This window comes from Sciurus carolinensis, chromosome 5 (genome assembly GCF_902686445.1).
Source record: "Sciurus carolinensis chromosome 5, mSciCar1.2, whole genome shotgun sequence".
Taxonomy (NCBI): Eukaryota; Metazoa; Chordata; class Mammalia; order Rodentia; family Sciuridae; genus Sciurus; species Sciurus carolinensis.
The window spans coordinates 26956594-27028682 of record NC_062217.1 but is presented as its reverse complement, the minus strand read 5'-3'; the positions used below and the strand labels follow the sequence as shown (position 1 = coordinate 27028682).

Here is a 72089-nt window from a genome sequence, read left to right as displayed (position 1 = left end):
TGATGGGATTTGTTATTACATATTCATACATGTACACCTGAACAACCATTTTTAATGTGCCTCCCTTTTTATGTCTGTTTTGCTTATCACATGCCAGGCTTTTTCCCTTCTTTATATAAATTTTTATTCCAGTTATAAAAATAAGTTCCACTGGGCATGGTGGTACATGCCTGTAATCTCAGCCACTCAGGAAGATGAGGCAGGAGGAGGATTGAAAGTTTGAGGTCAGCCTCAGCAACTTAGTGAGGTCATAAGCAACTTAGTGAGACCCTGTCTCAAAATAAGAAATAAAAAAAACTGGGGATGTGGCTCAGTGGTTAAGCACCCCTGGGTTTAATCCTCAGTACCATAATTATTATTATTATTATTATTATTTCTTCATGTTACTGGAAATACAGAAAAGTATAAAATTCATCATATTTTATAATAACATCTTGTTTATTTGTGCAATCCTAATGTTGCAATTACTCTTTTAATTGACACATGATAATTGTGTATTTATGGAGTACATTGTAAGATTTCAGTACATGTATACAGTATATAATGATCAGATCAGGATAATTGGCTTATCTGTCACCTCCAATATTTTATTTTTAATTTTTTGGTACCGGGGTTGAACTCAGGGACACTTAACCACTGAGCCACATCCCCACCCTTTTTTGTATTTTATTTAGAGACAGGGTCTCACTGAGTTGCTTAGGGCCTTTCTAAATTGCTGAGACTGGCTTTGAACTCTCGATCCTCCCTTCTCAGCCTCCTGAGCTGCTGGGATTACAGGTGTGTGCCACCACACCCAGCCCCACATTTTTTTTTTTTAATTAGTTTTTAAGTTGTTGTTGAACCTTTATTTTATTCATTTATTTATATGCGGTGCTGAGAATCAAACTCAGTGCCTCACACATGCTAGTCAAGCACTCTACCACTAAGCCACCACCCCCACCCTCCCACAATTATTATTTATGTGTTAGGAATATTCAAATCCTACTAGCAAGTCAGGGATGAACCTCAGAACAAGAGTGCCGGCCTAGCATACGTGAGGCCTTGGGTTCAATCTCCAGCAACACACATACACACACATACACCCTACTAGCTATTTTGAAGTGTTCAATTTTGTTTTTAACCATAGATCTCCTCCTGTGATACAGAACATTAGAAGTTGTTATTCTTACCCAACGGCACCCCTTTATCCATTAGTCACCCTCTCTTCATCTTCCTCTTCCTTACACCCTTTTCAGGCTCTGGTACCAACTGTTCTGTTCTCTCCTTCTTTGAAGTCAGTGTTTTAGTTTCCACATAGAAATGCGAACATACAGTAGACAGTATTTGTCTTTCCATGCCTTACTTCACTTAGCATAATGTCCTTGAGTTCCATCCATGTTGTTGCAAATGACTAATTTCATTCTTTTTTTATGAATGAATAGCATTCCCTTGCGTGTGTATACATACATACATCTTCTTGATTATTATGCAAATGTGGTATATATTTATACACACATACCACATTTTCTTTATCCATTCATCCATCAGTCAACACCTAAGTTAATTGCGTATCTTGACTATGGTACATGTGTAGTGCTGCAATAAACATCCAAGTGCAGATTTCTCTCCAACATACACAGGAATGTCAGTTCCTGTGGATCATCACCAGTAGTGGGATCATTGGATCATACGTTGTTTTTATTTCTAGTTTTTTGAAGAACCTCCACTCTTTTCTTCATATTCCTACCAACAGTGTAGGAGAGTTCCCCTTTGTGCACATCCTCAAGAGGATTTGTTAGTTTTCGACAATAGCCATTTTAACTGGGATGTGATGATACCTGATTGTGGTTTTGATTTGCATTTCCTTGATGCTTAAAAATGCTGAGCATTTTTAGTTGCTTCTGTATATCCATTTGAAAAATGTCTGTCCAAGTCATTCACCCATTTTTAATTGAATTATTTGGGTTTTTGCTGTTGAGGTTTTTTCTTACATTCTTAATAGGAAATTAATCCCTTGTTGGGTGCATAGTTTGCAAATATTTTCTCCTATTCTGTAGGTTGTCTCTTTATGACAAATCCCATATTAGAAACTGTATTATTGGAAAATTGATCTCAAGTCAGTATCTTATTAAAGGCTTGAAGCTGACAAATTTCATATTTATGGAGATGACTGGCTTCTTGCTCACAGGATTTCTCTCTCTCTCTCTCTCTCTCTCTCTCTCTCTCTCTCTCTCTCTCTCTCTTTTGGCAGTACTGGGGATGGAACCCAGAGATGTTCTAACACTGAATTTATTCTCAGTCCTATTTATTTTTTATTTTGAGATAGGGTGTTGCTAAATTGTCAAGGCTGGTCTCAAATTTGAAATCCTCCTGCCTCAGCCTCCCAGGTAGCTGTGATTATAGACCTGTGCCATCATGCCCAGCCTTACAAACTTTCCAAGTTCCCTTCAGCCACATAAACTCCCCTAAGTGAAAATTTCTGTCAGTTGATCATTTGATTAATGAAGTGTATATTAAGTATCCATTATGTGAGACGTGTATGACCTGTTGCTCTAGGGTAAGAACAATGTCATATGAAACTTTAGACACATGTTTTTATAACGAAAGAGTACTTAGGAGTGCTAATATGTCCTATTCAGTACTTACTGAAAGCTATGTGAGGTGACTGGGTTATATTTATCACTTTCAAATTTAAAAGAACAAAAACTATGGCAAATTTATCCATTCTCTTGGCTTGCATATGAATTGCTTGTTGTCTTTTACCAGCTAAGTGAGCATGAATTTGACTTAATAAAAACATTTTCCATGTTATAATCTATAGTTTTAAGTTATATACACTAGCATTTAAAATAATAAATACATGTACACCATACAGATATTTTTACTCTGAGTTTATTTTTTCTAGGCTTTTTTTTTTTTTTTTTTTTTGTCCTGAGATGCTGTGGGCTATATGCCTGCTAAGCAAGTGCTCTCTCTCCTCTGAGCTGTATCCCCAGCCCAATTTTTGGTAGATTTTAGTGTATCAGTTAAGAGATTCATAGAGATTGATTCATCAAAAGACACTAAACCATCAACAGAATCTTTATGTGGTATGTGCATACTACACACCACATAAAGTATGTTATGTGGAAAACAACCAAGTGAGATCTATACTGGTATTAAATCAAAAGGCCAACTAACATGCAGTTAGCATCACAAAAGAGATTTTCATGTATGGCTAGAATAGTACAAGTTTCTGCATCAGATAAAGTGCTCTCCAAAATTATCAAATAGGCAAAGCATGGCTTCAGAGGATATCAGTATGTTGGCAGAAATCATAATATACGTTATTCCAAACATGAAATCTAGCCACCGAAGGTGTTTTATGAAGTTTGAGCCATAATGCTGCATTACTCAAGACTTTGAGCAGAATAGGACTTGAATACGTTGGTCTTTTATTTCCAACTTCCACCGTAGGTCATGGAAATTAGTAGTTTCTCAATGAATGTTTATTAAGTGGATGCATTCTGTTAAAAGTAAAAACTAAGAAGTAATTTGGACGGGGATTTTGTTAACAGTGCTCTGATCACAAGAGGATTCACTTAGCAGCTGTTGGCTGAGCATTGTCATGTGGAGACACTGTTGGCACTAGGCATGCAGAACCTGCAAAGGCAAGCTTTCAACTCGTGGGATGGGAGAGGATCGATGCAAGAGAGAAGAGGAAAATCTGTAAACAAAAACATGTGCAAACTGTAAGGAGACAATTGGTGCTGCAAGAGAAATACAAAGAGAAGTAACTATAAAATGGTTATGCAAAAATAGAAATATCTGCAAACAAAACATAATTATGCTATTATAAAAATGCAGAATACCCTAGGAGCTCAGAAGAGAGGCTTCAGTTGAAGGTAGAAGAATTTGGCAAGATTTCACAGGAGAAGTAGCTTTTGAGATGACTTTTGAAGAATATCTCACTGATTGTATTGGGTATCCCAAATCCACGTGTCCATGGGTATGGTCATTATTTTCCTGTCCATCCTGAATCTGCACATATGAGAGTCTTGAACTTGATTACTGATGTTAACCGTCCACCCCTGTATCATTCATTGTGGGAATCATTTAACTCCCTCTTGATCCCTTCCAATAGGACTTTGGTCACTGTAATTTGTTAGCAAATTTTTTTATAACATATATTTTATGCATAATCACAAGCTTACACAAAATAGTTTATTAGTCTACTAGTTAAACACACACACTGGTACTGGGGCTCAAACTGAAGGCTTTGTGCATACTGAGCTCTATCATTGAGCTACATCCCCAGCCCTAATCACATTTTTTTAATTAATTTATTTATTTTGTCATATTGGGGATCGAACCCAGGGAAACTCTATGACTGAGCTACATCCCCTGTCCTTTATAGTTTTTATTTTGTGACAGGGTCTCACTATGTCACTAAGGCTGGCCTCAAACTTGCAGTCCTCCTGCCTCAGCCTCCCGAGTTGCTAGGATTACAGGTGTGTGTCACTACATCTAGCCCTATCACCTATTTTAATTTTTGTTAAATTATATGCAAAAATGTCATATTTTGAAGCAATTCATTTATTCTATATTGAAAAAATACAATTTTGGTTTTAAAATACAGATCATTGAGAACTTACCATAGAGGAGCTATCCTGTTATACAATCATGACAGTATTTTTATTTTAAATAATACTGTTCTAAAAATATATTTCTTTTGCTTTGTCCTTATCTCTATGGAATGCTAAGTTTTTATTACTGTGGAATTTCCAGACAGTAATACGTTTCAGCTGCCATTTGGAGGAGCTGACATCACAGGGTAATGAAGAGTTGATTCTGACTGGCAGAGATGCTTTCTTTGAAACTTAGTGCCCCTCCCCACCGAAGAATTCATCATCAAATTCCCACAATTAATGAATTGTATCTCTTTAGCAGTAAATCTAATGGAAATTACATTTATAACTAATTATTCTGTAGCGATGCTCAGGTTGTTCTTACACCCCTGAAACAACAGATCTTCTGAAAACTGAAAGTGAAATTGTCAGCCCTTGCCATCCATAGTGAATAGACTACTCAGTTGTGTTGATAGAGAGTCTAGGTAATTCAGAGTTTAAGCCAAGAGTGTGGGAGGCTTCAGGACTTGTTGAATGGAAACATTTAAATTTTGCTAAAATCCATGAAGCATAATCATAGTCTCTTTTAATCCAGATTTTCAAGTTATATCTACAAATACTTGTTCTCTAGTGTGGTATTAGGAGTTAGGGAAAGCAGAAGTGTGTGAAAATATATTTCACTTTTTCTCAAGACTTATACCAGAGTTACTAAGAAGTCATTGATGAGAGGTTTGCCCTTCTTCTGTCTTATTCTGATGTAACAGTAGAAAGATGTCTTAAGAAGTAAAACTTTAAAAAGTTAAAGGGATTTTCAGTTAATTAGTAGGGTTGCATTAAAATCGATGCTTACCATGATGGTGAGGTCTTGAATTCTAATTTTGCCTTGGCCAGCATAATGCTTATTAAATATTTGGTTTAATTTTTAAATTTTCTTAATAAACAAATAGCCAGTTTCTATCAATAAGGTGGAAGGTTTGCATTTAGAATTGGTTTCAAAATGTAATTGGTTCCTATGCCATTATAAAGTGTTAGTGAACAGTCTCTGAAGGCCAAGAGGAACAAATTATCTCAGGAATATTCAGTGGTGGCTACTTCCTGAAATCGGTGAGGAAAGGAAGGTACTTTCTAATTTCAGTGTTCATCTGCACCTACCCTAACATCACGCACAGTTCCACCCTACCCATGCACAGTTCCCGTCATCCTGTAAGTCTTAACTCAAAATCCGTTCTTTGAGGTCATACTTACTATCCCTCTGGGTCGTGCAAAACTATGCCTGAAGCTATCATATTTCCTCCCAAGTAATACCCATTATTCTGATATATATGTCAATGCAGAAATAGTCTTAGGTATACTCTCACAATATAAAGAACTGGGTTTATCATACACTGCATTTACCAAAAGCAAATATAAGCACCATTTTCCATTAAGTTATTTTTTAAGAATACATATAACTCACTAAAATTGTTAGGAAGTAAATACAAACAACTGTTATTATACTATAAAAACAATACATAGTAATACTTACAAAATATAAATACTCTTTGAGTTATTGTTTTTCCTTACTACTCGTGAACTATTTTCAATCTCTACCTAGACAACGCTAGTTTTCTCCAGACTTGAGTGTGTGTAAATGTTTTCCCCTAATCTTTTTGTGGTTTCAAAACTGCCAGGTACTGGGCTGGGGTTGTGGCTTAGTGGTAGAGCGCTTGCCTAGCATGTGTGAGGCCCTGGGTTCTATCCTCAGCCCCACATAAAATAAAAAATAAAGGTATTGTGTCTTCCTACAACTAAAACAAATTATTTTAAAAAATCTACCCAGTACTGTGCCAGCTATTAATAGTGGAGTTTTATTCTTATTCTTCAGCTTAATTGTCTATAAAAGAACTTTGTCTATTTTTCTTTTTTTAGTTGACTTTGGAACAGTGATTTCTGACACTTCTGTTACTACTAAAGTTGTCAGACTTCTTATATTTTGATTTTTGTCTGCCAAAATCAAAACAATATAGAATAAAATGACTACTGTGTACATCAAAAATTTTCTTATAACTGCATTTTTAATCAAAACAAGATTGTCTTCTTGTTTAAGTAGAAACGTCACTTCTAATAGTGACTACTATTACTCTTTTAAATATTAGTTTATGAAAATATAATTTGTAGTGAATACACACAATTTATTCACAAGTCTGACTTTAAAACAAAACCTTTTTTTTTTTTTTTTTTTCTGATACTGGGGATTGAACCCAGAGGCACTTTACCACTGAGCCACATCCCCAACCCTTTTTATTTTTCTTTTGAGACTGGGTCTTACTAAGTTACTAAGAACTTCAAGTCACTAAGGTCAGCCTTGAACTTGGAATTCTCTTGCCTCAGCCTCCCGAGTCGTTGGGATTACGGGCTTGCACCACTACACCTGGCTAAACAAGACTATTTTTAAAGGGTCTGTGATAACCTTTATCTCTGGCAGTTCTGGGAATTAAATCCAGGGCCCTGCACATGTAAGGCAAGTGCTTTACCACTGAGTAACATCCCCAGTCCTATGTTGATCTATTTCCTGAAAATTAATTTACACAAAAAATATTGCAAGAATATGAAAATGAAAATAGTATATTTAGAGAATTCCTTTAAGAAGAGGGAACTGCATGAAATTAGTACTTCCCCAGAAACTGTGAACTATATAACTGTCATCACTATGCAGTGTGACCCTTATCTGTTTGATAGTGTTTGGGTACAGGGGCTAGTACAGTGGCCCCAAAAGATGAACATTTAATAAAAGTTTTTAATTACCAGGAGATGAACTTGCTTTGATATGAAGACATACAAAGCGATGCTTTAATTCTCATTGTCTCTAAAACATAGGAAGCAGAATATTTAATACAGTCAATAAGAAAGCTACACACCAGCCGGGCCTAGTGGTGCACACCTGTAATCCAAGCAGCTTGGGAGGCTGAGGCAGGAGGATCTCGAGTTCAGAACCTGCCTCAGCAAAAGTGAGGTGCCAAGCAACTCAGTGTGACCCTGTCTCTAAATAAAATACAAAATAGGGCTGGGGATGTGGCTCAGTGGTGAGTCCCCACGAGTTCAATCCCTGGTACCGGCCCCCATAAAAAAAGAAAAGAAAAGAAAGCTGCACACAAGATCAGAAGTGTACCATAAAAAAAGAGTCGAGATTTACAGAGGCCCGATTACATGAAGGATGTGTAAGTAGGCTCCACATGTCAGTGTCAGGGTTTGAATGTAAATTGATTAAGCTAAGCACTTACTGAAATTGCTTTCAGAAAGCTGTGATCATAAAATAAGATTCAGAAGTTCAAAATGAAAAAGTTACCCTAGACTAGGTACATCGAGACCCCAATTATGCATTAAAGCCGTTTGGCAATACTTGTGAGTTTTCACTAACATCTGGAAATTCACAAGTGAATTTTTTAGAGAATGAGAATGTGAATCATTCTCTTTATTATTATGTGCTTGTTTAAGCAGAAGGGTTGCTTCTTAGGCAGTGCCTCAGACTCCTTTTTTCCTCCTACTCTCTCTGCTTATGAGTCATCAAAACCAGGGTGCCCTCCTTCACATACAAAGAAAACGCTGTTGACCCACCAGCCGGGAAGGCGCTGGGTTTGTATCATCTGCTCTCTTTAATCCCATCTTCTTTACAGTCAGACCCGGGCACTGGCAGGCTTCTTGGCAGGTTAGGGAATCTTAAATGGCTGGAGAGGGGAGCAGGGATAGCTAAACCTACAGAGATGAAACACGTGGCCTCTGGCCTCATTAATACAGGGACTGATTCAAATTGTAAAGTGTATCCGTCATTCTCGCTGGTCTGTTTTATCTTCCCCTCCTCTCCACGGCCTTCCCCGCTCAGTGGCCTGTGTTTGCTGCTCTTTATTCATCACTCTAAAAAAGCACCTAGGAAAGGCTCGGCGGTGACGGAGAGCAGGGGCTTTGGGAATCAGGCTCAGTCGCTCAAGACTAGGGGCTCTGCCACTTAATAAATGTCTTGTCCCAGGCAAGCAAGTCATTTAGGGACATTGTTTACTCAGTGTCCTGATCTGTAAAATGGGAATCATACCCACCTGAAGAGGATAAACAGCATATTTAAGGTGCTTAGTATACTGCCTACTGTATAGAAATGCATATGAATAGCTAAAAATGAAAAAGGATGGGGGGAGGGGAAAAATAAAATAAACATCATTACCCTATGTAAATGTAAAAAAAAAAAAAAAAAAATAAAATAAATATACTAAAACTGTAAAAAAAAAAAAAAAAAGAAAAAGGAAACATACTTGTTTAGGGTAAAATACATGTGTTTAACTCACAAGATAATGTCTTACCCCAAAAATTCATCTTTTAAATATTTTTTAAATTTCTTCTAGATATACATGACAGTCTATTTTGACAGATCATACACACATGGAGTATAACTTCTCATTCTTGTGATTGTATGTGATATGGAGTTACACTGGTCATTTATTCAAATATGAACACAGGAAAGTCATGTTCAATTCATTCTACTGTTTTTTCATTCTTTTAACAGGTTATGAAAACATGATGTCTAAATACACGATTAGGACTACTCCACAGTTAGTGGGAAGAGGCCATGTTTTAAATGAACCTATCCAGCGCCCTGTGATCATACACCCATAGGGTCATGCCTGGATTTTGCTGGATTCAAACCTACAGACCTTTAACAACCTCTTCTTGCTGCTTCAGATTTGGCCACGTCCTAGGATGAACCGTTTTTCCTTCTGCATACTGTGTACTAGGTTACTAATACTGTGACATAACAAATTACCCGCAGGCTTGGGGCCTTAAAACAATTAATTCTTCACAGCCCTAGAAGCCAGAAGTCCAAAAGCAAAGTGTCAGCAGAGCAGGTTTCCTCTAGAGATGGTGAGGGAGGAACCGTCTCGGGCATGTGGCCATGCTTCTGGTTGTTGCTGGCAGTCCTTGGCATTTCTTGGCTGGTAGCTGCATTATTCCAGTCCCTACCTCCCCTCCCCACTGGGTCTGTCTCATACCTCCCTTTGCCTTTCTCTTATAAGGACAACTGTTACTGAATTTAGGACCTGTTCTAAATATCTCATCTCAAGATCCTTAACTACATCTTCAAAAACCTTTTTTTTTTTTTTTTTTTCTAATACAGGTCCCATCCACAGGTTCTTGGGTTAGGACATGGCCTTATCTTTTAGGGGGACTACCATTCGACCTGCCATATGCTATGTAAGAGAAGTCCAGAATCTGGGGAGAGCAGGAGTATGAGCCAGAAAAGGAAACCATACTCCCTCAAGAATCCACCCAGAGGGGACAGTAGAACTTCACTGCCTACGTGGCGTTACAGGACCACTGATGATTACTTTTCTGGGTACAGTGAAGCCCCTGCTCACTGGGTCAGTCTGGATCTTTGCCTGTAGTAGCACAGCCATTGGGATTTGTTCAGTTATCTTTTTCGATTTTATCCAATCTCTCAAGGCTAGTTAGTTCTTGGAACCTGCTAACTAGAGTATCTTTGGGCAAAGAACAAGCAAGGGACCTAGAAGTACCTTCGTGTGGTTTGGGCCTGGGTGTCATGAAGGAATGTTCTAACGAGAACCAAGTGGAAGATTCAGTAGGCATCAGTCCCTGAAGCCCCTTCAGTCCCCTCGCCATCCCCACCACCCCTCTTCAGCAGACATTAACCCTGCGTCAGGTGTGTGTAATTAGAAATGTGGTTAACAAATAAAATGAGTGGAGGGGATTATATTCTTGGCATTTTTGGTTTTGCCCTGAATGGAGCACTAGGAAATGAATAGATAAGCTGAATAAGGGAACAGGAATCACCTAATTATGGAACCCGGCACAATGACAGGCACCTACAATCCCAGCTACCCAGGACATTGAAGCAGTAGGATTGCAGGTTTGAGGGCAGCCTGGGCAAGATGGCAAATCCCTGTTTTCTTTTGCAGGGGGAGGATCACCTAATTTTGTTCACCACAAAGCATTACTAGTAACAGAAAAGGATTGTATTTGTGTTAGTCAGTTTTCCATTACTGTAACAAATAGTTGAGATAAATAAACTTAAAAAGAGAAAAGGGTTATTATTTTAGTTGAAGTTTCAGAGGTTTTAGACCGGGATCAATTGGCGCCATTTCTTTGGGCCTGTGAAGGCACAGTACATCCTGGCTGGAACACATGGGGGAGCAAAGCTGCTCACCTCATGCAGCCAGAAAACAAACAAGGAAGAAGAAGGGCTGTAGTCCCACAATCCCTTTCAAGGGCACGCCCCCAGGGACCTAAAGCTTGGCACCATGCCCCACCTCTTAATGGTTCCACCACTTCCCAATAGTGCCATGCTGGAGAACAAGCCATGGATCTTTGGAGAACATTCCAGATCCAAAATACAGCAGTACTAATAACAGAGCATTTTGCTTGAGACATGGGATATGATCTAGGAACTCTACCACAAATGGTTTGGAATGGTAAGTGGTTCAAGAAAACCCAGCATGGCAGAAAGTTGTGACTTTCTATGCTAAAATGTCTTACTAAATTGCATAGCAAGCTGCCCCTGACGGTCATAGGTATTGCACTATTTATTTATTTATTTATTTATTGGTACTGGGATTGAATCCAAGGGCACTTAACCACTGAGCCACATCCCTTTTTTTTTCATTTTGAGACAGGTTCTCACTAGGTTGCTTACAGCCTCGCTCCGTTGCTGAGGCTGGCATTGAACTCCCGAGCCGCTAGGATTACGGGCATGTGCCATTACGTCCGGCTGGGTATTGCACAAACTTTTGAAATCAAAACTTCCTTGTTCACTGACTCTCTTGGCCAAGATATCCTCAAAATTAATTGCTACATTATTCCTTTTTATATCTGTGGTTCCTGTCATAGTGCCTATTTGGGAAATATTTAATAAGCCAATTATTTAGTATATTTCATTACAGCTCACTTTGTAAGGTGCTATAATTGATTTCCATAAAGATCAAAATATTGAAGAAGCAAATGTCATGATCTAAAGGCTGAATTAAGCGGGTGCGGTCTCTCCATTCTTCAGTCTCTCCTGGTTGTCTTGGTAGGGAGAGATGAGAACAAATGCAGTTTCAAGGAGAACAAGATGTGGGTATAAACCAGACAAGGTATTACTGCTTCAGAGCTGGGGTTGCCAAACGCCGGCTGTGAGTCAACCCAGCCCTCCACCTGTTGTGTGGCCTGCTGATTAAAAATGGTTGTTCCTTTTTTTTATATTAGTGCATTTCAATCATACAGAATAATGGGTTTCATATTTTTGAATCATTGGAAAAAATCAGAAGAATAATATTTCATAGCACATGGAAAGTATATGAAATTTTCATTTCAGGGCCCACAAATAAAAGTTGTAATGGATTATAGCACCTTTATATACGTATTTTCTGTGGCTGCTTTTGTCCTACAATGGCAGAGTAAGAAGTCATACGTGGCTCAGGAAACCTTGTTCTCTGGGCCTTTCCAGAAAAAGCCTGCTGACCCCTATGGTAGAGCAGCGGCTGATAAAAATGCTGGGTTTTGAACCTCAGTATACTGAGTACCTGAGTTCATCCCCTCCAGCTCTACTTTGACCACAGTAAAGAAGGGACACATTGTAGCACACAGCTGCCAGGTGTCCCTCCTGTGGACTGAGGGCAGAGTGCAGGCCCTTTTAAGCTGGGCAGAAGCTCCACAGTGCTTAGAAAATGGTCCATGACCAAACAGGCCTGGCAGGCAGCCAAGAAATAATCTAAACAGGACACTGCCACCAGGGCCATCTCTGGGTCACTAGTACCCAGATTTCTTCTAAATTGTTCTTGCATCTGTGCAATATAGACTCAAAGGTCAGGGCCCTGGAAAGAAGCCCCTGGTTGGCCAGCTAGGCTGCATGCCCACACCTGGTTAGGTCGCAGCAGAGTGAGGTGGATACTCTTACTTGCTGATTTTCCTCTTGTCCCTCCTACTGTGATGCACAAGGAGGTATCCTCTAAGTGAGAAAGGATGCTAGGCCTGTTCATCTTTGCTACTCCAAGTGAGGACCTCACTGGGAGGGAGCACATTAGAAATGCAGATTCTTGGGCACCTCCCCAGACCCAGTGAATCAATCTGCATTTTAACAAATCTCCAGGTGGTTTGCGTGTACTTTCAAAATTGATATGCGACCCTAATAAAGTCCTAATTCAGCAGGATTTCAGGCACTATTATGAAGGGAAGGGAAGTCTTCGGGCAGTGGCAGGTTATCCTAGCATGATGGATCTGCTCGGGAACCATTCGCCTAGCCTGTACTTGCTTCTCACAGCTTCTTCCTTTCTTGAGCGCTCTGACCTTAAGCCTCCAAAATTACAACATTTCCTATGGCAGTGCACCAGAAACCCTGAGAGTCAAAGTGGATGGGGCGGTGGATAGTGGCCATACACGTGTGGCTTGTTTGTGTGGGTCTCAAGACCAGCACTTATTTTAAAGGACCCAAAGTGAATTATTGACCTAATATAAATTCAGAATATGAACCTAGTCACACTTGGATTCAAAGCCCAGCTCTGTCACTTATTTGGTGATTTTTATATAACTCACCTTTTCTCTGGAGACAGATTTTCTCATCTCTAAAATGGGGTTAATAACACGAGTGTGAGCGAGAACCATCGTTGGCTTTAATTTGCTACTTTGGGAAGCCATGGTGCGTTCTGCTGTAGTTAACCAAGGCCTTCCCGTTTGTTAACTCGTTTTGCAATAGGATTGTTAACAGCCATTCATGCTGAATGATCTATGTTGAGTTTTAGAATTACAAATTGTTAGGCATTCAACTCCTGTTTCTGCCTCCAGTTTCTGTTACTGTGAGGCATTGTAGGGTACAGTTTATATCATCAGATTAGTTTGGCAAATTGCAATCAGGAATATCAGAAGGATAAAAGCACAGTTTTGAAAAGCTGTTGAGTGCACTAAGTACATTCTTTAACTCTGACTTCTGGCATATTGCCACCAGTGACCACAATAGAAAAGTCCCAGGAACACCTTTCACGAGAAAGAAATGATTACTCTTACTCACAAACCTACTAACATTTATTTCCAACACTCTTTATTTTTGGTACTGGGAATTGAATCCAGGAGCACTCAGCCACATCCCTAACATTTTACTTTCTTATTTTTTTTTATTTAGAGACAGGGTCTTACTAAGTGGTTTAGGGCCTCGCTAAGTTGCTGAGGCTGACTTTGAACTCGACATCCTCCTGCCTCAGCCTCGAGAGCCTCTGGGATTACAGACGTGCGCCATCATGTCTAGCTTTCAACACTTTTTTAATAAGCATTAAAGATAAACAGATCTCTCCAAGTGCAGGGCTGTGGATGGTGTCACAAGCACATGCTGTCCAGTCATTTGTCTACCTCTTTGAGAATATATACTACCTTCCTAAAATTGAATTGGATTTTTTTCCACACCTACAATGTTTGACCACAATGCCCCTGAAGTTACTAAAACAAATTAATCACTGGAATGCAAAATAGGCTTCCAGTTACTCTCTTAATTTTTGTTGCCTTGTAAATTAAAGAGCACAGTTATAAAGCAGGAAACCAGCTAATAAACAGGTTGCTAATAAATGAACTAGATCATAAAATCCTTAGAACAGCCATGAGACAGCTTCATCCTCAATTGATTATCTATGTTTCATCAGTGTAACACCTTGTCAATGACACCTTGTACATGAAGGTCCTAGGTCACTTTTGTTAGAATCCAAATGTAGAATTGCAGGAAAAATGATTCTATTAGTCTTTGAAGTTCATAGCTATAATGTACCAAATGAAAGAAAGTATTTGTTTAATAATAGCTTTTGTTCGTTTGCTTGTTTTTGAGATGGGGTTTCACTATGTTGCCCAGGGTGGTCTCAAACTCCTGGACCCAAGTGATCCTCCCACCGTAACCTGAGTGCTGGGTCTACAGGCACACGCCACTACATCCAGCTCAGGCAGCATTATTAAATATTGGCCAGGAAATTAGGGGGCTACCCTATCAAAAATTAAATTTGAATTGGTGGGGATTTTCCCCAACAGAACTTCTAGATGCCTCTATAAATGCAGAAATTGAGCTGAAAGCAGATCTGTCTTGTTGTAGTAAAATTTGCCCAAGTAATTGCCCTCAGAAGGCTGGGGTAGTAGACTCCCTGCTGCTGTGGGTGCAGGGAACCCTAAGTACTGCGCAGGCCAGCTCCCCCCACCCCGCCCCCGGACTGCAGAACAGACTCCCAGGCTGGGCTCCAAATGGCATTAGCATGGATGCTCCTCCACCCGCGTTCTCTTCCTGAAGCTCACCCTTGCTGTTTACTGACCTTGTGCCTTCTACAGCCATTACATCTGGGAATACACCAGTTGAGATAGGAGAAAACAGAAACCCTCCCTGGTTCTCCAGTTACAACGCTCTGCCATCACACGGTGGAACCTCCTCTGGCCAACCCAGGCCATTCTGTGTGTTGGGGGGTGGTATCCTGGGGAATCCAGGGTCCCTGTCATGCTTGGCAAGGGCCCTGCCACTGAAACTCTGGCCCCTCTTTCATCAAAGGTATTGATGCAGCTGGGCGCTGTGGTACAGGCCTGTCATGGTAGCTCCTTGGGAGGCTGAGGCAAGAGGATCCCAGGTTCAAGACCAGCCTCAGCAACTTGGTAAGACTGTCAAAAGAAAAACAAAAAAGTGCTAACCATGTCCTGACCTCAGTGTCTCCCAGATTCACAGCCCTCTCACTGGCTTGGGTAACTTTTCTTTTTCACTATCACAAATGGACAACTTACACTTCTGTTACGAAAAACGTCCTTGAGAAATACTTATTGTCCATTATACAACTTCTGTAAGAGAAAATACTTTCTGATATAGAAGTTTGTATAATTTAACATAGCCTCATGTACAAGAGTATTTTATAGTGGTTATATGTAATTTTTCATATAAATTAACCTATATATGAATATTATAGTTTTCTGTAGTGATCATAAATATAGATAATATAAATTTCTATATAAGACAGCATTTTCTTTTATTAACCAGGGGATTATTCAGTCATTCATTCGCCTTCTAGCCACACCCCCACATTCACTGAGAAGTTGGGGGACCAGTTGCTGAGGTTTCTTTTTCTTTTTTTGATACTGGGGATTGAACTCAGGGGCACTTAACCACTGAGCTACATCCCCAGCCCTTTTTATGTTTTACTTTGATACAGGGCCTCACTAAGTTGCTGAGGCTGGCCTTGAACTTGGGTTCCTCCTGTCTCAGCCTCCCAAGTCGCCGGAATTCCAGGCCTGCGCCACTGCGCCCTGCTGCTGGTGTTTCACTCCCTCGCGCCTGCTATCGCAGTCTCCTTATGGATGGGATTTTCCTCCCGCATATTCAGTAACTTTCGCTCTCTTAAGGATCCATCCCCTTTCTCTTCCATCTTCAGAGGCTGTGAACTGCATCCCACAGAAGCATCCACAAAACAATTCTTCCTCGGCCACACATTCCATTCTAGCTACTCCTCGATCATAAACTGTGTTTCTTAAATGTCTTAAAAGAGTGACCTATGCTGTGGCCGCTCAAATATTTCTCTGTCCTCCATCCTCAACCCAGTGTCATCTGTATCTTTTCCTCCCATTGCACTGCCCTTGCCCTCGGGGTGGGGGGGTCTTTCCTTCTCTCAGAGCTGGGTTGATTGCACGTCAGTCCGTAATTCATTCATCCTTCTCTCTGGGAACATTAGCTACCCTCAGGTTCACCGTGTCCACCGTCCTGCCTCTCCGGTGACGACGACTCAGCCTCTTTTGCAAACTTCTCATCCTGTGTTCCCCCCGCGGCCCCGGTGGATATTCGTGTTCCCCAGGAACATCGAGTCCTTTTCCTCCCCTCATTTGACATGCACAAGCCAGGCAGTCTCAGCCTACTTGCGTGCTTTGTTTTCATTCTTTATTCATCTGTTCTTTTTTTTTTTTTTTTTTTTTTGGTACTTGGGAAGAAACCCAGGGGCACTGTACCACGAACTACATTCCTAGTCGTTTTTATTTTTATTTTTATTTTGAGACAGGACCTCACTAAGCTGCTGAAACAACCTTGATCCTGCAGTCCCCCTGCTTTAGCCTCCCGGCTTGCTGGGATTACACGTGTGGACCACCGCGCTCAGCTTTCTTCCTTGGTTTTAATACACTGATTAGAACTGCTGCCCTCTGACGCTAGACCTTCTTAACTCTGTCCACCATTCCCTCCTTTGTGAGATCCCCTCATCTCTTGGCTGCCTGATCCCAGACCGTCTGGGTTCTCTCCTGTATTCCTTGACAGATACTACTCTGTCTTCAGAAATCGGCCCCTCTCCTGCTTGAGCAGTTCAGTTACTTGAATTCAGTGTGAATTATACACCCAGCTCTTACCTGGCTCCTCCCTGTGCCTCTGGATGCCTCCCACCTTCCACCAGCTCCGCCGCCTTCTTAACAGAACTTGCACTTCTTTGAACACCCTGTTCTCTGATCTCTTGCTCCTAGAGAAAAAATATGACCCGAAGCCAATTCTGACTTATGAACTCCATCCTCTGTTGGTCCTTGTATTTGTTCCAAATGTTCATTGCTTTTCACATTTCAGTATTGTCACCACTACCTTCTGCCAATTGACTCCGTCACCTCCTTCACAGGAAAAAAAAATGATCACATGCACACATACATAAACGTATATAAAACACATATACGTATATGTAGCATAGTTATATATAAATGGCCATTAGTCCCAAAGTTCCTGAGCTTTCTCCTCAACACTTAGAAATTTACCTTCGTAGGTGCCTATCCTTATTCTTTCTGATTCTCTGACTCCATGGGAAGAAATGAGCTTCCACCTCTTTCAATCTGATCTGATCTTCTCCCAGCTCTTCATGAATGCGGGCTTCCTCTTTTCATTTGTGGTTCTGTGGATTGAACTCGGGGCTCTACCACTTAGCTACATCCCACAGTACCCTCCCTGACACACTTTTTTTTAGTATTGGAATTGAACCCATGGTGCTTTACCACTGAGCCACATCCCCAGTCCTTTTTATTTTCTTACCTATTAATTAATTAATTTATTTAAGACAGTCTGGCTAAGTTGCCCAGACTGGCCTCAAACTTCAGATCCTCCTATTTGGGCCTCCTGCTTAGCTGAGGAATGTGTTGTAACCTCTCCATTGATACTGGCTTTTATCTCAAGTGTTTTCATCCAATGTTATGCCCTTCACTCCCTGGGAGGAAAACAGCACTCTGACCCCATATTTCCCTTTAGCCCTTGACCTGACCCGCCTCCTTCTAGTCAGATGCAAGCTTTTTGAAAGACTTGGCCTATCATTGCCTGCTTGATTACTCCACCCACTGCAGACAGCTGTGCCCTGAAGAAAGAGGGTTTGCTAATCCTTCACATTTACCAAAGCTAGAAGGTCCTGTTTTATCTTTTTCCTACTCTGTGCCTTTGTGGTATTGGACACTGCTTGACCACTCTGCCAAGGAACATTTTTTTCCTTTAATTTATATGACCTCACTTCTTCCTGGTTCTTCTCTTTCTAGCTTTTTATTTTGCAGCCTCTTTGGGGCTCCTCTTTTCTCATTTACTCATTCCAAAAATACTATTGAGCTAGTCCAAAGCCGCAGTGATACATATAGGATATTAGCCCTGTCCTCAGAGTTCGCAGGATACAAAGAAAGACAATATACAAGCGGGACACAATAGTGCACCCCTGTAATCTCAGCGACTCGGGAGGCCAAGGCAGGAGGATCACAAGTTCAAGGCCAGCCTCAGCAACTTAGGCCCTAAACCATTTAGTGACACCCTATCTCAACATAAAAAATAAAAAAGGCTGGAGATGTGACTCAGTGAAAGTGCCTCTGGGTTCGATACCCAGTAACACAAAACATAAAAAGAAAAAAAAAAAAATAGAAATAATTATAAATAATTTTAGATTCTGATAAATGCTGTGAGAGCAGGTGCTGGGGATCTGGCTGAGTTTAGTAACGAGGAACACCTGACATCTGAAGCGCACCAAGGCGTCATCCGTCACACTGCACCGCTTCTCTTACTTTTTTTGAAAATGAGATTTTGGTGAATGAATGCATATTCATCTTAGTCATACTCTTAATTATTTAATAATTGTCACTCACATACCCTTTCACAATCTGCTGTTTCCAAGTGGAGGTATTTTTAGCCTTGCATTCGCAGCCTCCTATTCCGAGTCACGCAGACTCAGGCTCAACACACGTTTGTAAAATCTTCAGTTGCTCAGGCCCCGAGTTGGGCAGCAATGACTAGAATCTCCCAGAACTCCAGCTGCCCGTCGATTTGAAGCTGAATTCCATCCGCTTTCTTAAAAACTGAATGTCCCCCACATAGCCATCTAAATTTAGATCTGGCGTGTTCGCGCAGCCTGCTACCAGCACATCTGTGAGCGTTCCGTTTTGGCGTGTCATGTTGTCAAAGAGGTGTGGACAGAGGCCAGGGTTGGAGTCCCACCGCCATTATTTCACAGTTTTGACAAGTTATTAAAATTCCATTCTCAAGGAAATAAAACTAGTAAACTGACGTTGAAACTCTGGGCAACCTGAGCGGGATTGGGAGTTAAACTGGTACAATAGTCCATTGTTCTGTACATGACCATGGTGACCCGGGAGGAAGCTGTCCCCCCACGGTGTGCTTCCCTAGCCATCCTAGAAGCACAGGAAGCAGCTAACCTTGGCCTTGCTGGTAAGGAATGGCCTAAGGCAGGGGTTCTCAGCAGGGATCAATTTTGCCCGGTCCCCTAGCTCCCCCCCACCAACATTGACAATGTTTGAAGACATTTTCTCTTCTCACAACTGGATGGGCGCTACTGGTATCTAAAGGGTGGAGGCCAGAGATGTTGCTAAACAATGCATGAGACAGCCCCCAGCCCCCAAGAACTACCCCATCTGAAATGCCAGTAGTGCTGAGGTTGAGAAATCCTGATCTAATGGATAATGAAAAGGTAATAATTCACTACTTTGCACCTAAAGATAGATGCAAGGAACAGATTCGTGTATCTCTGGAGAAGTTCTTCAAAAGGTCTTTTTGATTTTATGCCAGGCAAGGTGATGCACTCCTATAATCCCAGCTGCTTGGGAGGCTGAGACAGGAAAGAAATCTCAAGTTTAAGACCAGCCTGGGAAATTTAGGAAAAACCTGTCTCAAAATAAAAAGGGCTGGGAATGTAGCTTAGTGGTAGAGTTCTTTTCTAGAATGTACAAGACCCTGGGTTCAATTCCCAGCACTGAAAAAAAAAAAAAAAAAAAGAATTTTATTTTATTTTGAACTTTAAAAATAGATTCAAAACTTTTCTGGGAAAATATATACGTAGGCTGTTCATTCATTCAATGCATTATGAGCACCTACTATGAGCAGGATTAGCCTTCAGCAATCTTGGTCCTTGACCTCAAGGAGATAATAATAATCTAGTCTGGGCTGATGGTTCTCAAATATCCTGAAAACCCATTGCTGGGCCCCACCCCGAGGTTCTGGTTCAGGAGGTCTGGGGTGGGGCCCAAGGATTTGCATTTTTTTTTTTTTTTTTTTTTTTTGGGTGCTGGGGATCGAACTCAGGGCCTTGTGCTTATAAGGCAAGCACTCTACAACTGAGCTATCTCCCCAGCCCCAAGGATTTGCATTTTAACGAGGTCCCAGAATGGGACTCTTGAAGCTGGCCCTGGATCACTCTTGAAAACCATGGTTCCTTGAGGAAGAGTAAAGAAAACTCTGATGGTTTTGAGGATCAACATTTGCAGTATTTGTGAGGCACTTGAAAGATCTGATTTTTATCTGTCAGCATGTCTTTGCAAAAAAGGAAATCTTCAAAGCCCATGGCCGCTGCTGATAGACCCTGTGTGTTATTGCTAAAAGCCCAACCATGTTAATTTGTTTTCCCTAAAACAAGCAAGGTTCAATGTTTTTTCATCTTAATAACTTTTTAGTCTTTTAACATGAATTATGTGTTAATTTCGATTATATTTTTTAAGTTTTCAGGGTTTTTTGTTTGTTTGAGTTTTTTTTGTTGTTGTTGTTATTATTCAATGGAACCCAGGGCTTCACCCATGATAGCTAGCTAGGCAAGCACCCTACCACTAAGCTACAACCCCAATTCCATAGTTAGGTTTTTTGTTTGTTTGTTTTTTGTTTGTTTGTTTTGTATTTTTTTAGTTGCAGATGTACACGATATCTTTATTTTGTTTTTTTATTTTTATGTGGTGCTGAGGATCGAACCCAGTGCTTCACATGTGCTAGGTAAGCACTCTACCACTGAGCCACAACCCCAGCCCCCCTTAGTTAGTTTTTAAAACTAAGTTGTTTTCTGCCGAGATCATGGTGAACAAATAATTTTAAAATTCCATAGTTTTAACTAACAATGAGATAAAAGATATAGACACTAGTTCTTAAAATTCAGTAGTTTACCCTTACCAAGTGAACATAAACTGGATCTTATCAAGTTATAAAGTTATAGAGAAGAGTTTCTAGAATACTGTTTCATTTTATCATGTTTACCTTTCCATTGAAAGTCATAATCAGGTAATCAGGGTTGCAAATCTCAAGTCAACAAGGGTTAAGTTTCCAGACTACCACAAGAACTGACAAGAAAAGCTTTCCACCCCATCTCTGCCTGGGAAGGCTCCAAGGGAAACCCAGGAGACACCACTCGGATCCCTGTGTCCTCCATTATTCTTCTTCTTTTTTTAATAACTTTTGCCTCAGCTGGGTCTTTGGAAGTTGTATGATACTAATTTAGGTATGCATGTCATTACAGTTTTAGCATGGATCCTTCTCAGGCATACACAAAATATGCCAGGCATCTAAAAAGGAAGGAGACGAGCACAGGAGCCTCAAGGGCACTGGTGTGACTCAGAATCCACCTCCACAGCCACCAGACTGATAGCCTCAGATTCAAGCCCGTCTCTGTTCCTGTCCCTGTCTCCCTAACATCTCTCGCCCTTTCCATGACTGTGTTTTATATAACTCCTTACATTAGAACTGTCCTCAGGAGGCGAAAAAGTAAAAAGAGGCAAAGTTTGACTCCTTAAAAAAACAAACAAACAAAAAAAAGTGTATCAGATAACAATTAGCTGTGCCATGGTGAATAAAATTGAGAGCAGAGAGAAAGTTCCCCTGGAAGTGTTCATGCTAAAGACGACGGTTGGGGAAGTAGAATGGGCAGTTATGGGGTTGGGTTACAAATGACCTCCAAAGCCCTTTTAACTTCGAGTTGAATCCTTACGTTTAGGATCTTTGGTCAACTCTGATTGATGGAGCAATGGGCAGCACTGCGCTAGGTCCAGGGCCCACAAAGATGTGTGAAGCATGGTCTCTGGCCTCCAGAGCCTTGCTGCCTAGTGGAGGGGACCCATATATGCATATAAATAATCATAATAATGTTAACACAAAGTAACAGACTAGTGATGGTTTTTCCAGGTGTTGAGAATCACTCTGATTACATTTAAAATTAAATTCTTACCGATTACATCATTTATACTGATGTGCAGCACCCATGGGATTATTTATATTTCTTTTTACTGATGCATTAGAAGTACCCGAGGAATTTTTTAATAGAATTGGCAGACAACTTATTTCCATGAGAACACTACTTATAGAAAAAATAAAGATGGAAAAATATATGTGGCATTCAGTGCGGGTTTCATTAATCTATAAAAACACATAATTATTAACTCTTTTAAAATATTTACATGAGACTATAAAATCTATGTTCGAAATACATTAACACAACAAATAATTTGTTTTAAATTTGTATGTAAGTAAATTAATTAATTGCAGTGTCTTAAAAGATTCAGACTGGTTTTAACGGATGCTCTCCTTGAAGTAGTGCTGGTGTCTCCTGCTTATTGACAGTTATGACAGCAGCTTCCAAAAGCTGCTTTTGCTAAGATCTTTACAGCTTTCTGACGCTCCTCCCATTGAGAAAGTAGAACTTTTTTTCCTTTGAATAATTCTCATTTCCTTCTAAATATAAACAACTTGGAGAATCTCTTAAAATCCATACAGATTAATATTTCAAACATAGTAATCCTTATATACATTATTTTTGACTATGGATATTATGGTAATGAATTGAAGCTTTTGAATAAAAACTACTTTTGAGATCCCACAGCTTTGAAAAATCTTAGGTATAAGCAAAACAACATTTTCCTGTGAGATATTGATACCCAAGCTAGTTTTCTTCAGTTTCTCACCCAAGGGTTGAAAAGTTCTTGCTGAAAGTTAGGTTTCAGATATTAGAGAAATGTGGTTTGTCTTTTCCCAAATTCAAGATGAGTGTTTTGAAAAGTGATTCTAGGCATCATTTTTTCCATATCTTAGTGCATTCTTCAGTGCATTGATTTGAACTAATTAAAGGAACTGATTAAAATTAGCCAAAGCCAAGAAGGGATGTAGGTGGAAGAATACCATCAGGCAGGCCTCAAGAAAGAAATGGGCTTTGGAACTGGAAGCCCTCCAGACCCCGAGGTCTTCCTCTTTGTGTGCTCTCTTGCGTCTGCTTCTCCAGGAAGTCTAGAAGCACTGTGCCTCATTTTTGTTTCTTTCTATGGACCAGGTTTTTGTGCTTCTCTATCCACATGCAAAACATGGCGACCCCACAGGTCCTGGGATATACATTTTATCCCCAAAACCATGTGAGATATTAACTGCCTATTCTTGATCTCCAGTTCAGCCACCCCTCACCCCCCAAAAATGAATCTCCTCCTGGTCCAATTAGTTATGGCTAGCAGGGAAGATCATGACACCTCCTGGTAAAAGTGAGTGTCATTCCCAGGACAATGAGGGAAGAGGTGGTAAATTCTAAGAAAATTAGGGAGTAGCTGTGCGCAGCAGCACACACCTGTAATCCCAGCGACTCAGGAGGCTGAGGCAGAGGGATTGTGAGTTCAAGACAAATTAGTGAGGCCCTAAGCAACCTAGTGAGAATCTGTCTCAGAAAGAGGGGCGGGGTGCTGGGGATGTGGCTTAGTGGTTGAGCACCCCTAGGTTCAATCCCTGGCCCAAAAAAAAAAAGAAAAAAGAAAAAGGAAGAAAGACAGAAAAATACAAACAGGAAGGAGGAGGATGGTTCCTAAGATAGATACCCAACATGGTTCATTATAGTCATGACTATTGAGCTTATATATTCTGTGTGTGTGTGTGTGTGTGTGTGTGTGTGTGTGTGTGTATTTGTGGGCAGAGAAAGGGGGAAAGGATTACTCATATCACAAATCTGTAAAATAAGTATTATCAGAAGTCAAACTGCTAAATTACCTGCCCAAGGTCATGGCTAGTAAATGTCCATACTTAGGTTCAAATTCAGGTCTGTCTGGCTCCCAGGCCCACTGTCTTTTTACGTGACCTGTCTTCTTCTGGGCTCTCCTGAAAACAGAGGCTGTAACAAGGACTCAGATGCAGGCTGTTCATTTGGGAATATTACCCCGGGGAACGACTGAGACAGGCAGAAGAATGGCCCCAGGAAGGAACAATACCAGTCCAAGGATCCTTTTCAAGTTGGCAACCATTGTGAATATCTGCTCCGTGATCCCAGGGGAGCTTCTGAGGGATCTCGTAAAATGCATGTGAGACTCTGCCGCCCTGGGATCAAAATGGGGGGGGGGGCGGGTTTTTCTTATGCATTCCTGCGGTTCACAGTCAATGGTGAGCCTTCACAACCACCCCAACACGCCCCTGTCCCTGCTTCCAGATTATTCAGAGCTGGGTGCCAGGTGGTTCCCGCATGGCCCTGGGGCTGGAAACAAGAGTTGCAGAGTGCAGGCCAAAGCAGGGTGCTGCCAGGTTGCCTCTGCACAAGACCAGGAGAAGTCTCGGTGCAAGCGAGCCCCACGGCAGTGTCTAAAATAGGAGACGAAATTGAGAACACGCGAAGTGTCGCCCAGAAGCTTCTGCGACCACATTGGCTAGTTATAATAAGCGTGGAATGAGAATCTCGAATGTCACCATTCATTCATTCATCCATCCATTCAGTCACCAACTAGTGCCAGGTGGTACAAAGTGCCCGAGGAATTGAAATGAGTCCAGTTCAGTTTCAGATACTACAGGAAAGGAGATGGATGTATGGTATCGGGCAACAGGTGCTTCAACGAAGTATGCCAGAGTGAGGAAGAGCGCAGAAGAGACACACCTAACGTGTTACGGGCGCGTGCAGGCGCGCGCACACATGCACAGGTGTGTTGAAAGGTCATGTTTTCCTAGAGCTTAATCGTGAAGGACAAACAAAAGTTAGCTAGTTGAGGGAAAATGTGAATATTGACTGTATATTCAAATTAAATTTTAATATTTTTGATATGAAGTTCCCTGAGTATAATCATGGTATTGTGGCTAGGTAAGAGGATGTCCTATTTTTAGGAGGTATATGCTGAAGAACCTAAGAGGCAAGTGTCATAATGTCTCCATGGTACTCTCAAATGATTTTGGGGGGGGGGACAGCAAGTGAGCACAGATGTGGCAACATGTCAACAATTAGTGAGTATAAATTGAACATGTGTTTATTATACAATTGTCCCTCGGTAACCAGAGGGAGGGATTGGTTCCAGGACCCCTGTGGATACCAAAATCCAAGGAAGCTCATGTCCCATCCATAAAATGGTATAGTATTTGCATAGAACCCACACACATCCTACTCTGCCCTTTTTTTGTTTGATTGACTGATCGGTTTGTGGTGCTGAGGATTGAACCTAGGGCCTCACGTATGCAAGGCACGCACTCTACCACTGAGCTGCCTCCCCAGCCCATCCATCCCTTATACTTTAACTTGCTGCTAGATAATTTCAGATGTCTAATGTAGTGTAAGTGCTACGTAGATTGTTGCTATACTGTATTGCTTAGGCAAGAAGAAATGTACACGTTCAGTACAGATGTAATTTTTTCCCCATTTTCAATCCAAGGTTGGTTGAATCCACAAATGTGGAACCTGGGAATAATGGAAGACTGACTCTACTAATCTTAAATCTTCTTAAACTTTTTCATAATAATAATAACTTTAAACACTGTGTGGTATGGCGCATGCCTATAATCCCAGCAGCTTGGGAGGCTGAGGCAGGAGGATTGCAAGTTTCAGGCCAACCTCAGCAATTTAGTAAGGCCCTCAGCAACTTATTGAGATCCTGTCTCAAAATTTAAAAAATAAAAAGTTGGGGATGTAGCTCAGTCCTCAGTGGTAAAGCACCCCTGAATTCAATCCCCAGTATCAAAAACAAATAAAAAGATATATTACAGATGCCAAGCACGAGGGAGCACGTCTATAAGCCCAGCAACTCAGGAGGCTGAGGCAAGAGGATCCAAGTTTGAGGCCATTCTCAACATCCTCAGCAACTTAGACCCTCTAGCCTCTAGCTCAGTGGTAAAAGGTCCCCAGTACCAAAAAAAAAAAAAAAAAAAAAGAGTGTGCACCGTGGCTAGGGGTGGGGAGGAAGTTGAGAAGCAGCATGGGATGAGCACAGGAATACATCCAGACAAAAGGACGCTTCAGACCTCTCAAACTGCAAGGTTGGGTGTGACTGCAACAGAAAGCTCATGGGAGAGAATGTCAAAAGTGACAAGGGAAGGCTGTAAGCTGTGCTGGAGCCCTGGGGCTGCAGCCTGCAGGCACGGGTGACACTGAAGAGTTTCATGCATCCTTCATTTTCTAGATGTTCCCATTAGCAGCAGTTTAACAAGTACCACTTGGACAGGGGCAAAGCTATGGCAGCAAGAGTAACTAGCCCACAGGTTATGACAGTAGTGAAGCACACAAGCTCTGTAGGCCTAAAGGAAAACCGTGCCAAAGATCAAGTAGGGAAGACGATTTTGAAGCTACATAGGTTGGAAGAATCAGTAAGAACGTGTCAATCAATCCTACTCAGTTGGAATCCCCAGCAATGCCAATAAGTAAACAAACAAGGGCTGGGGATGTAGCTCGGTTGGTGCAGTGCTTGCCTCAAATGCACAAGGTCTTGGGTTCAATCCCCAGCACCACAAAAAAAAAAAAAAAAAGAAAGAAAGTTTAAGTAAAACAACTTATACTCTGTAAGTCCATGAGACTACATGGTTCAGTTTGCTGTGAAGAGTTGTTTTTTTTTTTTTTTTTTTTTTCCTGGTACTAGGGATTGAACCCAGGGATGTCCTACCATTGAGCTACAGTCCCAGTTCCTTTCATTTTGAGACAAGTTCTCACTAAGTTGCTTAGGGCTTCACGAAGTTGCTGAGGCTGGCCTCAAACTTTCAATCCTCCTGGCTCAGCCTCCCAAGTCTCTGGTATTACAGGTGTATTCCACCATACCTGGTGCAATTAGTCTTTTAACTGCCACCGCTCTCCCACCCACGCCACCCACAAAGGAAGACTTATAGAAAGACAAGATTAGTTATAGAACTTCTTCAGCCATGGGCTATTAAAATGAAGGGAATCGTTTATACATCAAGAGTGTATTTATCTTTTATCACCATAGCTAGTACTACTTGCAATATAGAGGCATTCAATAAAATTTTCCAAATTGTGTTTGGAAATCATGATAGTAGATGGTAAAATGTTTCCTTCAGTTGCTGATACTCAGGGGAAATGTGCTGTGTATTTTGTTAATGTTTTCTCCCCGAGGGCTGAACATTTGGTGAACATCTGTCTGCTCACACCTGTTGGACTGGTTTACAGAGCAATCTGAACTGAACACACGCCAGCAGAGTGCCACTTAAAGTACCTTCACTTTTTAAAATCTATCAGGTGTATCTAGAATCAGTTACATCTCCTACCGACTAGTTAATTACCCCACTTTGGAAAGTACAAGTATTTCTACTTCTTAGTAAATTTAATACAGGAAATGTGAATTTTAAGAACTTGCAAAGTAGGAAACATTAATAATTCATATAGCATGAATTTTCAAACTCAAAAATCCCCCACCCCCCGAGTGATTCTCAGGCTTAGGAGCAGGGCTGACGGAACAAACATGGCACCGGAGCCAAGCTTCCTACGAACTGCAACTCAGGAAAAGAAGAGGCAGCCTGCGTGTGTCATCGGAGGGTCCCTAGGCATAGGAGCGGCCCCTCTGGTGGGCGCTGAGCTGAGCAAAAGCAAGTGAGTGATAGGCGTGACAGGGAAAGGATCCCGGCATCCGGGAAACAGGGAAGACAGCGGGACCCAGCTTCAGTTCCTTGGCTCCCCAGGTGAGACCCTGGGCTCTAAACCCCCTCAGCCACAGCACTGAGCACTTTTCCACACTAGCTTCTACTCCTCTGCTTCCCCCTTGGACTTTAGCTAAACCCTGCGCAAGGTGCCCACCTGTGTGTCCCCAGCATCCAACCTGGTAAGCACAAGGTCATGGCTCTGTGGTTTCTCTATTCACAAATGAGCACATGAGCAGACACGACTTCCTAAAAGAATATGGTCGTTTCCAGTGCTCATAGTAGCACAAGTATCTACCCTTTTCTTTGTAATGAGTCCAGTTTAGTGTTTTTAAAGAAAACATGGGATTTTTAAAAAATTGTTTTTATTTTTCATAGACATAATTGTACATATTTATGGGTGCAGTGTGATTTTCCATACATGTGTACAATAGGTAATGATCAAGTCAGGTAATTGGCATATTTATCATCTTGAACATTTAGCCTTTCTTTGTGTTGGGAACATTCAAAATCCTCCCTACTAGGTATTTTGAAATAAGCAATTAATTGTTGTCAATCCTCATTTCTCTACTGTGCTATACAGAGCATTAGAAGTTATTCTTCCTATCCAACAGCATTCCTGTACCTGTTGGCTGTACTCCATCAGAATTTTAATTAATGGTACACACACACACACATACACACACACTTCAGGGTCTGTCTAATGAATATGACTATTAACTTGTAAAATAATCTAAGCTCACATGCTGTAAGAATTAACATTATTTTACTAAAGTATTGTTTTAGATGTGCCAAATAAAAGGCTTGCAACCTTGATGTGGTCATTCTTGGTTAGTCAGCTTTCCATCACTGTGACAAAATACCTGACATAATCAACTGACAAGAAGAAAGGTTTACTTTGGCTCCTGGTTCTGGGGGTTTCAGTTTGTGATTTCTTAGCCCCATTACTTTGGGTCGGGCAGCGTAGCACATCACGGTGGGAGCACATGTTGAAGAGGCCCACTCACCTCATGGCAGCCAGAGAGAGAGAAGAGATGCCAGGGTCTCAATATCCCCTTGGTGGGCATGTCCCCAGTGATCTAACTTACTCCCTCTAGGCTCTGCCTCCTAACGGTTTCACCACCTCCCAATAGTGCCACAGACTGGCAACCAAGCCTTCCACACCTGGGCCTTTTGGGGACAGTTAAGTTCCAAGCTAAATCAATACTCTTTTCCGATTCTTTTTATTTCATTGAAACTAAACTTTCATGACACCAAGAGAAAGTAGCCAAGAGGAGCTCACACTGTCTCTCTTTTTCTAAAATTTTTAAAGGTTTTTTTTTTTTTTGTACTAGGAATTGAATGCAAGGGAGCTCTCCCACTGAGATATGTCCCCCCACCTCCCTCAGTCCTATTTATTTATTTATTATTTTGGGGACGGGGTTTGAACCCAGGGGCACTTAACCACTGAGCCACATCCCCAGCCTTTTTTTTTTTTTTTTTTTTTTTGAGACAAGGTCTTGCTACGTTACTTAGGACCTCTCTAAGTTGCTGAAGCTGGCTTTGAATTTGTGATCCTCCTGCCTCAGCCTCCAGAGTCACTGAGGTTACAGGCATGCACCACCAAACCTGGCTTCTTTTTATTTTTTGAGACAGGGCCTGCTTGTCTGCCAAGGCTGGCCTTGAACTTGCAATCTTACTGCCCCAATCTTACTGTGCACACCACACCTGGCCACATACTGTCCATGTATTCACTGTTGTGGACAATTTTTTTTTCTTTCTTCTTTTTCCTTTTTTTTGCAGTCCAGGAATGAAACCCAGGACCTTGCACGTGGTAGGCTAATGCTGTACCACACTGAGCTGCACCCCAGCCCAGGCACAGTGCTAAGAAGGATCACTTCCAACCCTGCACAGCGCTCTTTGCTGCCAGTGGCCAGCACTTCCAAAACAGCATGGTTCATTTGGTCTTAGGAGCAGGCACAGGAGTCAATCTACAACCTACAGCAAAGCTCTTTGGACAGCTACTTCCTTGGAAAGATGTCGTCTTTTTGATGTGTCCCTCGGGGCAGAAACTGTAGGTCCTGATGACATCTTGTCCTAACTCATTAGAAATATTGAGAAGCAAGTCAGCCTAGTTCTGGGCAAAGAAGGATTTCTCTCATAAGAATTTTGCAAACAATATACACTCTCTTACTTTGTTACAAGGCTTTTAATTTATCTTTTGGAAATTTATCTTCTCAAATTAAAAAAAAAAAAAAAGTATTAGGGACATCAGAGAGTCCCCTGCAATGGGAACTGACTGATGTCACCATTTAAAACCCTGACACAGTAGAGCTGGAGGGTGTGACCCTGCGGCAGCGCACTTCTCCAGCTCACAGAAGACCCTAGGTTCCATCACTAGTACCTCCAAAACAATAAAAAACCTAAAATATATCTGTGTTCCTATTACAAATTCTCCTAGGAAAATCTTGTTGGATAAAATGGAACACATAATTGCACGGAGTTTCCTATTGTGAAGATTGTTTTCTTCTACATGGGTGGCTAATCCATACCTGAGTTTAAAATAAATAAATAAAAAGCTAGGGTGCTGTTTGTAAAGACCCGTGGTGACCAGGCATGGTGGCGCACGCCTGTAATCCCAGCAGCTTGAGAGGCTGAGGCAGGAGGATCCCAAGTTCAAAGCCAGTCGCAGCAACTTAGCGAGGCCCTAAGCCACTCAGTGAGACCCTGTCTCTAAATAAAATAACTCCTGTGGTTCAGGAGTTAAGTGCCCCTGGATTCAATTCCTGGTACCAAAAAAAAAAAAAAAAAAAAAAAAAGACCCCTGATGTTAGGCAGCCACTGCAACAGAGTGCCATGTGACAAGCCGCCGCAAACTCAGAGGTCACATGCGGATCTATCTGTTCCCCTACCACAGGTCTTAAGGCTGCCTGAGGGTGAGCAGTGCTGCTTCAGGTGTATGACAGATTTAATCAACTGAAAACAACCTCACCCCATATCACCGTCATTAGATTTTGCCGCCAAACGCAGCAAACTTTTACTTAAAATGTTTAGTAACTTTTTTTTGATGACATGTGAGGGCAAAGGAAGAAAACTTATAACTGGAGCAGCGACTTGCCTATAATAAGTTCTCAAATAATATTTGGAAAAAGAATAAAACAATGAACTATGGAGTCGTCAAAGGTGATGAAATTTTCGGGAAACAGTAGCATTTGAGAGCAAACCTCCCACCCAGCTAACAGCAGACCGCTTTTCACCCATCCTCTTTGGCACTGATGGTGTGAGGAACATTCTCAGGGGATCTTCAGGGTTAATATGGCAGACTGCGCACGCGCACTCTGAGCTCCCTGCCTGAAACCCACTGCAGTGGTAGCAAAGAAATGAGTATGAATACAGTTAGAAAGGTGAAAGCTGGAAGGACAGGCGGAAATTAAGAGCAGAAAACTGAACCCCACCTCCAGGAGTGCTTGTTCTGGCGCAGGGGGGTTGAGGGTCGAGTGGCAAGAAAGCAGGGCCACCGGGTGCAGTGGAGCATGCCTGTAATCCCAGCAGCTGGGGAGGCTGGGGCAGGAGGATCTAAAGTTCAAAACCAGCCTCAGCAAAAGTGAGGCAATAAGCAACTCAGTGAGACCCTGTCTCTCAGTAAAATACAAAATAGGACTGGGGATGTGGCTCAGTGGTCAAGTGCCCCTGAGTTCAATCCCTGGTACCAAAAATAAAATAAATAAATTTTAAAAAATCAGAACCTTCAGATACCACTGAGGTTGGGTTCACAGTAGGGTGAAAATTAAAGAATTAATGAAAAGATTGTATAGAGAGAAATCAAATCTCCAGATTCCTTCCTCCGGCAGCATACTTTGGAAACTACTTCTCCCAAAGCATCAAACGTTGAGGTTTAATTTCCAGCACCATTCAAAACAACTTTCTGGGAAATCGTGGGAACATTGTATATCTGCATTGTCCTCATCAGTCCCTATAATTTGAAACGTGACCAGTGTGATGGAGAGCTACATCTTTAAATTTTTGTTCAAATAGCCGCATGTGGTTAGTGGCTACCACATTGGACAGGGTGGCTCCAGGCTCAGGGATACCAGCATCTGGAGAAGAGGGTGGATTACCTTGCTGGAAAACAGGGGAAGTAGGTAGAACTCATGATCTGAATGGTGAGCTCCCTCAACCTCTTCTACTATTTGGGGCCCAGACTGGAGGATGATTTTCTGAGAAAACACGTGTCGAAGTAGAAGAAAATGTAGACATGCATACATCGATTTACCCCAGCAGAGTGGCTGGCTCTCCTCCTCATCACCCGGCGACAGCACCCCTCACACAGGGCACTCTCAGTCTGTGTTTTAAATGCTGCTGTGGTTTGAATGTGTTCCCCCGAAAGTTCATGTGTTGGAAGCTGCATCCCCAAAGTCATATGTTAAAGGTGTTTGGATTCGGGGCCTTTGGGAGGTATTAGGATTAGATGAGGTCATGAGATGGAGCCCCCACAATGGCATTAGTGGCTAGATAACAGAAGAGACCCCGGCCATGGGGTTATGATGTGGGAAGAAGGCCCTCACCAAACGCTGGAAGCTTGATATTGAACTTTCCAGCCTCCAGAACCAAGAGCTTAGTAAACCTCTGTTCTTTATAAATTACCCAGTCTGTGGTACTCAGTAATAGCAACAGAAAACGGACTAAGACAGATGGCTTGCTCCTAAATATTACTAGACAGCCAGAGATCACCATACCCTCTGGAAAGCTGTCCAGCTGAATCAATAAAAACGGAAGAAAAACAACTGAAACTAAGATCATTACATGGAGCATAAGAAAAGAAAATTTTTAAATGCTTAAAGAGAGAGGATATTACAACCAGGAGACAAAATTGGGAGGCTATTTAAAAGATCAAAAATTTTGTAAGAACCTTTTAGAGATTAAAAATAGAATCAAATAAAAAAAGTCAATAGAAGTGTTGAAAGTTAAAGTTGAAATGTTCTGCCAGAAAAAAAGATATGAGCATTAGATGATCAGTGTAAATTAATAAAATTCCAGAAAGAGAAAATAAAATTTAAAAAGCGGAAGGAGAGAGTAAGTATCACAGTAATTCCAGAAATGTTCACCACACCAAGGAAAGTAAACATTGAGATTAAAAAGGTCCATGGAAGGGCTGCAGATGTAGCTCAGTGGTAGAGCACGTGCTTAGCTTGCTAGAGGCCCTGAGCTCAATCTCCCACCAAAAGTTAACATTAAGTAAGTAAATAAATTAAAAGGCTCCCTGAGTCCCCAGCCAGAAAGTGAGGGGGGAGCCACCCGCTTTCCACAGGTCTGCATCCAACTGTGCGCCACAGGACAGGTGAAGAAATGTTTCTGACAGCCCTCTCTCTCTGTGATAGCCAAACACTATTACAGTCAAAAGTCCATCAATGTGAAAACTGAAAATATTAATTGTAGCATGTTCACATAACGGACCAAGAATGGATGGATTGCCACACAGGCGTGAATCTAACAAACTTCCTGATGAATGAAAGAGACCAGGAGCAAAAGAATACATACTATATGATTTCATTTCTATAAAAAAATCAAGCCAGAGGCAGTGACTCCTGTAATCCCAGCAACTTGGGAGGCTGAGGCAGGAGGATCACAAGTTCAAGGCCAGCCTCAGCAACTTAGCAAGGCCCTAAGCAACTTAGTGAGACCCTGTCTCAAAATTTTTTTAAAATAAATTAAAAAGTACTGTGTGACTCAGTGGTAAAGCCCCTCTGGGTTCAATCCCCAGTACCAAGAATAAAAAAAAAAAAAAGACTGGGTCAATTGATCCACGCTGTTAGAAATTACAACAGGGTTACCACTAGGGGCAGGCAGTGGCTGAAGCCGCTCTTGGCAGTATTGTTCCATGAAGTTTGCTGATTTTGTGCAACTCCATTAGGTTGCTGTTTATGATCTGTGCTCTCCTGTGTGTATGTACGTTATTCTCCAATAAAAATTTTTACATTTTTAAAAGTTCCACACCAAAACATATGATAGTGAAATTTAGAACCAGAGATGAAAGCTTTGGATGCAGCTAGATGGAGGCAGGGAGGTAAAAGCAACAAGACAGAATACCTTAACACTTCGTAAAAGTAATACTGGAGACTTAAAAGGCAAAGGAGAAATTCCTGTGACATTCTGGGGGCAGTTACATCCCATCTATCAGCTAGGTGGGAGGGTCAAAGCAAAACCAGACAGGGACATTTCATGAGCATGGGCTCCAAGAGTCTACCACCCAGGCACTCTTTCTCAGGCGATTTCTAGAAGCTATATTTCACCCAAAATAAGAAAACAGGGAAGACAGAGGATCCAGGAAGCAGAAAAGGGGGAAAGAGAATCTCCTAGTCAGGGATAAAAGAAGTCCCCAAAATCAGCGGCTCAGGGATGAATCTGTCCAGGGAGAAGCAGGAGCCGGAGATGCCTGCAAGTTCCATTGCGAGATGGCTCGCAAGTTCCATTGGATAGAATGAGGACAAAGAGTGATAGGCACACAGAAATCTTAGCAAATTAAAACCCAAAGAGAGAGAGAGAGAGAGTTACTGAAGACAGGAAAACAAAGATGTTCAAAAAAGAAAATGCTAAGAGGGTACACAATAGTGAACAATAGTTGCTTCGTCGTTAAATAAGAGGAGTATGGAATATTGATTTTATTTTTTAAAATCTGCCTATTGGGAAATTAGAAGAAGGAAGGACAGGCATTGTGTGGTAAGGAAGAAACTGGAGAAAAGGTCTGGATTTTAGTATTCTGCAATGGCAAGCCAAGACCCTGTATGCTATATTACTATGATAATTTATATTACTATGATAATTTTATCTGTGTCACTGGAGATTTAACTCAGGGACACTCTACCACTGAGCTGCACCCCGGCCCTTTTTAATTTTTATTTTTGAGACAGGATCTTGCTAAATGGCCCAGGCTGACCTCAAATTTGTGATCCTCTTGCTTCGGCCTCCAAAGTCACGGGATTCCAGGTGTGTGCCACCAGCACTTCGATAACTTTTAAAACACTGGATTTCTCTACCTTATAGAAAGTGCGTTGCTTTCTATTCGTTTGTCTTTGACAGGAGCCCTCCTAATGGTTGTGAAGTGGCATGTTGTGGTTTTGATTTGCATGTCTCTGATGATTGGTGATGTTCAGCATTTTCTCATATGCTTCTTGGCCATTCGTATCTCATTTCTGGTGAAATGTCTGTTTAAGTCCCTTCTTTCCTTCCTTCCTTCCTCCCTCCCTCCTTCCCTTCCCTTCCCTTCCCTTCCCTTCCCTTCCTCCCTCTCATTTCTCTCTCTCCCTCTCTCTCTCTCTCTCTCTCTCTCTCTCTCTCTCTCTCTCTCTTTCTTTGGTACTGAGGATTGAATCCAGAGGTTCTCTCCCATTAAGCTACATTCCCAGTTCTTGATTTTTATTTTTTGTTTTAAGATAGGGTCTCACTAAATTGCTGAGGCTAGCCTTGAACTTGGATCCTCCTGCCTCAGCCTCCTGAGTAGCTAGGATTATAGACATGAGCCCCTGCCTCTGGCCCTTGTTCATTTTTTAATCAAGTTGTTTGATATTTTGTTGCTATGTTGTTGGAGTTCTTTATATAGTCTGGATATTAACCTCTTATCAGATACATGATTTGTAAGTATTTTCTTTCATTCCACAGGTTACCTTTCCCCTCTCTTCACTGTGTCCTCTGACGCACCCGAGTTCTGAGTGTTGATGTATTCCCCTTTGTCTAATGTTTGCTTTGGTCTGTTCTTTTGGTCTATCACATCCAAGAAGTGATTGCCAAATCTAATGTCATGAAGCTTTGCCTCTGCGTCCTTGTGGGAGTTTTATTGTTCTAAATCTTATGTTCAGTCTTTAATCCATTTTGAGCTGATTTTTGTATTTGGTATAAAAGTCCAATTTCATCCTTTTGCATGTGGAGATCCAGTTTTCCCAGCATCACTTGCCAAAGAGATTGTCTCTTCTCCACTGAGTGGTCTTGGCCACATAATCAAGGGTTTATTTCTGTTCTTGCTACTCTGCTCCTTTGTTCTACATTCTGTCTTGAATCCCTTTTCCTGCGATGGCCAGGAGTTTTCCAGCTAAGGTCAGGACTCTGTGACATCGAAGTGGTCCTTCTTCAGGAAGGGGATGCTCTTTTTTCCTGGCCTCGGCCTTGACTCTGTGCTCTGAAGTTCTTCCTGGTCCAGATTCCTGGTCCCTGTTCCCATCTTACCGTACTGTGGCATTTGTTCCCAGCATGTGGCACCTCACGTCCTTTGTAGGCAGACTGAGGGAGCACATCCACCGCAGAATCCATCCCTCTGTCTGGCACGGCCAGTGGCCAGCTCGTGATGTCATTGAAGAGGCCTGACGCCTGGAAGGAGGCAGGATCCGTGTCTCACACACGGGTTCGGGAAGCGTGCTCTGGGAGATGGAAGAGGAAGAGACGCAGGTGAGGCAGAATCCAGGGTAGCGTGCCCTTCAGCTGGACTTCTAAGGGACGTTCATCTTGGGACTGATAAACCAGAAGGCAGAGAACAAAGAAGGGAGCCATGTGAGGCTGAAGGGAGAGGTAGGACTGGGGCTGGCCCCGGCTGCCAGCCTGGTTCAACCAAAGACTTGCGGACCGGCCAAGAGCCAGTAGGTAAGGCGGACCAGCTCCTGAAGAAGCTGGATAGGAGGACGGGCCCGGGACCCTTAGTGTGCTCTGCAGACGGCCCCTGGGCGCAGGGCACTCCAGGTTGCAGTGCGTTTTCAAACTGGGGATTCGTTAATGTTTCGTTTTGTTCTGTTTTGTTGTTTTATGAAGGAGAAAATTCCACCGTGCCTTACACGTGGCGAGTCTTGCTATGACAGCCCCGTTCCCACGGTACACCTGTGTGTGTATACGGGGGTCACAAGGCCTGTGTGTTTTCGGAGGATCACGTCATCAAAAGATGGAAAGACCCTGGTGTAGAGGAAGCTCTGTGGTTGCCATAGATGAAAAGTCCTCACAAAAAAGCCCTGGCCGAGCCGTGCGGAGCGGGCCACGGCACTGTGGCGTTTCCGGGCTGTGGCCACACAGCTGTCCCTGGGGCTCTGGTCCCCAGTCCTCCCTGCTCAGGACACAGCAAGGGGTACCGCCGGCGGGTCCTTGGCTGGGCCCCTCTCCCCTCTGTTGAACCCTTTCTTCTGTCCTCTGGCGGGAGCCACGTTGTCCAGCGTTGAGAGTGTGTGCTTCAGACTCCGTGGAGCTGGGTCTGCCGCCAGCCGCACACCAGCAAAGTGGCCGGCCGGCCAGTCTGAGCCTCAGTTGCCTCTTCTGCAAAAGGGTTGGGAGAGGGATTAACAGCTTTTTCAAAGGGTTGTCATGAGAACCTTTCATAAAGCTATATTCATACACATGGATGGTTGATTGCAGTTTTATGTATAAAACCCCAAATTTGGGAACAGTTTAAATACCTAATATATTTTCTTTAAATTATGTTATAGCAATAAAATGGAATACTATGCAGCTATTGGGTAGAACGAGGTAAACCTAGATCTACTGATAGGGAAAGAAACCTACTGTACTACTTAGTGGGAAACCACAAGTTGAAAACCATGGACTTATTTTAAACATAGATTTTTGGACAAACTTAAAGAAATGCTGTAGTAGCATAAAGGTTTCTACAGAAGTTATCTCTGAAAAGAAGAAATATGGAGACTTTAAATGTCTGTTTTGTAAAAGAGATTTTTTTTTTTTTTTTTTGGTGCTGGGGATTGAACCCAGGGCTTTGTGTTTGCAAGGCAAGCACTCTACCGACTGAGCTATCTCCCCAGCCCCAAAAGAGGTTTTTTGTGTGTGAATTTATTTTGATGGGGGGTGGAGTTTCTGGGGATTGAGTCCAGGGATATTCTACCACCGCCCTAGGTCCCCACCCTTTTTATTTTTTATTTTTAGAAAAGGCCTCCCTAAGTTGCTGAGACTGGCCTCGAACTTACAATCCTCCTGCCTCAGCTTCCCAAGTTGCTGGGGTTGTAGGCAGGCTTCACTGCACCTGGCTTGTATGACTTTTGTATTAAGGGGGAAATGAACTGAACACACACACATCACCTACCATAATATTGGGTGCACTTAGCCAGACCCGTGGTAGGTAGTGTTTGTCCCAAGAGACCAGTCTCAGCACGAGCGCACTGCATCTTCACATCTGGTGTTGCTGTAGCCGTGGGACCACCTCTGTCCTCAAGTCTCTGTGCAAACACATACCCTTTTGATTATTTGTTGTTCTGCTGCTATTTGTTTTGTGGTGCCGAGGCTATAATCCAGGGCCTTGTGAATGTTAGGCGAGGGTTTCACCACTGAGCCACCCACCAGCCCCTTTCTCTTTCATTCTTGATAGACTCGTATTTGAGGCCTGTTGGGGACGTGCCACCATTTGTTTTAATTTTTAAAATTATAATAGCAACATAGGTTGGAGAGTGGCCTGTTTCCATGCACAGAAATCCATCACGGTACGGCTGCCGACTCAGCCTTCCTGAGCCACACCCCACACACGCACTGAAATGAGTTCTCTACTCCTTTCAGAACTGCAGAAATCTTGTCCCTTATTCTCTGTGCACTTTTTCACTGACATCTGGCATGATACTGACTCAGCATCTGGAGGAGCCCATGCGAGCGGACCCAGTCAGCGCCCATTACCTAACGGCACCTCACATGCCTTCGGGGTTCGGTGGAGCTGGGTTTCGAAACCCTTGCTTGGCGCGGTCATGTTTGAAGCCTCTACAAAGAATCTCTAGAACTCTGGGGAAAGGCCGGGTGGGGTGGAGCCCGCCAGTAATCCCAGCGACTCCAGGCTCAGGCAGGATGACCGCAAGCTCAAGGGCAACCTCAGCATCTTAGCGAGACCCTGTCTCAACGTTAAAAATAAAAAGGGCTGGGAATATAGCTCAGAGGCAAGCACCCCTGGGTGCAACCCAGTACTGCAAAAAAGAGAGAGAGAAACCCAAGGAATATAATATGCTAGTCCTTTTGTGGAAATATGGTCTTTCCTCCCAACACACTACTCATCTTTATATTTTTAAAAGGGAAGGGCCTTGGAAGGCTGAGACAGGAGGATAGCAAGTTCAAGGCCAACCTCAGCAACTTAGCAAGACCCTGTCTCAAAAGGGGGGATATAGCTCAGTGGTAAAGTGCCCCTGGGTCCGATCCCCAGTACCAAAGAAATAAAAAGGGAAGGGCCCCAGCGGGGAATGCCTCACTTATCCCTTCTGTCGGGCACAAGTTCCCTTCATCCCAGCCCTCCACCTTCCCTAGCTAGCGATTGGCCATGAAAAAGGGTAAGTGATTCGAAATCTCCCACGTTACCGCCCTCCATCTGAGAAAAGCCATTTCATTTCACGTTTTGCTGGCCGTGGGAGCCCCGAGTCAAAAGCTGTGTGCAGCAAACGGCCTGGGAAACCGGTTGCCTAGTCAGTGGCCGCAGCACACCCAGTTCCCTGTCTGGGATCAGGTTGTTAAGGCCATGTGAGGATGAGCCGCGGTAAACGTGCCTCCAGGTTCCAACGTGGTTTAGCAGAGTACGTAAACCCGCTGCAGGGCTCTGCAAACAGTGGTTCTCGACTTCAAATAAAACCTAAAAATGATGAACACCTGGCTGGCTTTTTAAAAATGTTGACGTGTGAGGTGGTGCAGGAGAGTGTAGGTTTGGGGGCGACAGAAAGCATCCGGATGGAGGGGAGAACATAAGTTTTTCAGGTAGCTGTCTTGGACTGTGAAACCTGGCTTCCCCCCATATTTGGCTATGTGACCTTGAGAAAGTTACTTTTAAGTCTTGATAATCCCACCTTGTAGTCTGGTGAATGTTCAGTAATGACTATGAAAAAGCTCGGCACAGGGTCCTGGCTGAGTAAAGGGCAGCGTGCCTGCCATCTCCTTTCTTCTCTCTCTCTCTCTCTCTCTCTCTCTCTCTCTCTCTTTGGTGATGCCAGGAATCAACCCAGGGGTGCTTAACCACTGAGCCACACCCCCAACCCTTTTTATTTTGAGACAGGGTTTCGCTAAATTACTTAGGGCCTAAGTTACTGAGGCTGGCCTCGAACTTGCGAGCCTCCTGCCTCCGCCCCTTGAGTCGCTGGGATTACAGGCATGTGCCACCATGCCCAGCTCCCATCTCTTTTTATGACCCATGGCATCCAAGCCTTCTCCTCCATCTGTGGTTAAGGGCAACCCTGATGTCATGGGGACACTAACCCCGAGGGTGACGGCCCCTGGGAGGAGAGACGGCTAGAAGAGAGGAAGTCATGTCTCATCCACAGAAGCCAGTCGCCGGCAGCGCCTGCAGCCCGCACACATCCCGGGGAGGCAGGCCCGGGCTCGGAGCTGGGCCTCACCCGTCCTCGGGCGTTCCTCGCCCAGCCAGGCCGCCATCCCGGCCAGCCATCCCCTAGCCGAACAGGCGCTTCCGTCCCTGGTTCGCTGACGGGCAGGGAGAGGCAGTTAAGGGTTCTGTCCATCCTCCTGCCTCCAGCCCCTGCTCTCCTCTTCCTGAAGCTCATCTCAGAACCAAAGCTTCAGTCCCTGCAGACAGGAGCCCACAGACCCGAGTCCCAGGTCCCAGAGGCTGCCACGCCAGGCAGGGTCTGCTTCTCCAGAGCTGCCCCTTCCCTCCCCGGAGACTGAGCAGCCCATCCACAGCCACTGCGGCCCCTGCCCCGGAGGGCACCCTCGAGCGCCCAACAAGAACAGCTCAGGCGGCTGGTTAAAAAGACAGGCTCTGGCCCCTCCAAGGTGGAAGAGCACCAGAGACTGAGTTGAAGACCCTGAGATTAGAGGTGAGCAGCTGAAGGGAGCAGAGACCTCAGGCCGCTTGCGATCTGAAATGCAGAGAAACAGTGCCGCGTGCTTCTAGATCATTCCAACGACTGTGGAAAACATCAGGAGAAATAAAGATGCTCAAGCCCCTCCCACCCGAAGGCTCAGGGCCGCGGTGGGAGATCAGCGCAAACATCCCGGAGCCCTGGTCCCTTCCTGGTTGTCTGGGGACCAGCAACTCAGCAGGGATAGAAGAGGTAGGACCTGGGTTGGCAGCTCCCGCTCTTCCCCCAGGTTAAGGTCTGTCTGTCCTTTGTAGACACGGTCTCCCAACAGCCCAGTGAAGTCGTTTCCATTGCTCTCCCTGTTTTATAAATGTAGAACCTGAGACTGAAATAAGTGAGATGCCGATGGCGGAGTCGGTGTCCCTGGTCTCTAACCTCTCTCAGCCTTCGTTTCTCCCCCCAGCAAAATGGGAATAAAAAAACATACTATCTCGTGGAGTCAGAGAAACCACAGATAATCACACAAAGCTGGGCATGCAGGGGCTGGGGCCGCAGCTCAGCGGGAGAGCACTTGCCTAGCACGTGCGAGGCACTGGGTTCGTCCTCAGCACCACCTGAAAATAAATAAAGGCATTGTGTCCATCTACAACTAACAAAGTAATTAAAAAAAAAAAAAAACTGGTACACGATAGGTGTTTACTAGGCGTGAATTTTCTTTTCCCGTGAGAAAGGGTCCCAAGGAAATAACAAAAAGGAGCAAAAAGCCCTGTGCACGAGGACGCACCCGGGAAGCCATCTCGAATCCAGCAGTAAGACATCACATCACAGTCCTGCATCACTTAACAGCAGGGCTGCATTCTGAGCAGTGTGTTGCGGGAATGCCATACACGGTGTGCTTACATAGTGGCACACACCTGTAAACCCAGTCACTCCAGAGGCTGAGGCAGGAGGATGGCCAGTTTGAGGCCAGTCTCAGAAATTTAGTGAGGCCCTCTCTCAAAATTTAAAAAGGACTGGGAATGTAGCTCAATGGTAAAGTGCTCCCGGATTCAATCCACAGTATCATAAAAGGTAAAAACTTAATCCATCTATGGTGTTAAGAGGCGAAACCTTTGGGAAGTGATTAGGATTAAATAAGGTCATCACATACAGTGTTAATGACTGAATTTTGGTGGCTTCATAAGAAGAAGGAGACCAAACTCTCTCTCTCTCTCTATCCCTCTCTCTGTGGCCCCTGCCATGTGATAATATCATGCCCTATGCTGCCTTTGGACTCTGCCAGCAAAAAGGCCATTACCAATATTGGCCCTTGAATCCCCAGAACTGAGCCAAATAAGCCTCTTTTCTTTATAAAGTCATTCAGGCTCAGGTATTTCATTATAATAATGAAAAACAGACCAATACACCAATCGATTTATTTTGCTCTGTATCTCCAGTAAGGTTTCATGGTTCAGTGATTGGAAGGTGACTTTCCTAGTGAGGTACGAAAGCTTCATTTAGAGACCTTTGCCCTTGCTCAGCTGGGGTTGAGCAACATGCAGAGTTTCTTTGGCTAGAAAAGCATAGTGCTGTAGCATTTAACCTCCGAGGAGATTATTTCATAAAATATTGATTTTTTTTTGCACAAAAAGGAGATAGTTCATGAATAGAAAATGTAAGCATAAGCACAAATCCTTTAGTTCTCTCAGTTCATAAGCACAGAAAATAATGAGTCCAGATTACAAACAGAGGCTGCCTTCTACTATTCCCACAGGGAGTAAGGCAGAGCAGGGAAATTAGCCTTCCTCAATTTTATATCACCAGGAACCCATGTGCCGAAAGGAGACTAACAAGGATGGTATGATCTTTTCCATAGGCTGTGAAGGCAAAGCTATAGACTTGGTTGCAAATTGTAGATTTTATTTATTTTTTGCCTCTGTACCTCCCAAACTGTAAGCGAACATTTTCCCAAAATGAGACCCATCTTGCTGGGCTATTGTAGGACAGTGGCACTAGCTTGCTGTCTTATAAAAGGCAGGAGCATCCGCTAAGGTGGCATTGCAGTACGATGCCCGGGTGACATTCCTGCAGCCCAGGCCCCCACCCTCCCCAGCTCACCTCTAATCCGTCATTACCCTTGGCTTGACTCTGTGCAGGTAGGTGGCTCTCCTAGGGTTGGGACAGCCTGGTGTGGTGGAGGAGCAATGATCCCAGGAGCTAGAAGCATGATTATGTTCTAGGCCACCTTCTGTCACCAGCTGAGCTATCTTGAGCAAGGCAGCGAATGAGTCTGGATGTTTGCTTCCTTGTCTGTAGTTAAGGGAGGCTGACAAGGGTTGCGGAGAATGAATGAGATGGGCTGGGGAGATAGCTCAGTTGGTAGAGTGTTTGCCTCACAAGCACAAGGCCCTGGGTTCAATCCCCAGTACCACCAAAAATAAGTACAGTGCCAAAATGAAGTACGAGGACCTCTGTAATCAAAAAGACAGATCACACCAGCACTGGACAAGGAGATAGAAAAATTGGAACCCTCATATATTGCTTGTAGGACTGTAAAACAGGATCCCTGCCCTGGAATACAGGGTGACAGTTACTCAAATGGCTAAACAGAGTGACTCCTAGGTATGTACCCAAGAGAAATGAAAGCACATCTACACAAAAATGTGTACATGAATATTTATGTAACAGCCTTATTCATAATAGTCCCGAAGTGGAAGCAATCCAAGTGCCCAGCTGATACGCAGATCAATAAGGTATGGTATACCCATACAACTGGATATTATTCAATAATAAAAGGATATGAGTGCTCACATGTGCTATAATGTAGGAACCTTGAAAACATTATGCTGAGTGAAAGAAGCCACAAAAGCCTACCTGTCATGATTCTACTTATAAAAATATGCAGAGTAGGCAAATTCACAGAGACAGAAAAGCAGATCAGTCATTTCTGGGGGCTGAGAGTTGGGGAGAGGGGTGGGGACCAGCCACTCATACATGTAAGATTTCTCTTTAGGGTGATGACGTTGTAGTAAAACTGATTTGTCTGTCTACAATGTGAATACACTGAATATCACTGGATTTTTACTTTATTTTTTATTCATTTTCAGACTACACTGAGTATTAAACCCAAGGTCTCACACATGCTAAGCAAGTGCTCTGCCTCTGAGCTACATTTTCAGCCCTTTATATTTGTTACTTTGAGGCAGGGTCTCACTAAGCAGTTGTCCAGACTGGACTTGAACTTTCAATCCTCCTGTGCCAATATCCTGAGCAGTTAGGATTATAGGCATGTGCCACAGCACTCAGCTGAATTTTGCACTTTATTTTGTTTATTTTACTTTTATTTTTGCAGTGTTGAGGATTGAACCCAGGGATGCTCTATCACTGAGCTACATCCACAGACCTTTTTATTTTTCATTTTGAGGCAGAATCTCACCAAGTCCTCAGAATGACCTCAAATTTGCAATCCTCCTGCCTCAGCCTCCTGAGATTATAGGCATGGTCAAGGCCCCAGCCTGAAATTTGCACTTTAATGGGCACATGGTATAGTACATGAATTTTGCCTGAATAAATCTGTTCGGGGCAGGGGGAGGTCCGTGCATCTCAAAGGTCATTAATGGTCATACTGTTTTCTGCAAATGATCACATGGAGCTGATCCCCAGCAAGGACAGATTCCAGACTCGATTAATTTATTACCAACATCTTTGAAATCCAGCTGTGAACATTGGCACAAGCCTGTAATTCCAGCAACTTGGGAGGCTGAGGCAGGAGGATCATGAGTTTGAGGCCAGCCTTGGCAACATAAGCAAGATCTTGTCTCAAAATTAAAAAACAAAATAAAACAAAAAAACCTAAAGGGCTGGAATGTACCTCAGTGGTAGAGCTCTCCTGGGTTAAATTCCTAGTCCTACCACGGGCAGGTGGTGGGGAAGAGGAGAAAGAAAAGGAAGGAGAAGGAGAAGAAGGGGGTGGGGAGGGGAAGTAATTAAGGATGCATCTTATAACTGAAGATGCTTCCCATCTGTTGGCCAGGCCACAAGTGCCTTTGCCTACATGTCCATGAGCATCAGTAGTCGCAGTGTCCCAACTTGGAAACTGGGTGTCAGTGGCTTGGAATAGAATCTCAGAAGGAAGAGTGAAGCACTCTTTTAATCCCGGAAAAACAAATGTTTATGAAAAAAGGGGGCCGAGAGGATGATAAATCATCACATGCTTGTAATAGACTTGAAATAGGAATCAAAAATAGGCAAGCAACTGGCCATGGTGGCACATGCCTGTAATCCCAGTGATCAGGAGGCTGAGGCAGGAGAATCGGGAGTTCAAAGCCAGCCTCAGCAACAGCAAGGTGCTAAACAACTCAGTGAGACCCTGTCTCTAAATAAAATACAAAACAGGGCTGGGGATGTGGTTCAGTGGTAGAATGCCCCTGAGTTCAATCCAAAGTACCCCCCCCCATAAAAAAAGCAAGCAAAGAGCCCCGCCCCAACCAAGAGCTCAAGGACTTGTGGATTCTCCTAAGAAATGCTGCATCACCAATGTTTTTGGTGGCACAAAGCATGGCATTGAGTGAATAAGCAGAAACAGGACTCTGAGTCAAACAAGTGATTCAGAAGGCTGGGACTCAGAATGTGAAGACAACTTAGGAATATTTTAAATCAATTTATTTTGCCTCAATTCTTTTTATGTATGCAAAACAGTGGCAAATGTTTCCAAAACCTAATCCTAAAAGAGCAATTTCAGAAAGTACAAAATAAAAATGGTAAAGAAAGCATTTAATTGTCATCATTTTTTTCCCTTAGTGGGATATCACATAATACCGCAGAATCCATGGTCCCTTATTTGACACACCCTGACTTACAGTGGTTCAACTTGAAATTTTTTGAGTTTATGCTAGTGTGAAAGTGATAAGCATTTTCAGTAGAAACCCTGCTTCAGATTTTGAATTGTGACCTTTCCCCAGACAAACTGTATGGAGGATGATACTCTTTTCAGATGCAGGTGGCAGCAAATAATTCGCAGCTCCCTATCAGCTCCATGGTCACCAGGGAAAACCACCAATACTGACTGTACTGTATACTGCACTCGACAAATTATATAAGTTATTCAACACTTTTTTATTAAATAGGCTTTGGGTTCTAAGACGTTTCTCACTGCAGACTAAGTATCCTGAGCAGATTTAAGGTAGGCTAGGCTAAGTGACCACGTTCAGTAGGTTCAGGGTATTAAATGCATTTTCTACTCAATAATATTTTCAGCCTATGATGGGCTTTTTGGAAAAAGTTCCATTGCAAATCAGGGAGCATCTGTATTTGGTACTTAATTACCAAAGATTGTTCATGAGGGTGGCAAGCACTATTTTCTAAGTTGAACATGACATCTGTAGCTGCTTTATTGAAAAAATGTTGTAGGCCTCGCCACTCAACACAGAAATGAATTGACACTTGTATTAGGACTTTCACAGAATCTTTACATTAGCAATAAGAGTTCTCTGTTATTTATGACCCCTCCTCAGTGCTGGACGCTGTGCTAAGTGCCTTTCCTGCGTTGGAATTCACCGGACTCCAGAAGATGGTATTCTTTACCACTCTATGAGGTCCAAATTGAGCCTTAAAATCTGACCATCAAATACCAAGAGAAGTCTAGAAAGGAGTTGCAGATTTCTGGGTGTTCTCTAATTACGTCGAGGGCTGACTAGACCGACTCTGCATTTTCCACATTACTGGAGGTCCGTGCAAACATGTGGAAGAACCCAGAGTTGCGCTGGTGGTACCCACCTGTAATCCCAGCGATTCTGGAAGCTGAGGAAGAAGATCTAAGTTCAAGGTCAACCTGGGAAATTTAGAGAGGCCCTGTCTCAAAATAAATAATAAAAGGGTTGGGAATATAGCTCAGTGGTATAGCATCCCTGGGGAAGGAAGGAAGGAAGGAAAGAAGGAAGGAAGGAAGGAATTGTAGGCCCCAATTTTCTCCTGAAAATTCTGCTGATGAGCTGAAAAACTAAGTTTCTGTCCTCCACCTTTATTTTCCCAGCATCTTGGTCTTCTTTTGTAGACTGACATGCCTGTGGAGAGAATTGCAAAGGATTTGAGACCCAGAACCCAAACAAGGATAACCTATCACAAAATCCCAAATCTTGGGGCTTCTAAGCTGAAAAGGCGCCCAGAGATTGATGTGCACTGGAACACCTAGGAAGCTCTCCCCAGACCTGTTGCAGAAGAATCTGGAGGGGGTTGGTGTAAGAGCCAGATTCTTAGTGGTTGTCCAAATAGGCTTCCTGGGCCAGCAGCCTCGGCAGCACCCAGGAACTTGTTAGAATACGAATTTGTGGGCCCCACCCCGGACGTCAGATGAGAAATTCTGGGGGTAGGGTCGAGCACTCTGGACTTTATCAAGCCTAACAGTAGGCGCTAAAACCTGCTAACGTCTGAGAACCGCTGAACTAGAGTAAGAATCTGGCTAGGACCTTAATATTGTCCCTTTTTGGAAATTTGTGACAACTCTATTGCAAATGAAATGAAAAAGAAAATGTATGTTTTCACATTTTATTATACATGGAATCTCTCTGAGCATTTATATATTTAAAAGTATGAGAATCCTAACCTAAAATTCTAATCCTATTCTCCAACTTAACAGGGGCTAAAAATATTTTTCCTTAAAAAGTTTGTTAATCTCAAGTGTTTCCTTTATTCAGTTGTACAGTATTAGATGACAAAGACTTTTTGAAAAGTGTCCACTTCAGTTTTGCACAAATATGCTATATGGCATTGCTAAATCTGTTCTAGAAAATGCCTGGGGACATTCATTTGTTGTATAGGTATGTTGCTAAAATTAATACAATTGTTAAAAATTATGTTTCAATTTATTGACTCCATTTAAAAAAATTAGTGAAAAATTGTTCCAGCCAATAAAGAAAGTGAGAAGACACTCCCCCAGCACTTAGAAATCTTAATTCAGTTTCTAAAATATTTTTTTCCCTACTAACATTTTGATTCAACACTTGGCCTGGAGAAGGGAGAATTGTGTTTAGGCCAGCATTTCCCAAATAGTATTCCAGCAAGATGTCAAAAGTTGTTTCTCAAAGAAAAGTTTCCGTGGGGGTTAGGAGTACCTCTTGTTGGTACAGCTCTTGCTTAGCATATATAGGGCCCTGGGTTCAATCCCCAGCATCACAAAAAAGAAAAAAGAAAAGGTTCTGTGCTAAATACATTTGGAGAATGCATGTTAAAAAAATATTAAACAAAGCCAAGTGCAGTGTTGCACACTTGTAATCTTAGTGACTGAGGAGACTGATGCCAGAGGCCAGCCTCAGCAATTAGTGAGGCCCTAAGCAACTTAGTGAAACCTTGAAACTTTTTAACCAGGCTGGGGGATGTAGCTCAGTGGTAAAGTGCCCTTGGGTTCAAACACTACTACCAAAAAAAAAAAAAAAAAAAAAAAAAAAAGTCTGGGAAAAACCAGGACACACCTATGATACTAGCAACTCAGGGGGCCGAGGCAGGAGGATTGCAAGTTCAAGGTCAGCCTCGGCAACTTAGTAAGACCTTGCTTCAAGGTTAAAAAATCAAAAGTAACTGGGGATGTAGCTCAGTAGGAGAACGCCAATGGGTTCAATCCCCAGTGCAAAAAAAAGAAAAAAAATTTTGTGTGTATATTATATAGGTTTATATATATATATATAAATTTATATATACAAATAAATATATATATTTATATATTGGTTTCATGACTTCTTAGAGTTTTTAAAATGGTAATATATACTGTATATCTCCAAGAAGGTTGGTAGCACATAACATTTGTTCACCTTTTCTTAACAAAATAATTTTGGAAATCAACAAGGCATTGTTAAGGACCTTCTTACTGACATGGAAATATATTTGTTGTATAGAATCCTTCTTTGTAATGGTAATTTATGCAAAGATATTTTACCTGTAAACTCTTTTGATGATTATTTTAGTTTGTAAAACCCCCTACTAGCTGGGTTTTGGTATCCTGAAACTAAAATGTAGCCTCTGGGTATAATAAATGTGCACCTCTGTTTTAAATAATTCCTTTCATGTATTATCAAAACATTGCTCCTAGAATAAGGTGTTTTTAGCAATTTAATAAATATAAAATAAGCATGACAGATATGGTTCAAATTAAAATCTTTGTTAAATTTCTGTTTCAATGTTGATAATAGGCAGAAGCGACCAGTTGACATTATGACTTAACTGGTGATAAGATAAAGTTATTTCAATTATTCATGTTTTCTCAGTGAATATTTATTGAATATAATGTTAAATTATGTTTTGCTCAATAAGGAAGGCACTAAAAAGAAGTACGTACTAGTTTTTTGTTGCTGCATGATAAAAATAAGCACACACAGAGGCTTTAAACAAGACCCACATATTAGCCCACAATTCTACGGGTCAGAAGCTCAACTTGGTTGGGCTTAGTGGCGCACCCCTCTAATTCCAGTGACTTCACTGAAGTAGAAGGATCACAAGTTTGAGACCAACCTCGGCAACTTAGTGAGACCCTCAGCAATTTAGTGACTCCCTGTCTCAAAATAAAAAGTAAAAAGGACTGGTGATGTGGCTCAGTGGTTAAGCACCCTTGGGTTCAATCCCTGCTACAAAAAAAAAAAAAAAAAAAAAAAGAATCCTGACTACCACAAAGTGTAAGACACACCCGAGTTTAAAAACTAGAAAATAGATACATAACTATGATCAGAATGTAAAAATTAAAATGATTTGTAAAGCTAGGCATGGTGGCGCACACCTGTAATCCCAGCAGCTGGGAGGCTGAGGCAGGAGGATCGAGAGTTCAAAGCCAACCTCAGCAAAAGTGAGGTGCTAAGCAACTTAGTGAGACCCTGTCTCAAAATAAAATACAAAATAGGGCTGGGGATGTGGCTCGGTGGTCAAGTGTCCCTGAGTTCAATCCCTGGTACCAGAAAAAAAAAAAAAAATTTGTACAATGAATCAGTACTGCAATAGTTTGAAGGCTCACATCAATGGAAACAATTAACCAGAAAGGTCACACTGAGTTTAAAAAGACTATACTAGATCCCAAGGAATAATAATAGCAATGACTAACATTTACTGAGTTTTAAACCCCTGTACTGTGCTGTTTACATGTATCAGTCTCATTCTGTTCTTACAAAAATCTTGCTATCCCTTTCGTTCCCATTTTACAGATAAAAAAGCAGAAACTTCCAGAGGTCAAGGTGCTGGCAAGCGGCAGAAGCAGGAACACCGCCAGGAACAAATGGTGTGCTCCTTGCCACTGTTCAGTGTAACAAGTGTTGTTAGGTCTTCACCCTACACTGCAGGCACTGAACTCTGTGCTGGAGATACAGAAGTGAAGACACTTGCTGGCACAGTGGCTTGGGAGGCTGAGGCAGGAGAATCCACAAGTTCTAAATCAGCCTCAGCAACTAGGCGAGGCCCTAAGAAACCTACTGAGACCCTGCCTCAGAATAAAAAATAACAAAAAAGGAGGGACAGAGGGTATTGCTCAGTGGTTAAGCACCCCTGGGTTCAATCCCTGGTGCAAAAAACAAACAAACAAACAAAAAGTAAGAACCATTTCCTGCCCTCAGTACCTCATTATAAGGGTCAAGGAAGCAAAACATCACTCTCAAGTATTCAATGGGCAATAGGGTACATTCAGGTGGAGCATCCATCATGTGAAACTCTAACCTCCAAAATGCTCCCATATCTGAGCTGGTGCTCAAAAAATGTCAGGTTTTGGACCATTTTCAGATTTCAGATTTTTCAGATTAGTGATACTTAACCAGTAAGGTCTGTGTGGATACTCCCAAATCCAGAATATTCCCAAATCTGAAACACATCTGGTCCTAAGCATTTCTGATAAGGGATGCTCGATGACCTCACAGGCCAAGGAGTGATCCACTGTGCTTTGTGGGTGACCAAGGGTTTCTCAGAGGAGGTCACCCTTGAGCTCGGTGTGAAGAGTGCATGGTGAGTTCTCCAGGAGAACGTGGAGGGTTGGGATGAGCGGGGAGAGATTCCAGGCAAGGCAAAGGCAACCGCGTGGCCTATTTCAGGAAATGCCGGCTCTTCCTGGTAGTTCTGTAGGACTGTGGGACCAAGAAGTGAGGGGGAAAGATCAGGGATGAGGCTGGAGTGTGGGAGGAGGGGCGGGAGGGGGTATTGGCTGAATTAAACTGTGCACATGTACAAATGCTACCACTATGTAAATATAATGCACCCAGAAAAAAATATAGAAAAGAAAAAGAGATGAGGCTGGAGAAGTACCCAGAAATCCAATCATAAAGGGTCTTGGATGGCACCATAACCACTTTGGATTTCTCCCTTGGAAAGAGAATCCACTGAGTTACTTTAAGCGGGAGAATCACATGGTCAGAATTGTATCCCCAACAGATGATTTCAACAGTAGCGGGGAGGATGTTTTTGAGAAGAGCAAGAAGAGGGCAAGGAAACCAGCCAGCAGATGAGACAGCAGGAGAGACAGCAGGGGCAGAGGTGAGGGGTGGACAGATACGAAGGAGCAATGGGTGGTGAAGTTTGGGGATGGATAGGTGCGGGAAGTGAAAGAGAAAGCAGATCTGGAAGGACTCCTGGGTATGATTTAGCTTGCTGTTTGGTTGCTGGTACCATTACCTGGGATAAGATTTAGGAGGGAAAAGAAATTTTAGTATTAACCAAATTAAGGTTGAGTTGTCTGTATCACATCCAAATGCAACAGACCACCAGCAGAAACTTGGACACACAGGCCTGGAGCCCGGGGAGAAGTCTGGCCTTGAGAGGCAGGGTGGGGACTCTGCCATGCTGTGGGATGAATTCTGTGCTCCTTGAAGTCACATTCTGCCCCCTGTTGAGAGGCCCCAGGAATACAGATGGGAAGATACTAGATAGGATCCTGCCCCCAGAGGATGTAAACTCATGTACAGGTGCTGATGTTGCCGTGAGCACGTGCACCCTGTAGGAGAGCATTACGTGGGTGACTTCTTAACACGGATGATTCCAGGGCAGTAGGAAGGTGGGCGTAAAACCAGGAGGGAATGGTGGACGCTCTCTTCTGTGGAAGCAAGTGAAAAGTGACCGAATAGCCAATTGGGGTGACTCGAGAGAAATGGCATGCAGATTAATTCAGTGTGCTGTTTAGCAACAGGGTTTATGACAGCACACTCCGTACTGAGCTACACAGGGGACCTGCCCACGAGGAGCCCTCCCCAGAGCACACTTATCCCGGTCTGCATGCCGTGGTCCCAAAGCTGTTCCTCAAGTTCAGGATTTGACTTATTTTGTTAATTATCATTATTATGGTTGTTGGAGCAAGTGGCCCCATTTCTCAGCAGGGGCATCCCATTGAGCCAAGTTCACCAAGGCTGGTTATTCGCCCAAAGTCCAAGGCATTGATCGGCAAAGGAACCCTACAGGGCAGCCTGGCTGGCTGGCTCCCCAGGGCTCAGCCTGTGGCACACCAAATTGCCGCAAGAACCAGCATTGAGGTTGTTAGGTGATTTTAGCATTCGCCACCTTCCTGCCTTAAGAGACTTGGGTAGGTGTCCTGATTGACTTCACAGATGGCTTTTCAACCACGCTTCTTCTCTAGCTGGGTCCAGAGTTTGTTTCTGCTCCCTAAATTCCACGGGGTTCTCAGATAGCTCCCCGGTTTTTAATGGAGTTCAAGCCTCCCCCAGCTCTTCAGCGACTCATTGAGCTGGCATCCCCTTGATATGCTCCTGCTGATTACCTCCATTGTGTATCGATGTAAACGGGTGAATCTCAGGTGACAAGTTTAGAACTTTTATTTTAAGTAATTTTAAGTTATGATGGACACAATACCCTTATTTTATTTATTTTTTATATGGTGCTGAGACTCAAACCTCACACATGCAGGGCACACATCCTCCACCACGGAGCCACACCCAGCCCACAAGCTTAGATCTTAAGCGACAGTGCCCATCACTCCCTATAAAGAAGGGTCAGAGGTTAGACGGGGAAGTAGGATTAGACTGAAAAGTACTCCAAAATCTGGTGTCATGACTTTTCATATGAGCACTAGGGAACACTGGAGGTGTGGGTTTGACAGGAGGGCAGTTTGGTGAAATCAGTATGCGAGACAAGTTAACCTGGGGCTGAGGAGCAACCGCATTGGAGTATTCTAGAAGTCTCAGGCCAAGAGCCCAGGAAGCTGAGGCAAGAGTTAGAGGAGACATGTGAGGCAGGACCAAAATGGTGACAAAATCCAGAAAGGAAATGCCACCTGAAAAGGACCTTTCGCAGACAGGCAACAGGACTTGGTGACTGATGGGCTACAGCAGGTGACAACGAGGAAAATGTTTTTCTTTATTGATATGATCGCTATAGACAGTTTTTCAGGTATTTTAATTATGACTATACTTGGTTTGAGGTATATGGGGTTTTTTGTTTTGTTTTGCTTTTGTTTCCTTGGGGTTCTTATTTTTGTTTTTGTGGTGCTGAGGATCAAACCTAGGCCTCGTACATGCAGGGCAAGTGCTCCACCACCAGGCTACACTCCTGGTCCTTGGTATATGTTTATAAGCAATATATATATTATCTATATGTAAACTGATGAACAGTTTATCAGAGTCTGACACCTCCTCCCTGGTTCTCTGAGGACATTAATAACAATGAGCAACTTTTTAAAAAATTACAATTTGAGCCTGGCTTGCTGGTGCACATATCAATCTCAGTGACTTGGGAGGCTGAGGCAGGAGGATCAAGAGTTCAAGGTCAGCCTTAGCAACTTAGTGAAACCTGACTCAAAAAGAACAAGAAAAAGGGCTGGGAGTATAGCTCAGTGGTAGAGCTCCCCAGTACTGCAAAAGTAATAATAATGATAAAATAAAATTCCAACCTGTTAGCTAATCTAGAGTCTTAAATCTGTTAGGAAGAAATGCTCCCGATATAAACAATAAGTTTTGAAGAGTAAGAAATAGTTAGGAGAGAAACTCAGAATAGTGTGGGAGTGGGGGGTAGTGTTTGGGAGGGTGGAGGAGAATTGGTCAGTCAATTGATAAGTGTTTATGTATTATTAATTAAATCTGAGTGATATATAAAAACAAATTGTATGTATCCATGGAGTAATATGATGTTTCAATACACGTTTACATTGTGTAATATTTAAATGGGGTTAAACATATCTACTCAAACATTTTTCATTTCATATGGTAAAAACTTCCAAATCCTTCTAGATTTTTGAAATATCCAGTATCTTATTCTATGCACCCTACCATGCGCTTACACACCAGAGCTTCCTATTCCTGTACAGCTGTAACTCAGCGCCCATTCGTCAACCTCTTCCCATCACTTCCCCAACCCCCACGCCCCACCTCTGCTCACCCCCAAGCTCAACTTCTGAGCTCACTTCTTTTGAGATTCCACACATGAGGATGTGAGGACGATCTTCCTGCAACATCTGTCACCCCACTGATTGACAGCCTTGATTCAGCTGATCGGACAGGTGTCCCCTTGCTGCCTCACTGCTCCACGTGCGTCCCTCCGACCCTGCACGCTGGGTTGAGGAGGACGACCTTCTTGACAGAGGAGGTCCATCCTGTGGTCAAGGGTATTCATAGGAGTAGCTGCCCTCCCCTGCTGGACCTTCAAGCAAACTCTCAGTACTCCACATGTGGGAGAAGTCAATGCAGCACTTGGTCTATCTGCACCTGGTTTATTTCACCAAACGTAATTATTTCCAGTTCCATCTGTGTTACAGCAAATGACACGATTTCACTCTTTTTTATGGTCAATAAATTTTGCTTTTGTTTTTGTTTTCTGGGAGGTTTAGCCCCTAATATTGGGAATTAAACCCAGGACCTCAAGTGTGCTAGGCAAGTGCTCTACCACCGAGCTACTCCTCTAGCCATTTTATTTCGTTTTATTTTATTTTATTATTTTGAGATAGGATATTGCTAAATGGCCTGGGCTGGCCTCACGCTTGCAATCCTCCAGCTTCAGCCTCCTGCGTTACTAGAATTACATTAAACATTTATGCTACGATTAAGGTTGTACCAGGTGCTTTGGAAGCTACAAAAGCTGAGTGGCAGTTCCTTTTCATGAGTTTCCAGCCCTCTTGGAAGCTGGATCTCTAAGAAATAACTGAAAGCAACATCATAAAAGGGTATATGACTTAGCTACTAAGCTTGTACATGGAGACCAGTGGTGTTCCATCCATAAACTGACTGATGGGTCTCTGGAAGCCACAGCAGAGAAAACCACAAGGGAAGACCAACCAAAAAGAAAAAAAAAAAAAAAAAACGTAGCTTGAAAGAAAGGAAAACAGGCGGTAAATTAAATAACAAATTCCAGAGGGATTTATCCTTTTCTCTTTTTATCCCCAAAGGTTTATCCTTTTTATTCTTCGCAAACCATTTTTGTGTATATCAATCTCCTTTTTAGCCTTGACACAATCTAGCAAGGGAGACAAAGTTGGGATCAAAAAGGGGGACAGGATTTGAGAGAGATTTATGATTATGGACTTCATGACCAGTTAGTCGTCTGGTGAAGGCGAGGGAAGAGTTGAGGTTGGCGGCTCCCGCTCATTCATTCGATCATTAAATCGCTCACACATCCTGCACTTGTCGAGGGTCTATTCTGTGGCGTGTCTGTGCACTGGTCTCAGGAGTCCAGATTCCTGGCTGGGGTTCCAGGTGGATGACAGGGTCCCTGCCTGAGGCAGGAGGTGGTGGAAAAGCATGTGGTACAGGTGGTGGTTCAGGGTTCCAGGGGTCCAGTTCCTGGGGATTCAGGGTACCTGTGAGACACGTAGGTAAAATTGAAAAGCAGGCAATTTTACAGAAAAGTTTGATTTTTTTTCAGGACGGAAGTCTAAGACATGAAACAGACTCTTATTAGCCTACTGGTGAAAGTTAAAACTGAGGTGGATTAGACAACCTCCAGAGATCTTGGTAATGATATTTAATAATCTAGAACTTCAGTTTCTTTTTCTTTTTCTTTTTTTTTTTTTTCGGTGGCACTGGGGATTGAGCAAGGTACAGGACCTTGCACATGCTAAGCAAGCACCCCAGCACTGAGTTACACCCCCAGCCCCCAGAACTTCATGGAAAAACAAGACAGTATCCACATCTCAGAATGGTCTTATCAGTGTCAACGGGCCTTGAATACAGCCCTGCGCTGCACATACGGGGAATGAATATTTCACCATTACAGTGTCTGCCTCATAGCTTCCTATTGGTTGAGCAAATTCCTCAAAGAAAACCAAAGTTTTGCACTCGAATTCCTCCATTATTTCATTATCTTCACATTCCCAGGCAAAGGTCAAGAGTTAAACACAAATGGCTCTTTGTTTTTTTGTTTTTTTTTTTTTTTTTTGGTGGGGGAGGGATACCAGGAATTGAACCCAGGGGAACTTAACCCCTGAACCATATCCCCAGCTCTTTTTTGTATTTTATTTAAAGACAGGGTCTCACTGAGTTGTTCAGGGCCTCGCTAAATTGCTGAGGCTGACTTTGAACTTGTGATCCTCCTGCCTCAGCCTCCTGAGCGTCTGGCATTACAGGCATGCAACACGGCACCTGGCATGAATGGGTCTTGATATCCAGTCTTCAATTCGAAAATAAGAATGTTGGATTAATTCATAAATATGTTTTAGATGTGAAAGGTGTATCTGATCAGGAACGGGGCGGGGCGGGAAGATAAGGACGCAGGGCAGAGGGTTGAGACATTGTTGAGCTTGGCTTCTGGAAGCACAGCTAATGAATGGTGAAGGATTAACGTGAAAACATGTTTTCACATACTCTGGCCATTGAAGAGTGAAGGGGAGGGGAAATTCAGAGAAATCTGAGAGAAAAACTCAAGCTATCATTAGGAAACCCCCTGACTGTCAAAATGAAAGATTGGGGGTTGGGCGGGAAGCCAGAATACTTTTAGAAAAATATTCAAAGCAAAATTGGAGGAGGCTAAATTTAGAAGCAGTGTCTTCATGGAGTGAAAGGGTGAAGAAGTGGCAAAGAGGTATTTTCAAAGTCTGCTTTTTTTTTTTTAACACCATATTCTTATATGGTGTAAAAATGACTTTTTTAGATTAGTCTTTATTTGGGGGGTAACAAACTCCAGGATTAGCACCTGATAAGGAACACATTGCACTCCACTTTTAATTTTTTTATACAGTCCGATATGAGAAAGAGTTGGCTCAGTGCCACCCTATTGGATTTTCATGGTTCTTGTAAACTGGATGCAGAGGTATGACTTCTAGTCACTCAGCGGTGAAACTAGAGGAAGAAGAAATTCCTGGTACTAGAAATTTGTTTACTGTTGTCAAAACAAGGTGGGGTTGTTTCTCGAATTTTTAATTTGTTTTCTTTTTTGCAGTATTGGGGATTGAACCCTGTGAGGCTCTATCTCTAGCTACATCCCCAACTCTTTATTTTTTATTTTGAGACAGGACTTTGCTAAATTGTTGAAGCAGGACTTGAATTTGCGATCCTCCTGCCTCAACCTCCCAGGTCTTTGGGATTTCAGGCACACGCCACCCTGCTTAGCAAATTTTTAATGGGTCTCAAACTGCAGTGCCAGTCTTCTCCAGACCACAGGAATGGGTGCGAAAAGTCAGTATTTCGTGTGTTTCTGTGCAAAACCAAGGAGCCTGACACAATGGCACACGCCTGAGATCCCAGTGATTTGGAAGGCTGAGGCAGGAGGACTGTAAATTCAAGGCCAGCCTTGGCTCTTAGCAAGACCCTCAGCAACTCAGCAAACCCTGTCTCAAAATTAAAAATAAAAAGAACTGGGGAGGAACCTAGTGGTAAAGTACCCCTGGGTTCAACCCCCAGTACCAAAACAAACAAAAGGAACCACATACTCTCCTCCCGCTCAGTCAGGCATCCATCATTTATTAAGGCATTAAAATAGGCCTGACATTATGCTGATGACTAGGGATGTGTGAATGCAGTAATTGTCCCTTTTCCTAGGATCCTTCCAGGCCACTGAAGAAGACAATCTTGGTTTCAGATGTCACCTCTAAATGTATGTGTTGGGTGCCAAGTTGTCCATCAGGTTCAGAGCCGGGAGCAGGGTTTATCACACAGGTGGTAACGCGGAAGCTAAAAGGATGACCAGGAAGTAGCCGGTTAGTCACTAAGTGCCCAGTTAGAGTAGGAGTTAAATCTCAGGCGACTGGGAGAGGACTCAGTAGACCCCTACTTGGAGAAGGTCACCTTGTATGGAGGCCTGTCCTCTCTCAGTGGGTGGCAGAGTCTGAGCTGGGGTAGTCAGGTCAGAAGGGCCTCGTGGGACCCGCGGAAGAATCTGGACTCTTACCTTGAGTGTGAGAGGAAAGCCCCTGGACCGCGGTGTGGGCTGCCGCCTGAGCTGTTGCTGGGGGGCCCTTCTCTACAGACCGAGTTACTCTGAAAGTCGGGGTGTTCTGCTCATCTTCCTGTGATCACTGGTTTCCTGCAAACACTTCCTGAGCACCTTCTGGGGTTCGGGGTGCAGAGAAGTAAGCCCCAGCCTCTCCGCCCTAGAGAAAGCGTGGTCCACAAAGCTGTAGCCCTGTGAAGGGCCAGACAGAGATGTAGGGACACTGGGGGCCTCGCGGGGAGGCGGCCGGTCACAGAAAGTTCCCAGAGGGTGAGGCTTTGACCAAAGCCTGTCCTTAGCCAGGGAAAGCAGAGCCCGCAGGGCAGGCCGGGAGGCAGAGGTGACAGCAGGAGTGTGTGCGGTGGACGGCGCCTGGGCGTGCTGAAAGGCAGAGGCGGAGGTGGACGCCTCGGCCAGGGACACGAGGCACGCGTCTTTGTGCTCACCTGGAGGAAGAGACGCGAGGGGGATGTAACCACAGATGGTCCGCAGAGGGGCTCGGTGGCAGGTCCGGTGAGCATGCGCCCAGTCCATCCACCAGCAGTGCGCGCTGCGTGGTGTGTCAGCCGCCCGCCACCCAGGAGCCGGTGGTCCCGTAGGAATTGGGTGCCAGCCCCCCGTACTTTTACCGTACCTTTCCTATGCCGAGGCGTGTTTAGAGACAGGTAGGGATCGTTGTGACGCCACTATGCACCGTGCTGGCGCGGTAACAGCCGGGCAGCGACTGCCTGGGGAGCGCAGGGCGCGCCGTCTGGGCTCCGGTGCGCGCGCTCGGTGGCGTGTGCGCACCGGACATCAGCTGGGGGCACTTTCCTCCGAACCTGTCCCCGTCGTGGGGGGCAGGCCCCTTGTATCCTCAGCACCATTCTCGAGTGGCTCTGGGGACACAACAGCCTATCCCTCAGCCTGGTCCCTGCCTCCTCTCCCTCCACAGCCAGGCAGAAGGTGCCCTTCAGTCCAGAGGCTAGAAAGACTGTCCCCAGATACTCAGTGCTCCCACCCGGGTCGCTGCCCCTAACCCTACCCGGCTCCCGGGTCTGAGATCGGCCCTCCACACCCCCAGCCCTGCCTAAGCAGAGCCCCAGATGCTCAGAGCCTGCGCCTCCTCCCTCTCCTTGACCTTCCCTTCGGGGCTGTCATCTGTGAAACTGTGTCCTCGATGTCCTCAGGCTCCGGCCTGAGGGGTGGGAGTGAAGAGGTAGCTGGGGTGGCAAAAGCAGGCCCAGAGAGGTCCTCCTTCACCAGGTCACTACCAGGAAACGATTGTGGCCGGTCATCCAGGAGGCAGGCGAGCCGGAAGGACTGGCCACGGGAGGAGGAGGGAGGAGGCTGGAGGCCGGCTAGGCGGGCTTTCGTTATCCTCCTCTCTACCTTCACGTGTTGCAATTTTCCATCGTAAAAAGTTGAAAAACAAAATCGTTGGTATTTTGGACTGGGGGCGCAGCTCAGTGGTAAGAGTGCCTGGGTGGTATGCGTGAGTCCCTGAGTTCCATCCCCAGCGCCGCAAAAAAAGAAAAGGTATTTTGAAAAAGCTGAATTTTCAATAATATTTTGTGTTTCTTGAAATAGAACCACCATTTGACCCAGCTCTTTCACTCCTTGGTTTATATCCAAAGGACTTAAAATCAGCACACTACAGGGACATAGCCACATCTATAGCTGTTTATAGCAGCTCAATTCACAATAGCTAAACTATGGAACCAACCTAGAAGCCCTTCAACAAATGAATGAATGAAGAAAATGTGGTACATATACACAGTGGAATACTACTCAGCCTTAAAAAAGAATGAAAGTATGGCATTTGCAGGTAAATTGATAGTACTAGAGAATACCATGCTAAGTGAATAAGCCAATCCCAAAGAACTAAAGGCCTAATGTTTTCTGGTAAGTGGATGCTGATCCATAGTAGGGGGATGGAGGTAGGAAATGAAGGAACTTTGGATTGTGCAGAAGGGAGTGAGGGGCAGGGTGGGGCGACAGGGATGAGAAGGACGGTAGAATGAGACAGTCATTATTACCCTATATACATGTATGATCACATGACCCATGTGACTCTGCACCATCTACAGCCAGAGGAATGAGAAGCTGTGCTCCTTTGTGTACGGTGTGTCAAAATGCATGGATAATTAGTCATGGATAACTAATTAGAACAAATTTTTAAAAATTAATAAAAATTAATTAATTAATAATAAGAGTACTTTGTTTTTGCCAGTTAATTTGAGCAATATTACATTTTTTACCACTGTGAAAACAAAGCAAGACCCATCTTGCCAGAACACAGGTGATTGACCCTCTCCCCGCTCAGACCGCTGCCACCTCGTCTTGGCCAATGTCATCTGGTGTCCCCTCCTGGTTTTAATCAGCTACCCTACAATTCCATTCCTCTGTCTGAGCGTGCTTTGCCTAAGGGACACTGTCTCTGCTACTTGTCCCACAGGGCAACACTCTAAGGAAGCTGCAGTTTATACCCACCCTGACCTTCCCCAGACCTAGGCTTTTCTTTCCACCCCAGCTGTGACTTTGATGTGCTGGGAGCTGCTGGTTGTCATACTTGTTTTTTAAATGATCCCCTGGGGCCTCTCTAGGTTAAATACTACCCCACCTCCCGCTTTTTTCTTTTTTTCTTTTTTTCGTGGCCTAGCTTTTTCAGTAGGTCTCCTAGGGTATCTCTAGCCCGGAAAAGATGCTCCATAGACACCATAAGGGTGAAGAACACGTTTCAGATATACGCGATGATCCTGGGTAGAGCCCACATTGTGATTAAGATGCTTCACGACAAAGTAACGTCACGATGAAAAGATAAGGCATCTACTCACAAGAACAGCACCTGTCTTGAGTGCAGCCTGGTCCCAGGCCAGGGTGGGATTAGTTCACAGGTACTCTTGGAACTGTCCTTCCCACCAGGCCTGCGCCCCTCCTCCCACCCCACCCTGCAAAGTTCGGCTATTTTCTAAAAGTATTTCTTAGTTGTAGATGCTCACAATGCCTTTCTTCACTTACTTATTTTTATGTGGTGCTGAGGATTGAACCCAGTGCCTAAGCGCTCTACCTCTGAGCTACAGCCCAGCCCCAAAGTCCAGCTGTCTTAAAGGAGACATAAAATCATTCCCAACCTGATTGACCCATCTTCCAATTAGTCTCCCAAGGCTTCCTTCTTCCTTCTGGAAGCTTCCCAGACTCCCTCAGCAATGCTGATTTCCCTGTGGGGCTCCCAGAGCAGCAGAAGGCACAACAGCTTGGCTATGGTTTCCCTCAGGCAGTCTCCTTTAACACAGCCACACCTGTGCCTGGCACTGGGCAGGGTCCCCAAAGCCTGGTGGAGCCGGTAATGCGGTACCCCAAATAAAGAACTGATTGCACAAGGCCCTGGGCTGGCAACAGATGGGTTACCTTCCTATAGAAGAGGAATATTCTTTACAAGATAAAGGACAGGGAACTTTAGATTATGTAGAAGGAAATGAGAGGGAGGGGGGTATGAAAAATGGTGGAATGAGACAGACATCATTACCCTGTGTACATGTATGATTGCATGAATCTACATCGTGCACAACCATAGAAACGAAATGATGTGCCCCATTTGTGTACAATGAATTAAAATGCAGTCTGTAAAAAATTAAAAGATAAATTAAAATAAATAAATAAATAAAAAGCAGAAAAAAGATAAAGGACAAGATATAATAATTTATTGTATTATTGATTAACTTATTATTTATTTGTACACTTTTATTGTGTACCTACTAGGAGGCACCACTATGGTAAAACTTTGCCTGCCTTATTTATATTTAGCCTAAACTTTTTGTTTGCTTGTTTATACCGAGGATTGAATCCAGATGCCCTTTACCACTGAGCTACATTCCCAGGCCTGCCTTGAATTTACAATCCTCCTACCTCAGCCTCCGGAGTCACTGGCATTACAGGCCTGTGCCACTACACTCAGCTATCCAGAAATTTTATCCGTTTACTTTCCCCCCCTCCCTCCTTCATTCCCCTCACATCTCATTAAATCGTTAACAAGGGTGGACTCCGTTTGTTTTTAAAGCACGACTCTGCGCTTCTTAATTTATTCCTTGAGAGAACAAATGACCCAACCTCCGTGCCTCAGTCTCCCCATCTCTAAGGTGGTTCTGACTATAGTAAATACTCCATAGGATTTTGAGGACTTCAAGAGTCACTGAATCTTAAGCACAGGTACAGTGTCTAGCACACAATTAACAGTGACATGACTGTTAGCTATTGATATTGTACTTATTTCAAAATGCCAAAAAATGTTAGTTTTTACATGTGTTTAAAATATTTGCTACATTTGGACTCTTAAGACTCTCTGTCAAGTCAACTATAGTAACTTCTTTTGGCCTTGAAATCACAGACTACAGGATTATCATAAACTATTTTTTTTTTTTTTTTTTCAGTGCTGGGAATCAAATCCAGGGCTTTGCACCTGCTAGGCAAGTGCTCAACCACTGACCTACATAAACTGTTCTAACTGCTATCTTTTAGCGCCTGTTTCTAAGGAATCTGGCAGGGGACATATTCCTCTCTTTTTAGAAAGTATCACAATTTTTTCTATGTTGATAAGCAGAGAGTATGACCAAGGTTTGGTACTAACCAAAAAATGAAAGTTTATATGTACATATAAACTTTCATTATATATATATGTGTATGTGTGTGTGTGTGTGTGTGCATGTGTGTGTATCACCATAATCACCATAATCTTGATGAGTGTAATTTTAAATTTAAAACTTTTATATCTATTTATAATTTTAAAATCCACTTACCACCAGATGTGGTAACACAGACCTAGAATTTCAATAACTTGGGAGACTGAGGCAGGAGGATCCCAAGTTCAAGGCCAACCTCAGCAACTGAGTGAGACCCTGTCTCAAAATAAAAAATAATTTTAAAAAGAGCTGAGGATATGGCTCAGTGGTAAAGCACCCCTGGGTTCAAACCTAAGACAAAACAAAATCCCACTTACCTAGATTGTGATGTTGGTTGTCCAAGCCTGCAGCTATGCTAAAAAGATTTAATTGCATACTTTACAAGTGAAGTTGATGGTATGTACCCGCATACACACAGTATGTACATTACATCTGAATAAAGTCTTAATGCCTTTAAAATAGTGTATAAAGTATTCTATGTAAGTGAACGGGGGCTGGGCATGTAGCTCAGTGGTAGAGAACTTGCCTCGCACACCTAAGGCCCAGGGTTTGGTCCTCAGCACTGCAAAAATAAAATGGATCACAAGTAAATGAACAAAAAATATCTGGAGGAAAACACACTGAATTGTTTAATAGGAATAATTAATTACAGGAGAAAACTGAGATGAGAAGTTGGTCTTAAACGTTTTATTTTTTATTCTATGTGATTCTGTATCTGAATTCATTTTACAATGAGCATATATATTGCTTTTACTATATTCTTGGACTGTTTTGTTCACTGCTATAATCCTTGCACCTAATCAGTGCCTGAATATAGCATAGGCTCAACTAATATTTTTTAAATAAGTAGAATATATATATATATATATATATATATATATATATACACATACATATACTTAAAAATATACAAATACGTATAAAATGTGTGTGTACATCTGGTACTGGGGATTGAACCCAGGGATGCTTTACCACTGAACTACATCCCCAGCTCTTATTATTTTTTCTTTTGAGATAAGAGTTTTACTAAGTTGCTTAGGGCCTCACTAATTTGCTGAGGCTGGCCTCAAACTTACCATCCTCCTTCTTCAGCCTCCAGAGAATTGATCATATTTTTATAAATTATGTTTTTAAAATATGTTTTTAGTTTAGATGGACACAATGTCTTTATTTATTTATTTTTATGCAGTGCTGAGGATCGAACCAAGGGCCTCACAGGGCTAGGCAAGTGCTCTATCACCGAGCTACAACCCCAGTCCTGACAAATTATGTTTTAAATGTAAAAATAAACAAATTAAGTACACAATAACTTGACTGGTTTGTGTATGGCTAACTCAAACCTTCTAATTTTTAAAATCCACTTCCAAGATAGATTTATAGAAGTGATACTTTTCAGCAATTTGAGAACTATTCTTAGAATACTCTGAATGGGTTCTGGCTTTAAAAATCAAAGCTCTAAATTTTATTTTTGGCTGTATAATTTGGCTATGAAAAGAGTTTTTCCAGTATATCTTTTAATCAATCTGTTAAAAAGTAGTATCATAATTTATTTTTCTTATATGATAAAATGAGATGTTATAATAAAATCACTTTGGTAAATGATGATTTGATTTATAATTGATATCACCTTTAAATTACCTGGTGGACGTATGTTTTAGACAATGGTGGAAGTAAGTTTGTTGGTAGTTTGACATCCAGGTTAAAATTTGTATTCAAACACCACCCCCATATATTTTTTGTATGCATGTTAAGGTAAATACTTGTTGATACATATACAATATGCTGAAATCGTATTGTTTGTATTAGTGGTAAAATCTGGTTGCTAATCATGTGGTGCTTATTTATAATATCTGACATTTTATTTTGAAATTGAAGTTATTTGCTTTATTTAATTAATTTAATTATTTGGTGGCACCAGAGAGTGAAACCAAGGCCTCACATATGCTGGATAAGTGCTCTACCACTGGACTACATCCCCAGCCCTTTTTATTCCATTTTTTTTTCTTTTTTTTGAGGGGGTGCTGGGGATCAAACCCAGGGCCTTGTGCTTACAAGGCAAGCACTCTACCGACTGAGCTATCTCCCCAGCCCCTTTTTATTTCATTTTGAAACAGGGTTTCACTAAGTTGCTGAGGCTGGCCTCAAACTTGTCATCCTCCTGCCTCAGCCTCCTGAGTAGCTGGGATTATAGGTGTGCACCACAACACCAGCTATTTTTTTAATGCATTGATGATACAAATATTAAATAATATCTTGATTTTAATCTTGCCTTCTAAAACAAAGTTTCTTAAACTTTCGGAGGCCATGACCCCCATAAGCATTTGATGAAAGCAATGAAACTTTGCACTAATGAAAGGTATGCCTTTGAGAATAGTTCCAAGATATCTCCACATCCAAATTTTCATACATATATTTAACTTAAAAGCATGTAATTTGACCAATACTCTTAGTTTATATTCACATTTAACTGTGGTCTTCAAGGTATCCAGTTCCTTTACTAGAATATCAATCACTTTGCTTCTGTAGGATGAAGACTCACGTGCCTCTAAGATGATTGGCAGATGGGCTTCAGGTTTACTATAACCTGGCCTGGGTGGGTAACTCAGTGATAGAGCACTTGTGTAAAGCCCTGGGTTCAATCCCCAGTACGGTGGGGGAAAAAATTCACCAAATCCCATTAGCTGGGGGCAGAGTTTAGTGAGTTTGAGGTTGTTTTTTATTGCTGCTATCACTGTCGTTTTGTGTGACTTCATTACATTTTTGGATTCTTCAAAGTTCTCACAAAATTGTTTATAGGTGATGTAACTAACACGTTGACCTCTCAAGGTTCTTATGATCCTAAGAAGTCCAAGAGTAGCAACTCTATTTTTTAAGAGGACGAGGGAATCTACAATTAATGAAGGGTTATTTCTCAGACTTTGTGCTTCTGTGAGAACAAGAAAGGGTCTTGTGGTTTCCAGTGTGGTTTGGGGAATGCTCACGATAATGGAGAGATCAGTGCTGGGTCAGACTGCGAGGCTGCCTGGAAGACAGTGATACAGAGAGAAACCCAGTTTGAAACAAGAAAAAGGAGAAAAGGGGAAGGCGCCAAACTGAGGGTGCGTGCGAGTCGTCATTGTGTGAGTCTCTGCAAAGCAAGACTTTCTGGTAAAAGTGCAATCTGGACAGCAGAGCCAGGAGGCCCTCTCAGACCTAAACACGTCTATCTTTCAGTTGTAATAAGTGGGAAAAGAAAGAAATTGGGGTGATTTTGACCCACCTTCATTTGCTGATGTCTTCTTTCCTAGATTTGTGGTATTTGGGGCAAGAATCTTGGGATTGTGTCCTACGATGTTAGTCAGCTCTCCCTTACTGTAACAAATACCCAAGATAATCACCTTATAAGGACAAAAGGTTTGGGTGGGGCTAGAGGTTTGGAGGTTTCAGTCCATGATTGGTTGGCCCCTTGCTTGAAGGTCTGCAGTGAGGCAGCATGTCACGTCAGGGCCATGCAGTGGAGCCAGACTGCTCGCCTCACGGCCAGAAAGCAAAGAGAGAACAGAGCAGAGTCCCACAGTACCCTTCAAGGACATGCCCCTAGTGACCTGAAGATCTCCCACCAGGTCCCACCTCCTAGAGTCTCCACCACCTCACAATAGCACCACCCTGGGGAGCAATCCTTTACCACATGGACCTTTGTTTGTTTGGCAGTACTGGGATTGAACCCAGGGATGCTCTACCACCGAGCCACATCTCCAGCCTTTTATTTTTCATTTGAGACAGAGTCTCACTAAGTTGCCAAGGCTGGCCTTCAACTTGCAATCCTCCTGCCTCAGCCTCCTGAGTTGCTAGGATTATAAGCATGCACCACTGCACCCAGCTGAGAAACATTTAAAATGGATCCAAACTGTAGCATGCTCTGTAACTAGACTTGGGTGAGGGAGAGGGGAAGGGGAGAGAGTGAGGAAGACCGGGGGAGGAAAGCAAACCCACCAATATCCCAAGCAACGCTGACCCCCCCAGCCCCTCCCACTCCTGCTGGATCCCAACAGGGTAAGAATAAGCATATGAGAGGACAAATTGCAAAAGAAAGCCATCGAATTCATCAAATAGAAGTCCCAATTGACCTTAGGAGAATATTGTATTTTTCATGTTAATGAAAATAGAATAGATGGTGGATCTAAAAATGGAATCAATGTGAACTAATCATCTGAGGTCTCAGTTGTGGATAAAAAGGGAGGGATGGATTGGTGCAGTTGTAGTGTCCACATTGGAGGGTCCTGGTTGTATTGAAAGGCCGAGGAGGGAAGAACCCGTTGAAAGAGAAAATAATAATACTGGACGGAGAAGAGGTGACCGAGGATCAGGACCTGTTCACAGTGGAAGGGAAGAAAGGTTGGGCTGGGGAGGCCATGGGTTTCCTGTTTTGTTTTTGTTTTTGTGTTTTGCATGCTGGGAAATGGAACCCAGGGTCTCATGTAGGCGAGGCAAGCGCTCTACCACTGAGCTACACCCCCAGCCCTGCTTCCTGAAAAAGAGAGTAGAAGAGATGCTGTATGTGTCTGGGAATGCTTTCATATTAATGGTGTGTGTGTGTGTGTGTGTGTGTGTGTGTGTGTGTGTGTGTTTGCTTTGATCTGATGGAAGGAATGTCTATGTGAAGTAAGTAGTCACCAGCCTGCCAGAAAGTCCCCAAATACATCAAACTGAGTCTGTTCTCTTAAATGACTCCCAAGTTTCAAGGAAATTTGCCTGGAAAAGCAATCCCTCTCCTTGCCCACTAAATATCTTGTATTTTGCTGCTGAAAACCCAACACCGAGATGCAAGGCCTCTGCTCTAAAGTCTCCTGTCCCGACAGCTACCTAGAGAAGGGTCAGCTGCAGACTGTGCCCTTGGCCCTTCCCCTAACATTTTTTGGTAAGGTTCTCATTTGATGCTGGGAACTTCACATGAACGCACTCCCCGGGTGTGTGTCTTATGGCAATTACCAACCTTTCCTGCAGTTAATCACTCAGCACAGAGGCCCACGGCTATCGGGGAAGGAGCTGGTGGCACAGGGAGGAGGCCAGGTGTCAGACATGAGTCCGGGCAGATTGTTGCAAGGCCGTTATTCATCAGGGACTGGCCTTTGGTAAGCAACTGATAGGAGCACAGAGGGAGGAGCAGCGCGGTGACATCTGCGTCTGCTGGCAGGAGCAATGGACCTCGCATCTAGGGCCACTCGAGTGAGGAACGAAGACTCTCCTGACTTCAGCTCCCCGCTTCCTTTCCTTTCCTTTCTCCACCCCTTCTTCAGATGGTTGGTGGTGCCATAAAAATGTTTAAAACAAACAAACAGAAAAACCCTGAGTGTTGGGATCGACTCCAAGTTAATATTTATCAGCATGGAAGCCAAGAAGGTCCGTGTGGCCCAGGAGGCTGTCATGGAGGTAAAGTAGCAGAGCTAAGGAGGCGCAGGCCCATGTGCCTTCCAGCTGGAGGGTGGGAGTCTGATTTAGGCATCTCATTTTGAGGACGTTGATCAACTGGCTCATAATCATACATGAGTGAGGACGCGGACACCACGTGGTCTGAGGAGCTACTCAGGGCCTGGAAAAGGAAGACCTTATGGCGATTCTTAGATTTATAGAGCAGTTGTCTGCTACATGGATAACGGAAGCATTCTTATTTGCTTTTAGAGGGCAGAATCAGGACTGATGGGGAAAAGTGACCCGTATATTTTTATTCCAAACATACGTGGTAACAAAATTAGAAAGAAATTTTGGGTCAAATGTAGAATGGACTGGGTACAAGGGTGCACACCCGTAATCCCAGCTACTCAGGAGGCTGAGGCAGGAGGCTCACAAGTTCAAGCCAGTCTCAGAAAATTAGTGAGGCTCTAAGAACTCAGTGAGACCCTGTCTCTAAATAAAATAGAAAAAATGGCTAGGGATGTGGCTCAGTGGGTAAGTGCCCCTGAGTTCAATCCTCAGTCCCAAAAAATAAAATTACATTAAAATAAATAAATAAAAGGAAGACTCTTGAAGACATGCTAAGTGACATAAACCAGTCACTAAAAGAGAAATACTGTGCCATTTCACTTTCAAGGAAAATGTATGAAGTAGAATACACACACACTCTTCATGTACTGTCGCCTGGAGGAGGGGCACTCTATCTCTGAGCCACATCCCCAGTCCTTTCTATTTTTTATTTTGAGAAAGGGTCTCCCTCAGTTACTTAGGGCCTCACTAAAGTTGCTGAGGTTGGCCTCAAACTTGCAATCTCAGCCTCCCAAGTGTTTTTGAATTACAGGCGTGTGCCACTGTGCCTGGCCAAAGATTATTTATTTAGGTACTGGGGATTGAAGCCAGGGGAACTTTACCACTGAGCTACCTCCTCAGCCTTTTTTTATTTTTTATCTCAAGACAGAGTCTGGCTAAGTTGTTGAGGCTGAACTTGAACTCACAATCCTCCTGCCTCAGCCTCCTGAGTCGCTGGGATTAAAGGTATGCACCACTGCAAATGGCCAGAGATTCCTTAAACAACTGCTATTCATTGAGTTGTATACAGTAAGCACTCTTGTTCAAAGGGTTTTACAATTCAGAACATTTCACAGATGTCACATCCGTAAGTCCACCACAGCCAAGGCTCAGGACATTTCTGTCAACCCAAAAGCTTTCTCATCCTTCACCCTTGTTCACCTTTGCCCCAGAAAGTAATGGATCTGCTTTCTGTCACTTATAAATTAGTTGGCATTTTCTAACATACAATATATAATTTTTTTTGTATCTGACTTATTGCACTCAGCATAATTATTTTGAGAACCATCATATTTTTATTGAGTATCGGTAGCTCATTTCTTTTCTTTACAACTGATATCTCATGAGCATATCTCATGTGGATATGCTAATATTTGTTTATCCATTCATCTGTTGCTGGGCGTTTGGTTTGTCCAGTTATAAGTGTTGCAGATAAGACTGCTGTGAGCATCCCTGCCCAAGCCTTTGTGTGGCCATCGTACATTTCTCTTGGATGTGTACCTCGTGGTGGGATGAGTACATGGAGTGACAGGTATGTGTTAAACTTCTAAAGAAACCGTCACTCCTCCAAAGTGGGGTGCCACTTTATGTTCCTATCAGCAGTTGTTCCAGTCTTCATCGATACTTGGCCTTATGACGGTTTCAACGGTAGCCATGCTAATTGATGTGTAGTGGTATCTGATTGGGGTTTTAATCTGCATTTTCCTGATGTAACCATATTGAGTTTATGTGCTCATCATCCATCCTTATAACTTCTTTTGTAAAATGTTCAAATTTTTTGCCCATTTTAAAAAATGCATGCTTTGTAAATATGATCAGCCAGGCACAATGGTGCACACCCATAATCCCAGCAAACCGGGAAACTGAGACAGGAGGATCCCAAGTTCAAGGCCAGCCTCAGCAAATTAGCAAGGCCCTCAGCAACTTAGTGAGACCCTATCCTAAAATAAATAAATAAATAAATAAATAAATAAATAAATAAATAGGGCTGGGGATGTGCTTCAGTTGTAAAGTGACCCTGAGTGGAATCTCCAGATTAAAAGAGTGAAACACACATTATTACCTCATGTACATGTATGACTACATGACCCATGTGATCCTGCAATATGTGCAATCAGAAAAATGAGAGATTACACTCTATTTATATATATAATCAAAATGTACAAATGCATTCTACTGTCATGTACAACTAATTAGGACAAATAAAATTTAAAAATTTTAAATTTTTTAAAAATACGCATGGTTTGTCAAGTGTGGTGACACATGTCTGTAAACCCAGAGACTCCCGAGGCTGAAGAAGGAGGATTCCAAGTTGAGGCCAGCCTCAGCAATTTAGGAGACCCTGTCTCAAAATAAAGAGGGTTGGGATTGCAGTTCAGTGGTAAAGCACCCCTGGGTTCAATCCCCAGATCCAAAAAAAATGAATAAAATAAAATACTTGTCATCTTATTGAGTTGCATTAGTCCTTTAAATATTGCAGGTAGCAGTCATTTATCAGATTCATGTGTTGTGAATATTTTTGCATTCTGTATTATCTTTTTTAAAATATTTTTTAGTTGTCAGTGGACCTTTATTTTATTTATAGGCGGCACTGAGGATCAAACCCAGTGCATCAGCCACAGTAGGCAAGCACGTCTCTGTCCATTCTTTCTTATCTTACCATTTTCTTAATACTATCTAAGAGAAAATTTTAAATTTCAAATAAAGTTTTGTTTATCAATTTTCTCATGTATAAAAGTTCGTTTTCTGTGTCTTAGGATTTCTCTGTTGAACTCTAGGAGTTTTCTAGTTCTAAGTTTTACGTTTTGGTCTGTCATTCATTCTGATAATTTTTGTATCCGGTGGGAAGTAAGGATCAATATGTATTTCTTTTTCCATATGACTATCCAGTTTTAGCACAATTTGTTGAAAAGACTTTCTTTTCCCTGTTGAATTGTCTTTCAACCTTTGCTGAAAATCAATTGGCCGTTTGTGTGCAGGACTATTCCTGGAGTTTCTTTTCTGTTTCAGGTGGAAGTATTTAGCAGAATGTTGAAATAAGAATTTAAAGTTACATTTTTTTTTGCTGAATATCAGCAATGAATCTTTGCCAAGCCCAGAAAGAAAAGCACCACCCTTCAGACAATTCTATCTACCACCATCAAATGTGCATGTGCAGTTGTGGATGGTGGAGCACACCTGTAATCCCAGCCACTAGGAAGGCTGAGGCAGGAGGATTGTAAGTTGGAGGTCAGCCTCAGTGATTTAGCAAGACCCTGTCCCAAAATAAAACAATTAAAAATTTAAAAAGTGCTGGGGATGTTGTTCAAAGATAGAATGGCCATGAGTTTAATCCCCAGTACTGAAGAGAGAGAGAGAGAGAGAGAGAGAGAGAGAGAGAGAGAGAGGAAGGAAGGAAGGAAGGAAGGAAGGAAGGAAGGAAGGAAGGAAGGAAGGAAAGAAAACATATCTCTTATCAGGTTAAAGACCTATAATTATAAAACTCTGGAAATTTGAGTTCAGACTTGGTCAAATGCATAAGGGCAGAAAGTATTTAGAGGACCTAATTCTTTGCACCTCTAAACTTATTTATTATTTCTGTGGGAAAATTGACATGTCAGAATCGGAAATGCTTGGGAGAGAACCTAAGATCTGGGTACCTTCTCTGCACAGTCTGTCAGGAACCCAGATGTCAGCAAACCACATTCCTTTCCTCATCGATGTCACAAAAGCCATCTTCCAGGGCACCAGGGCTGCTGGTCCTGCTTTCCTTGGCATTGGCATAGATGTGTGGGCCTCTCTTTCCTCCGGCATCCAAGAAGAGTTAACACTTGGCAGAAACTGGCACAGCCGCCGGATGCTGTGGCCATGTCTGTGATCCCAGTGGCTCCATAGGCTGAGGCGGGAGGATCACAAGTTCGAGGCAATTTAGCAAGGCCCTAAGTAGCTTAGCGAGACCCTGTCTCAAAATTAACAAATAAAAAGGGTTGGGGATGTGGCTCAGTGGAAAGCACCCTTGGGTTCAATCCCTGGTACCCGTGCCACCCACAGCCCCCCAAAAAGAAACAGACACAACCACCACCTACGGATAGTGGGCTTCCCACCTCATAACAGTTCAAGAAATCCCCTTGTTCCCATGAAGCTCTTTCCTTATTTCCCTCCACTTATCTAGGAATAATGGCCTGAAAGAAGGAAATTTGTCCAAAAGATTACATTTTTATAGGTAAAAATTTAAAATAAATATGAGAACAAT

At 43.0% G+C, this 72089-nt stretch overlaps 1 long non-coding RNA gene and 1 other non-coding gene across 2 annotated transcripts; one reads left to right on the top strand and one right to left on the bottom strand.

Moving 5' to 3' along the window:
* Positions 1-42743: 42743 nt before the first annotated feature.
* On the top strand, positions 42744-42816 carry Trnav-cac (transfer RNA valine (anticodon CAC)). The gene has a single exon. It is a non-coding gene; the product is annotated as a tRNA-Val (tRNA).
* Positions 42817-54734: 11918 nt separating this feature from the next.
* On the bottom strand, positions 54735-59468 carry LOC124985460 (uncharacterized). The gene is made up of 3 exons (XR_007108863.1): positions 58336-59468; positions 57358-58147; positions 54735-55134 (listed from the first exon to the last, which is right to left on the bottom strand). It is a non-coding gene; the product is annotated as an uncharacterized LOC124985460 (long non-coding RNA).
* Between the last annotated feature and the right edge of the window lie 12621 nt (positions 59469-72089).